The sequence below is a fragment of the Diceros bicornis genome, chromosome 33 (assembly GCF_020826845.1).
Source record: "Diceros bicornis minor isolate mBicDic1 chromosome 33, mDicBic1.mat.cur, whole genome shotgun sequence".
Taxonomy (NCBI): Eukaryota; Metazoa; Chordata; class Mammalia; order Perissodactyla; family Rhinocerotidae; genus Diceros; species Diceros bicornis.
Window position 1 is genome coordinate 28,079,188 of NC_080772.1, and position 72,089 is coordinate 28,151,276.

The 72,089-nt window shown below is 39.4% G+C and overlaps 1 protein-coding gene across 4 annotated transcripts; it reads right to left on the bottom strand.

The window, feature by feature from the left end:
- Positions 1-32,187: 32,187 nt before the first annotated feature.
- Positions 32,188-49,276, bottom strand: PEX2 (peroxisomal biogenesis factor 2). 4 transcript variants are annotated; one of them, XM_058528915.1, is made up of 3 exons: positions 49,116-49,275; positions 35,552-35,695; positions 32,189-34,116 (listed from the first exon to the last, which is right to left on the bottom strand). In XM_058528915.1, exon 3 carries the CDS (start codon positions 34,097-34,099, stop codon positions 33,182-33,184), a length of 918 nt encoding a protein of 305 aa, XP_058384898.1. In that variant the 5' UTR covers positions 34,100-34,116; positions 35,552-35,695; positions 49,116-49,275; the 3' UTR covers positions 32,189-33,181. The 4 variants fall into 4 exon arrangements, with proteins under 4 accessions (XP_058384900.1, XP_058384898.1, XP_058384897.1 ...); XM_058528914.1 differs by having other exon boundaries at positions 35,586-35,695; positions 49,116-49,274; XM_058528916.1 differs by lacking the exon at positions 49,116-49,275 and adding an exon at positions 48,599-48,730 and having other exon boundaries at positions 35,586-35,695.
- Positions 49,277-72,089: the final 22,813 nt, after the last annotated feature.

Here is a 72,089-nt window from a genome sequence, read left to right on the forward strand (position 1 = left end):
AGTGTAGAGAAAAAAAATTTATACAATCTTACCACCAGAGATAATTGTTATTTATATTTAGGGCATATTACTCAGCATAATATTCATATTTATATATAAAATCATAGTGTCTAGAGTCAGGCAGACCTGTTTTGAATCCTGGCTCTGTCCATTTCTACTTTTGTGACCTTAGGCAAGTCATGGAAACTATCAGTGATTTTCTTTGGTATTATATCATTTGACCTTTTTTTCTTTATGTGTTAGCATGTTTATTCTTGGTTTCCCCACTCTGGAATGCCAAAGCTCCATAGAGCTAGCCGCCAGTGCCTGGAAAGGTATGTAGAGCTCTGTCTGGGTACATATGGTAGTCGTTTGACAAATATTTGTTGAATGAATGAATGCTTAGATTAGATAGGCCTTCCTCACTCTCGGGATCATGTAATTCTTTACCTATGATTATTCTCATTTAAAATCTATCATAAAATGTTTTTTTGTCCCTCAGTAGTAAGCTGGTTTTTCCAATATCACTTATTGAATATAACTGTGGCTATTCCATTTGAGTTACCACCTTTATCATACTCTATATTGTTACACATATTTGGTTCTGTTTCAAGGCTTTCTCTTCTATTGTGCTGGCCTCTTTGACCCTGACTTAATTCACTGCACTGTGTAGTACTGCCTTTTCATTTCAGACAGAGCATATCCCTCTTACTGTTCTTCTTTTTCAGAACACTAACAGCTGTTCTTGCTTGTTTCTTGTTTCAGATAACCTTCAGAATAATTTAGTTAAGTTTAAATACAAATTGTTTCAGTCTTTTTGGACAAAATTAAAACTTGATCCTTACCTTACACCCCACACAAATATTAATTTAAAAATGGACCATAGAGAGCTGCACATAAGAGCTAAAAACCATATGCTAGAAGAGAATATTAGAGAAAGTCTTTAGACAGGAAAACCACATCATGAATCATAGAAGAAAATAATGATAAATTAGGCTTATCAAAATTTGATTTTTGCTCAACAAAAGATAAAGTTCAGGAAATGAATGAGAAGGCAAGCCACAGATTGAGGGAAAATATTTGCAAAACACATATATGTCCAAGGACTTGTATACAAAATTCCCAAAGGACTCTTACAATTTGATATTAAGAAGATGAACAAAAGGACAAAAATCTATGAGCACTTCAAAAAAAGAGAATATACAAACAATCAGGAAGCACATGAAAAGATGTTCAACGTCTTTGGCCATTAGGGAAATGCAAATTAAATCTACAATAAAATAATATAGCTCACCCACTAGAAAGGCTAAAATTTAAAAGACTGTTGGTAAGGATGGGAGCAAATGGAAATCTCATACATTGCTGGCAGAAATTCAAAATCATAGAGTCACTTTGGAAAACAGTATAGTAGTTTCTTATAAAAGTGAAACATACATATGTCCATGTAAGGACTTATCTATTAATGTTCATAACAGCACTATTCACGATAGCCAAAAAATTAAAACAATCCAAATGTCTGTCAACTAGTAAATGAATAACCAAACTATGGTCTATTTATACAGTGGAATACCACTTGGCAATAAAAGGAATGAACTACGGATAAATGCAACAGCATGGATAAATCTCAGAATTATCATACTAAGCAAAAGGAGCTAGACACCAAAGACTACATTGTGCATTGTTCTATTCCTATGAAATTCTAGAAAAGGTGAAACTGTAGCAAGAGAAAGAAGCTATGGAGAGAGGGAGGGGTTGATTGAAAGAGGGCATGAGGGAACTTTTGAAAGTAATAGAACTATTCCAAAATTTGATTGTGGTGGTAGTGGCACTACTCTGCTTATTCACCAAAAGTCATCAAAATGATGACTGAAACTGGTGAATTTTCTTTTATTAGATTATATTTTAGTTATAGCTCAATAAATTGTGAAAGAATTATTATTATTGTTTTTTTGTGTGTGTGAGGAGGACCAGCCCTGAGCTAACATCCAATGCCAACCCTCCTCTTGTTTTTGCTGAGGAGGACTGGCCCTGGGCTAACACCCCTGCCCATCTTCCTCTACCTTATATGGGACGCCGCCGCAGCATGGCTTGACAAGTGGTGTGTCGGTGCGCGCCCGGGATCCGAACCAGCGAACCCTGGGCTGCCGCAGCGGAGTGCACACACTTAACCACCTGCGCAACCAGGCCGGCCCGAAAGAATTATTTTGATATTTTGCTGTAATTTATGTTCATTGATGAGTTGAAATCTAGGATTATATTACACAGAAGATGTAGATAGATGATATAGATAAACATTTTATTGTCGTCTCCATAGAGAAAAGTTTATTCCTGGATATTGTATATTTTGCTTATTATTTGATATGGATTTTATTTTCCGTTATATTCTAACTTATTAGAAACTGAATTTTAGTGATGAAGAAAGACATTTTTCTTTTTATCAAGGAACATAGATTATAGTGATCGTCATAACTACTGTATATAAAAAAGGAATTGAGTTTATTATATAATCAATTTAATGAAATCTCTTGTTTATTCCGGTGGTTTTTCAGGTGATTCTCTTGATTTTTTTTCCATGTAGATACATCACATCATTTGAAGATTTCAAAAATCGCTCCTCTCTTTCCAGTATTGTAAGATCCCGTTGCATTTTCTGATTTCATTACTTAGCATTTCCAGAAAGACGTTAAATACTAACAGTGAATTGAGCATCCTTGCCTTATTCTTAACTCTAAATGGAATTACTTTCTATTCCAACATTAAGCATGATGACAGCTATTAAGATGCCATAAATGTTAATATCAAGTTAAGAAACTGTTTTTCTATTCCTTTTTTGCTGAGTTTTATTTTTAATATGAATAGATATTAAATTTATCAATTGTATTTAGGTCATCTATCAAAATGATCTTTGATTTTGCTCTTTTGCCCTATTAGGAGAATTAATTATATTGATTCCTAATATTAAATTATAGTTGGACTCTCTTTTTCACATACTACTGAGGTTATTTGCTATCATTTCATTTAGAATTTGCATATGTCTTCATAAGAGAAATGGTTCTATTTTTTGTCACAATCTTTTGTTAGGTTTTGTTAATAATTTCACTGTTATATTTGTTATTTATATTAATTGAGAATTTTTACTTTGTTTTCTCTATTCTATGGAACTGTTAAAAAATTTGGATTTACTTTATCTTGGAAGTTTTGAATAATTTGACTATAAAATGGTAGATCATGTGCCTTTTGAAGAAAAGTGTTTTATAGGATTTTAAACTTCATGTTTATTGATCTATTCAGATGTTTTTATTCTTGACTCAGTTTTGGAAATTTATTTTATCCATGAATATCTTATATTTCATCAAGATATTCAAAACTATTATTGCTTAATTTTATATATGACATTTCCTTATACTCAAAAAATCTGCCCTATAACTTTAGTTATAGCATATCTCTTTTTTCATATTGTGTATCTGTTTCCTCTCAATCTCATTCACTCTCTCTCTCTCTTTCATTGACGGGCTTTGTTAGATGTTTTACTTTTTGCCTTTAGAAAAACAAACAAACAACCTTTTGGATTTATTAATTTTACTTTTTTGTTTTCATTTCATTTCTACTTATTTCTGTAAAGGTATATTTTACTCCAAATATGGGTCTATGTAGCCTAGGATTTCTAGCAGAGAGTGTTAATTGCCTACTCAATATTCCAGCTCACCTTTTTAACTAAATAACAGAATCCTGACATTAATTTGGGCAGCAATATGTTTTGTCTGAAAACTACATTTTTCAGTCTCCTTTGAAGTGTAGTGTGACCATGCCCCTAAACCCTGGCCAATAAAATGTTAATAGAAGGTGAAGGGTGGGACTTTCAGTTAGGATTTTTAAGGGAGTTGGCTTTGCCTTCTCTACTTCCTCCTGCTGGAATGTGGATGTGATGGCTGGAAATTTAGTAACCACCTTGTGGCTTTGAGAATGGAATCAGTGTTCAAAAGATTGTAAAGCAGAGGGATAGGAGAAGGAGCTTGGGTCTCTAATGTCTTATAACACCCCAAACCAGACTTGGGATGCTTACTTCTGGAAGTTTTTCACATAAGAGAGAAATAAATATGCCACTATCCTCCTGTTATCACCATAATCTATTCTCCACATAATAGTGACACTCACTCTTTCAAAGGGAAAATCAGACTATTGTTCTCCTTTGTCCTAGTCACTATTATTTGTCTTGAATTCTATACTGTTGATTATTGATATTGGCTTTTGGGGCTTGTTTGATACCTTTGTTAGTAATATCTTTGGCAGTGCCTTAATTTTTAGCCTTTTTCTGTCATTTGGTTTTAGGTACAACTTGTAAATTGCTTGTTATAAAATTTAACTGTTTCAATTCACTGTTTAATAAGTCACTTTTATTGAATACTTACTATGTGCACGGTGCCAACCACTGATACAGTTTTTTCTTGCTTTGATCCTTGAAAAAATCATAGATTTTGTCATAAGTGATCAGAAATACTCTTATAACCATTTTACAGATGGGGAAACTGAGGTGAAGTGATTTGCCCAAGATAAAGCATCTGGTAAAAGATGGAGAAAAGATTTGAATCCAGATCTCTCTGGGTCCCAAGACTTGCTCTGTTGCCTCAGAGGACCCATGACTTGCACACCTGTACTGTGGAACTGTTTTATTAGTATTTATGATTATCTTATGTGATATTTTGTTCAATAATTTTCTTATATTTTGCTTTGTTCAAGTTTTCCTTTAATCTCTGCAATAAGATGTATCTCCTGAGAGCCTCAACGGAAAGAGATAGTCAGAGATTCTTTCGAAGAGCAGAATTAGTCCTTTCTTGGACAGAACAGCTTGGAATGATAACATTGCTGTCAAGGTGTTTACTATTTCATGTAGGAAAAACCAGTGAGCCCTTCAAGTCTTATAAAGTGAAATATAAGCAAAATAGAAGTGGAAGTCTCCAATTATTGTTTAATTTGTGAGCCAGTGATTTAAGGTCAATATTCACTAACTATTAAAATCTCTGTCTTTTTTCTTTAGTATATGTGCCACAGATAATGAAACTAGTGTAGCTTCTTGATTTTCCCCTTTTTAAAAAACTTCTTGTAATTAAATGATAGTCTCACACTGACACAGTGAGTCCCTAGCCAAAACATTAAAACGTAGGAGCCATGAGTTTCCTGGCCTGCATTTAGCGACCTGAAAATATGAGAGGAGTACATAAATGGGATAAAGAACAGATAGAACAGACTCTGGGAGATTGAATTTTTAAAATCCTATTGTTTCTGCAAATAGGCACTTAGTCACTAGACATAGGTGATTATCAATTTCTGCCGGGGATGTAGAAATAAACGCTGACCACATTTGTCAATGATCCGCCTTGGAGACAGAGAGCTGTTAACCTTGAAAGCGAATACACATAATTTACATTCTTACATAAATCTGATCAAGAATTACCAAGGAGAGGAAAAGTTTCAGACCAACACAAAAAACATATATAACGTGACTCTCCATCTTTGGCATCAACAGAGTATTTTGTGAAGTATTGCTCATGTCCTTCTGCTTTAGAGATTTCAAATAGGCTTCTCCTTTTCCATATAATTTTGCTACTGGAGGAAGGAGTCAGAAAAAATAGAATTAGAAACAGAGAAGAAAACTTAAATTAAGATCAGTGTTTGAAAATTGTGAAAGGAGATTAAGGTGACGAGAGAATATTTTAAGCAGACATTATTAATTTCAAAGTATATTTCCCTAGATTTAGCTTGACACACAGATAGTGACCCCACAGTTAGAAAATTTCTATTTATCTGAAAAATGACATAATGGAAGGTGTACAAGTGAACCTATTTAAGCTTAAAACCATTTTTGTTATTGAAAATGTTAAAAAAACAATCACCTTTTTGAGTTATTTTGGAATGGAATTGACCTAGAATGAAATTTATGACTTCTAGAAAATTAATCTTCTTAGATTTTATTTATGTTTTTAGTTTATGATAGTTTCAAATTTTGGTGACAGCCACATTAAAAATCAGTACAGAAAACTGCTTTTTGCTCACGAACAAAACAAAAAGAAAGATATTACTATGACCTTATCTTCATTCTCTTATGAATGGATGAAAAGTATAACTTTTCTTTTGGAAGTAATTATCCTAAAGAAGAGCCTAAGATGTTTTGAATTAAGTTTAAAAACATTAAATGAACACAAGTTATTCCAGATTTAAAAGACAATATTTTTCCATAGAATGGAAATAATGGCTGTCAAAAAGTCACCAACATTCAATTCAAGCATTATATCATCAACACAGTATCCCTAGACACTGGAAGACTGTAAATATAAGTAAGACATGCTCTCTATCTTCAAGGAACTTTCAGTGGGAGAGGCATACAGAGCATAAATAAGTATAAATCAAAGCAGGAAAAATTCCCAGACTTCTTTGCAGGTACATCCCCCTCCATGCCAGCCCACTGGCCTGCACACACAAACTCGCATCTTAAAGACCCAAGGATGGGTCCTTGGCTCTTATCGCCTCTAATGTTATACATTTTCTAAGAAATTGTTAGACCAATGAGTCTCAAATTTACATCAAACACAGACTTATCCTTTGACCTTAAGTGTACTTCAAACAGAAGTTTCCCTAAACTGAAAGGATCTTCTTCCACAGACTTGACCTTCTTCCAGTCTTCTCTGTCTCGGTGAATGGCACCACCACTCATTATGTACAATCTCAAAATATTGACGTCTCCCTCTCTCTGACCCTCCATATCAAACCATCATTAAATCTAGATGATTTCATGATCTAAGTATTTCTCAAATACGTACACTTCTGTTTATCACTACTGATGTCAGCATAACCTAGTCACTAATTCATACCTGAACTACTGCAATAGTCTTAACACTGGTTAATCTGCATCAACTTTTATTATCCTCAGATAATTTCCTATGTTACAACCAGAAAGTTCTTTACAAAACTGTGTCACCTCTTCTGCTTAAAACTCATCAGAAGTTTTCCTCTTCTCTTAAAGACAAAATCTGGACACTCCCTATCACAACAGTTAACTCTCATGTAATTCAACCCTTCCTTCCTGGTGACTCCAGCCTCTCTGGCTTTCCTTCAGTTCCTTAAATAAGCCAAGGTCACTCCCGCCAGGAAGCTTTCGCATTCCCAATCTCCTCTACCTGGAATGCTTTTTCTCTCTTCTTCATCTAGTTAAATCCTACTGGTCCTTCAGATCTCAGTTTGCCTGTCAGTTCCTCAGAAAAGTTGATCCCACCAATTCCGGAAAAAGGAGTTAAACATTCTCACAAAACAATTTCCCTTCTTACAGAGCTCATTTCTTAGTTCACGTCAGTTTATCCTTACATCTTAGGGTCATTATTTGAGTAATATCTGTCTTCCCCACTAATCTCAGCTCCATGAGAGTAGAAGCTCTCACAGGACAGAGCAGAGTGCCTGGTTCATAGTAGGTTTTCAATAAACATTTGTTGAATGAATAGATGGATGGAGGAATGGAGGAAAAGATGGATGAATAATAGAAGAATTGTCAAGACAAATTAAAAGTAGAAGGAGAATTGATTTAATTTTGAAAGTAGATTCAAGTTAGTTTTCTTGGGGTGATGGCTTTTGAGCTGAATCTAATAGACTGAGAATCAGGGGAAAGTTCTTCTGGGTTAAGGGGAGAAAAGTTTTAAAAAGTAAGAAAGTATAAAAGTTTTTAGATGTTGTTGGCATGATAAGTTAGCTAGTGTGGACAGAGTAGGAATCTGTGAGGCATTACATAAAGGGCATATAATGACATACTAAGAATTTTACTTGATAGGCAGTGAGAAACCAATGAAGATTTGGAGGAGGGATGTGTCATTATCTGATCTGTTGAAAGATGAGTTGAATTTGAAGGATGGACTAGAGAGTCAGGAGATTGGAAAGAGAGTAACTGGTTGAGAGGCTACTCAGGAAAGAGAATGGATGTCTCAGCCAGTGCAGTGGAAGTGGAGTTGGAAAACAGAAAAGGGCTAAATACATTTCAGAGAATGAAGCAATAGTCTTGGGTGACCATTTAATGTGGGGTTTCCCTTTGAACGAGGGGAGAAGAAATGTGATGAGATTGAAGGTGACTTTAATTTTTCTGACATGTGTGATTAGGTAGATGGTACCTCCCCCTAGGGAGACCACAGGGGGAGGACCGGGATCCAGAAGAATAATCGTGGTGAGATAAGTTCAGACTGAAAAAAATGAAAATTGAATAAAGCCATATAACATTCTTATGGAGACGATTGGTAGGTAATAATTGCAGTCCTGCCCTTAGACCCTGGTAAAGGAACCCTTGCCCTGGAACTCAGAATTTAGAGCACTTTCCATTGGTCCTGGTCTGGATGTGCTTCTTTCTAGAGTAAGGAATCCATAGGTCCAAGATAGATGTGCCCTGGAGTCCACTGTCCATTAATAGATCAATTCCAGGTTCCTGAGACCCTAGATACCATGACCAAATGGCCTCCCGTCCACTTCTGGGATTGGACTTGGTGCAGGCCTCTTTGTTGGGTTCATTCTCTGATGTGCCTCCCTAATGCCCAAGAGATGATCTAAGGACAGCTATTTGCAATGGTGTGGATGCAGCCTGCCCCTGAGGTATGGGGGTCCCCATGCCTACACATGGGGCCCCATGTGGTGTTAGATAGAGCCGGGAAGTGAAATAGAAAAGGAGAGGAGACAGTATGGGATGGTTTTCCCCTTCTGTTACGTTCTGGGGAGGAATACTCAGAAATCTAAGTTTAAATTTGAACCTAGCCTTCCAGATTGTGACAGAGGCATATTTTTCATAATAGAAGAATCAGCTATACTTTATTTGGCAGTTTGTTAGCTTGATTTATGATTTTAAAATATGTAGAAAGATGGTATGCCAGCTTTCATTTGGGCTCTTGAACTCAACTCTGCAAAGGATGAGAGAAAGCTTGTTTTGAGATTCGATATGGGGCGTCTGTTAAGCTATCAGGACTGGAGATACAGACTCGAGAATAATCAGCATAGAGTTGTTCACTGACACCACAGATATGGAGGAAGTGTCCTCTGGACCAAGCCCAGCCTGAGGAGACATTATGGAGGATTGGGTGTGGGACAGGCAGAAAGAAAGGAGTCAGTGAATGAAACTTAGCTGGAGCAGTCATGAATGTAGAATGCTGCTCAGAGGAGCAGTCAGAAAGGTAGGACACTGCCATGAAGGCCAAGGGAGAGTTTCAAAAATAGCAGGATTATTAACAGTATCTTTTTATAGAGAGGTCAAGCTGGATGAGAACTGAGAAGTGACCAACAGATTCTAAGTGACCTTTTAAATAATTGTTGCAATGATATTTTATGGGCAGTCATAAGATCACAAGGGATTAAGAGGGAAATGAGACATGAGAAAGTAAAGTTCCTAAGTAATGAATATTTTCCTGAAAAATTTAGTAGTGAAGGGAATAAAGGAAATGAATGGAAAAGTTTTTACTAGGATAGGAGACAATCAGACTTGTAGCCAATGATGCAGAAGACACGGAAGATGAAAGAGAGGGTAGATAATTGATGGAGCAAGAATCAAGATGCTTGGGAAGTATCAGTGTCCATAAAGTGGGTTGAAGTGCATGGCAGTTAGCCTAGAAAGTAGGGGCTGCCATTATAACTAAGTTTGGAAAGGAATAAATGATAGAAATTGAGAGAGTTTGAAACTGGTGATCTTCATTTTTTCTGTGATGTGTAGAACAGATTGTTAGTGGAGATAGGTAGGTGATTTAAGAAAAGCAGAAAAATTTTGAAATAATCATTGTAAAAAAGAAAGGAGATGTAAGTTAACTAATTAAATGAATTAGTGAGTGGTATTGGCCTAGCAAAAGCTGATATATGTAGTAGTCATCAAATAAATCAGGTTTGGTCATGTCTCTCCTTGACAGTGTCATTCAGAAAGTCAGGGAATTCACAAAGAAAAGTGGATTTTAGGGTTTGCTCATGTTTGCTTATTCAATGATCTAATATTCATCGTTTCGCCTAATTAAATGATTTCAACAAGCACAGAACCTATATTTGGGGAACTGATTGTGCAGTGAAATTAGTACACAGTCAAGTAGTTAAGAAAGTTTTGAATACCTGTGAACGAATAAGTGAAACTTTTCATAGGGATCCGACTGGGTAGGAGGAAAGTGAAACCAGACTGTAGACTCAGTGAGATCAGGAACATCTGGAATGCTTCTCTGTAAAATCTGCATTGATTAACACAATGTCTAGCAGAGAATAGGTTTTAAATAAGTACTTGATCGATAAGTTAACGAATGAAGTCGATCTGATAAAAATTAGTGAATCTGATATAAATGAATGATCAGAGTAGAGAGAAGTTGGACCTGGAAGTCTGGATGAAATTAAAGAGTAGATTTAGTGGTTGTTCAAGACTGGCAGTGGAAAGCTCAACAGTAAGGGTCAGAGAGCAGGAATTTAGAATTCAATATTTCAAGACTAAAGAATTCTAAATAACGCAGGTGCTAAGGTGGGGTTCAGTTAAAATTGAATGGGGGTAAAAAGTGTTGGATTTACTCTTAGCATTGGGTAGGTGGTCTACTGGAATATGAAGGGCAGGTCTAGAGGCAATCTGGTGCAGGTTTCCAGAACTCCAAACACGAAGGGGAACATCCTGAAATTAGCTAAATTCATGATGGTAAGAATAGGAACAGAATCATATAGGCAAAAAAGAGGGCAGAAAAATTAAATGATAGTGGGAAAGCAAAGACTAAGAAGTGGCAGCAAGAAAGGGATGGAGGTGGATGTTCACTATATCTTCTGGTTCTGAATTATTATAAATCTCTGGCAATGAACCATCTTAATATGAAAGTTACTGGGAAAGCTGGATCATCCGAAGGAATCTAGTTTTCCTTTACAGTGGAGGAGCTGTGGTAGGCAGAATAATGGCCCCCAAAGATGTCCACATCCTAATCCCCAGAACCTGTGAATGTATTACCTTACAAGGCAGAAAGAACTTTGTGGATCTGATTAAGCTTAAGGATCTTAAAATAGGGAAATTATCTAAGATTACCTCAGTGGACCCAATCTAAACACATGGGGCCTGAAAAGCTGAGAACATTTCTGGCTATGGCCAGAGATGGCAGTATGAGAAGGATCTGACACCCACTCGCTGGTTCTGGGATCTCAGGAGCCATGTGCAAGGACTGGAGAGAGGGCTTTTCTAGGAGCTAAGGGGTCCCCCCAGCTGACAGTCAGCAATGAAACAGAGATCTCAGTCCTCAAAACTGCAGAATACTGAATTTTCTCCATACCCAAATGAGCAAGACACAGATTCTCCATACAGTCTCAAGACAGGAGCACAGTCTGCCAGCACTTTGCTTTTACCCTGGTAAGACTCTTACTGGACTTCTCACCTACAGAACTGGAATAGAATAAATTTATGTTGCTTAAGACCACTAAGTTTGTGTTGATTTGTTACAGCAGCAATACAAAACGAATACAGGGGCCATGATAAAAATAAATTGAGACTTTAATTTGCTGACAAAAGAATAGAGATTTTAGGGAAAATATTGAAAATATTTAGAAGGATATTTATGTGGAGGTAAAAGATATCAAGCTGCATGCATTATATCAAAAAACCCTACCACACACCATTACTTTTTGTAATTAAAGAAAAACATCTTTTGAAAATAAAATGCAGTTAATTTCCATTGTCATAGGAGATTGACGAAATAAAAAATGATTGGCCTCTTGGCTTTCAGTCTACTATTTAAATCTAGAAAGGGTATAGAAAAGAGTTAGTCTTATCCCAGAGTATATAGTCCAGCTCATACTGCAGTCTTGAAAAATTGCTCAAGAAAAAGAAAGAAAAAAATCCCTGCGTCTTTGCCCCTTTAGTGATTTCAGAGCAAAGATGAGTTTCAGTCCATCCTGTGTCCATTCTAGTCCTACATGCCCCACTGGTCTGGGAAAATTGCTCCTGACAGAGGGATGAAAACAAATGGGAACTTGCCTGCAATTTGCTGATGTGCAGGAGAGAGCTTTCCCAGAATTTCCTTTTGGCAAAAGCAGGTCCTTCAATTTACATAAAAGTGACTGTGTTTTTCCTTTTACTCGTATCCTTTTGATTTACATTCTTCCTTATTGACTCACTTCTTCCTGGCGCGTTAAAAATCACTCCTCAAATTCTAGAATGACTAAGAGTCTTTTCTGGCTCTTCTTTAGGCCATGCTTCTCCATGACCACACTCTTTTTCTAAACCCAGCTGTTTCACCTCCATGACTGGCCTGAGGAATGGGGCTCATTCTGGAGTGGTCCCCGTGGACCTATTCTCTCTGCAAGTGGGGGAAGTAAAAACATATTTATGGCACAGGACCTCGTATGGTATTTTAGTGCCTAAAATATTTTAAAATAGTATTATTCCTCTTAAAGAAATCAAATGTATTAAAGATTCAGCATACTAGATAGTAAAATGCCAATTTTTAAGAATAATGAATAAGGATGGTTTGAAGAAGACTTACAAACAAAATGAATTCAGTAAATTGTTGTACATTTAAATGGATAATTGAGGGGCAGGCCTGGTGGCATAGTGGCTAAGTTTACGCACTCCACTTCGGCAGCCCGGGGTGTGCGGATTTGGATCCCAGGCACGGACCTACACACTGCTCATCAGGCCATGCTGTGGTGGTGTCTCACATACAAAAAATAGAGGAATATTGGCACAGATGTTAGCTCAGGGCCAATCTTCCTCAAGCAAAAAGAGGAAGGTTGGCAACAGATGTTAGCGGAGGGCCAATCTTCCTCACCAAAACCACCTCCCCAAAACTGATAAATGAAAGCAGAACATAATAAAAGGACCATAGGTTTTGGGACTAGCTAGAACTACCTGTGGTGTGACCACAAGTTCTGTAACATATTTGCTCTGTGACCTTGGACTTAATACCTCACCTTTCTGAGGCTCAGGTTGATCTTTGCTGTTGCCACCATCTGTAAATGGGGATGGTGGCACCTACCGTACAAGGCAATTGTTGTAAAGATTAAAACACAATAATTCCTGACACATTGAACAACTGTTTGCCATCCTGTGTGCCTGTTGAGGGTGGGAACTATGTCTTCTCACTTGTTTTTCCCATGCTGAACACAGCAGCCATCTAGTAGACACACAGAAGAGGTTCTTGAATGACTGAACAGGGGCAGCAGCATGAATAATCTAGAATAACAGATAATTGCAGTGAATGTATTCCAGTGGGGGAAGCTTACATGTGACTTTCCACAGAATGAGATTTACATGATTCATGGATAGCCAATATTCGCAATTAGATTGCATTCCATGAGAACACAGGTTGAGCAGAAAGCCACCCAGACCTTGCTGAGCAATTAAGGGGCAACTGGCCTGGGACTAACAACCCTTATAAAAATAAATAGAAGTCAATAACAATGCCTGTCCCTTTATATTTGTTCTTTTTTTTAACACTAGAATCAATGGATCTAGGCTGTCACCCATTTAATATTATGTTGCATTAGGAGCTTATCTTAAATCACGGGACTTATCACTTGGTAAATCCAAATACAGTGAGTATATTTGGTAGGGCGTTTGGGCAATTTGGGGATTTTTATTTTTTTCTCCATGAAATCCCTGATCACAGAGTCTGGAAAAACTAAAAGCTAAAATTGAGCAAAGATTAATTGGAATGGTGGCTTCAATTTATACTGTCTAGTTCCCATGGTGCTTACAACAGGCTATTAACTTACTTGGAACCCTGTAGTGAGAACATCTTTGAGCTAAAACTTGGAGATCTTTTAATAAATAAAGATGGTAACTCAAAGAGTAAGACAAACAACATTACCAGTGATTAGGAAAAGACTTATCTTGAAAATAATATTATGAGTTATTACTAGAATTATTTTTAATGTACTTTTTACAGCTAATATGGCTTGCTGTGGGTTGCATTCAACCAAAAATGACTCATGAGTATTTTAAGGCCATATATTTTGAGGACAGTCCATCAAATTTAAATAAAGCACTTGTTTTAAAGTGGCACATTTAAGCCTTCAGCTACAAGGGCTTCTTTTAGCCTGAGAATGGCATCATGCCTTCCTTAGTGAAGCCAATTACATCAGGGAATGAATATGAATCACCCTTAATTTTATTAATCTATTTATACTGCTGCTCATTGTCTGAATCACCAAAATATGATGATCAGGCTTTTAAGGAACTTGATGTTTTGTTCTTCTTTGTTTTGCAATTCTTTAAGAAATTCATGTCCTATACTACTTGTGAGTGACTACTATGAGTGGGAAAAGTAATTTAAGACTTGTGATGGCAAACATATCTGTGCCTGATCACATAAACCCAATGGATTTAAGCAATTTAACAAAGGACTTAGTTTGGTATTTTGTAGCAATAAATATGATGAAGAGGAGAATCAGATTATATTTTTTAAAAGAAAACAGAACAAACTTGTTTATATGTAATTGAATTGATTCATTAGCTATGTTATAATAACTAGCGCACTAAGGAAAGTATTGTTAAATAATTAAATACAGAGGCACTCAATATTACAATATCGTGTTGTTTTAATCAAGGTGTTAGCTCCAATAATGTAGTTGACAACGAGTTAAGGACCTGGGACCAACAAAGCTGAAGGGATTTAAGGGGCAGAGATGGTGAAAAAGCAGAGAAGTAAGTAATGAAGAGATGATTCAGTGGTGAAGGCTGAGCCAGTGTTCTGGAACCAAGTCCAAAAGATTGGCAAGATAGGGGGAAAGGGAAGAGAGAAAGTTTATAACCTAATATTAAAAGAAAATGTGCCTTGGAGATTGACATACATTGGTTCAAATCTTAGTCCCACTGATTCCTTACAGCATGACCTCAGAGTCATATCAAAGCCTGTTTTCTCATTTGCAAAATGGAGACAATAATGCTTGCCTCTTATTTCATGTGTACCCCCCATTAGGCCTCATCTTTGCACTGATCTCTCCTCTGCAGAAACTTACATTCTTGTAGATGACAGAATGTGTATACAGGTAGTGATAATAGAGTGTGATGTCTGCAGTGTGTATGCAATGTCCTCTCATAACAGAAAGATGGGAGTAATGGACTCAGTTTGGAAAGGTGAGGGGAACCTGCACAGAGAAGGAGACACTTGATACTGACATAAGCATTATTGATGATCCAAGGTAGGCACGTGTCTTAGTCTGCTAGGGTGGCCATAACAAAATACCATAGGCTGGGTATCTTAAACTACAGAAATTTATTTTCTTACAGTTCTGGAGGTTGGGAGTCAGAGATCAGAGTGCCAGCGTGGTCAGGTTCTGGTGAGAGTCGTCTTCCTGGCTTGCAGACTGCTGCCTTCTCCTTGTGTGCTCACATGATCTTTCCTCCGTGTGTGTGTGTGTGTGTGTGTGTGTGTGTGTGTGTGTGTATGTGTGTATGCTGAGAGAGAGAACTCGCTGGTGTCTTTTCCTCTTCTTATAAGGCCATCAGTTCTACGAATTAGGACCCTACCATTATGACCTCATTTAACCTTAATTACTTCTTGTTACTATTAAAATAGGGATTTTAATCCCTATCTCCAAATACAGTCATAATGGGGGTTAGGGCTTCAACATATGAACTGGGAGGAGAGGACACAATTCAGTCCATAGCACCCTCTAGTTAAAGGCAGGCACTAAGACTATGAAGACGAAGGGACATGGATACAGAAGCCATAGAGAGAGGCTGAGCAAAAGGAATCGGCTCAAACAAGTAGTCTAGCCCACCAGTAATTCTTCACCAGAATTGAAATTCTTCACAACACGGTAACTCTTTTCTCAGACAAGGAAATTTTGCATATTTCCAATTTTTTAGTGCAAAAGACAGTTTCTAAGTGTGGCTATTTGAGGCCTTGTGATGTAGCTCAAGGGAACCACATGGCTGAAGAAATGATGCTGACACGGAAACAGACAATAGAGAAATAGGGAGAACTACTGTCCCATTCATCTTTGGGGCCTGATACACTAGGAGATGTTCCATACATATCAGTGTAATTAACTTGATAGAAAAGTCCAAATATGTAACAACAAACTTCTGTTTTTGGTCCAATGATGACAGAAAGTACCTTCTTTTTAGAAAAAGAACATAAAATTGCTGTTTAATATTCTAGGAAAGGTGAGGTGTTTGTTAAAATATCTAAATTACATATTCTACAGAAGCTCATAAATGTTGAACTCAATGAAGAGTGGGTGTAGATGGAGTGCTGGATTATAAATTTCATTTCCACTTTCTCTTCCTTGTGCACATGAGGACTGCCTTGTGCAACATTTCTTAAAGTTAGACTAGGGCCACACGACCAAAGGCTGGCCCATGGGATACGTGCAGATGTGACACATTTCTGGCCCTTAAATATACCATGTGTGGCCCTGAAACTCTCTTCACTGCTGCAGGTGGCTCCCTGACTTGGAGACCACATGTTGCACGTTCTGAAGTTGTAATTTGAGGACACTTACCTAACCTGAATTGGCTTTGCACAAGTGCAAAGGAAATTTTTTATTATGTTAAAGCCACTTAGATAACAAGTATAGCTTAGCTTATCCTGACTAATACATTACCCTTTCCATGTGTGAGGAAATTTGTTTTCTGTTCTGCTTAATTCTATTTTATTTTAGTTTTCGAAAACGCTGGTCCCAACCTCTTTAACTGTTTTAATGACCCCTAATGGGTCCTGATCTGTAGTTTGAAGAAGGTTAGAGTGCAGATAAGGTAATGGAAGCTAGCCATTAAAACAAATGGATTGAATCACTTTCTTAAAGACTTTGAGGCTATGGTTCAGACTAATCACAATTAGATGGTCCCATTGTCTTCTTAAGGAACTAAAATGCTACCCCAGTCTTATCGATTGGTAACAATGGGAACCAACTCTAGAGACTTGTCTTTTTCAAAATGAGGCAAATACTATTAAAACATCATAAATATTAATGACACACTCCATAGAAAGGACAAAGGAAATGAGATATCAATTTTGAAATGATTGTGTTTTTTCCTTCTTGATCTGTGATGGCTCAGACTGCCCCACCGAGTTTCATTTTCATGCACTTCTTCGGTCTAGAGTTCCCAACCTTTTACTACCTATCCGCAGCTTCCTGGAGCAGTCTGGCCGTGGCACACACCCAGGAGCTACCACCTGCCCAGATGATCTTCCTCCTTGAGGCTTGAATCCCCCAGGAAAGACGCAAAACCAGTTATGTGTTGACCTTTTAACTAACTCGAATAGTTAAGCTCTCTCTAAGAAAGATTGTTCACTGTCTAGACATGTGTCACTGTGTAGCAAAATCTTTCTCCCTGTTTTCATGGTACTCCCAACCATGAAACTGTTTCATGAAACTTTGACACTGTTTTCAAAGAGAAGAACTTGTCAGTGTAACACACTCACCCCCTTTCGGTTGTTTTTGATTCTTTGTTTATTTTTAAGGAACATGTTGGTCAAGCAAGAGGGTTTTGGGCTTAGAGACATCAGATCTCTACCACTTCCAAAAAATGTAGGAAGTCTGGATACCCTACTCTATCCTAGGTTTAGATCTGACTCAGTCCACCCTTCTATCTGTAGGTTTCAAATTATTTGAAACCCTAAGGAGATTTTTTTTGTCTATCTTGTCTCTGCTTGAACTGTCAGGAGGGTTGGATGACAAGGAGGCAAGTAAGCTTTCTGCTGATAAGAACTTTTATTTTTAAAATTTTTTCATTAAGCCATCTTAATATTTTAACATAACATATTAGGAGCAAATTTAAAACAGATTCTGACCTAACTTCTTTACAGGTTAAAAATCCTCTGATGTTACTTAGTTTGGAGGAAAAATGATTAGTAAATGTTTTTGCCAACATAGTTAAAAGCATGTGGTCATGCTTTTATGTGGATTCCATCTTCTGCGGACTTGCAGAACAGGAAAAGAAATGTTCTCTCAGCGAGAAAGCATATAAAAATCACCAAGTGCTAGGTAACATGCAAAGGTACAAATAATTAATACTCAACTGTGATGTTGCCATTTACAACAAGGTAGAGACTACTAAGAACAGAAGGGATACGTTTATGTCAGACATTTAAAGACAGAAAAACAGACAGAAATCATGGTAAAATTTAAAGTGCCATTCTGAGGGGACTTTTTCTAGTCACAATAAATTAATCCCTACTACTAATTCCTATCTTTGTCACACAGAGAAGTCCCTAAAAACGTTTTCCACATCCAATGCTTTGTTCTTAAGTTGTGCTTGCTTATAGGAGCCAAGGCAGAATATCCTCAGATGGCCAAACCACAGAACTGGTCCAAACCAGAAAAGTCTGGGATGGCGATGGGGTGCCATGCACAGAACGAAACGTGTGCAAAAGGTGCCCAGTGTAAGAAGGGAAGATATGCACATGCCCCAAATGCCCCTGTCCCCGCGATGGTGCGGAGACTCCTCCCCCTTCACATCCCATAAGATCACTGCTCACCTTCCCTTCGGAGAAGGTGTTTTAAAGCGCGAGCTCTGCCTCCTCCATTCATTGATCAATGAAGAAAGGTTCTGCTCTGCTATTCCGAACCTGGTGTCGTTCTATCAGCGCGAACAGCTGCAGGCTAAAGGGCCCTCTTGCAGGTGACCGGTCCCTTAGGGCTCGGTAACATCTTGATTGGGAAGCATGACTATTGTTTAAGGCCACCGATAACTGGCACGAACTAGAAACAAAGATGACTGGGTTACTATAGCCATGAGGGCTGCTGACATTTGGGAAGAAGCAGGAAGCACCAGAGTTATAAACAAGCCAGGGGATCATCCGAAGTACCCAACCCTGGGAGTCCATGATGTTTCCACTGTGGAGGGCAAATAGCGGACAGAATCAAAAGACTCTTGAATGCCATGCCATACGAATTAAATAGTTTTCCTTTTACATAAATGGAAAACCATCAAAGAGCCTCTAAAGCATTGTAGAGGCCCAATTAATTTGAAATTTAAATAGCAAACCTCATTGTAAAAGATGAATTTGATGGCTGGACTGGAGGCAAGGAAGTTGGAGATAACAATCTAAACTCAGGCAGGAAAGTAGAAATGGAGAGTAGCCTGCGGAAAGGAAATGTTAAGACAACGCAAATGTAGAATTATCAGGCCTAGGGGCCCAACTGAGTGTGAGAGCGAAGAAGTGGAAATCAAGACATGGTCCCAAGTTTCCTTTCATGGTGACTAGATAGATGGTAGTATGGTTTTAAAAACATGGTAAAGGAGTTGGTTTGGAGATAGTGATAGTCAGTTTGAACGTGTTGAGTTAACTTTTCAAGTTAGATCCAATTTATGATAATCTTTGAAAACCAGGTCAAAGAGTTCAACTTTGATGCAGTAATTAGATGAGAGCTATTGAAGAGCTAAACTGTGGAATAATAAAGATGATGTTAAAATAGGATTTATTCTATATCCATATATAACTTTTAAGAAGAAAAAATAGATTAAGAAAAATCCATCTTTGAGACGCTAGCGATGGAGGCATGGTGATAGCTATAGAAAAATTTAGGGAGGGACCACAGAGGGGAGATTTGACATCATGTCATGTAAGGAACACAGATCCCCTAACCTATATGATATCCGTGTCTGAATAAGAAGAAGGCGACTTCTCCAGATAAACTAAGTCCTGCAGGTGGAAAGCTTGGCAAGCAGACTGGATAGAAGGTGCCTTCATGAAAATTATAAAAGACAGCTCCTCCTGGGGTGGCTGTCGTAGCACGTGGGGTGTGGCCTGAATTTCAGCTCCCATTCACCCCTTTCACCCAGCTCCCATGTGCAGCGGGGCTGTTGGTGCCGGAGGGAGGGTAGACAGCCCTGGAGGCATTTGACTAGATAAGAAAAAAGGAAGAGAGCCACGTTTTGTCTTTAAGTGGATAAATGATTCTCTTGGGGAAGGAAGATCAGACTTTTTCTCTGGCTTGACAGGGCAGAATGATGACCAGCAGACAACTATTTAGAAATGCAGGCAAACGTTTTAAGCAAATAAAACTGCTCAAAAGCATGACTGACTTTCTTGGGAGACAGTGAATTCAGTCATTGGAAGTGATAAAATGGAGTCTGGATACCGAATAGATAAAGATTCTGTAAAGGAATTCTTCAAAAAATTCTTTCAAGCCTGTATTTTGATGATTAGTTACCAAATGAGTGTTGTGGCCAATAAATCTATGACCACAGAAAGCTGACTATGGCTGCAATGGAGGAGGCTGAATTTGGTTTGGTTTTTGTAAGAGGAATATTTCCTCAAATGTCAAGATTTGGGGGAAAAAATAGAAGAGACCCCCAAAACACTTAATTTTTAACATTTGCATAGCTGTATAACGTTTGCTACAGTTGACCATGATTTTACTGTAGGTACTAGATCAACTTTGGTCTAAAAGTCCTACTTGGATTGATGGATTATTCGAGTAGTAGTTGTAGATAAAATCCTGATTTGTCTTTGGCTAGATTACATGTCTACATTTGCCAGATTTTCTAATGTACATAATTGGATAGCTACTGTTTGTTTTGTGTTTCTGAATTCAATTGCTTTGATTTGATATACTTTAAATCTAGGACATCAATTTTATTTCAAAAAGAAGGTCTTCAGTATGACCTGACTTTGTAAATAAGTGTACAGGTACGAAGTATCTATATTTAACTGAAAAAAGAAAGCAGGGATAATAAATATCAAAGATCTTGTTTTCATTTAATATTAAATTAATTGGCCAACTATTTTAAAGAAAATAAACTTCTTTGGAAAAAAATATAAGTTGATAAAAATCAAATTTTTTTCAAATGCTTCAGCGGTGGAGAATGTAGAAATAAAATGCGAAAAGGAAAACAGCTCACTGAAGAGAACAAGGAGAAACGCGCCAGCAGGTTAGCTACACAGCTAATGTTGCTTCTGTCTCTTCAAAAGATAAGTCAGAAAGATAAAAATCTGGTTTCCTGGTTCAGAAGGTTGCTGTGCATCTTGGAACAAATTCTACCTTCCAATTCATGGTCCCCATCAGAGATTGAAAACAGGTTCTAACAGATCAGAGTGTCTAAGAGTCATTGTTTTTAGCAAAGTAGAATGTTGAGTGTAGCAATTGTGTATACCAATCCCTGTTCCTAACGATAGCAGTGTAATCTGAATTATAAGAAATAGAGAAAAATAAACATTCTAAAGATCAGTGGTACAGGAAACCCATGAACTCAAACACAGTTTGTGAACCACAAACACCTTATCGTTTAAAAAAATGGATTCTCATTTAATTTATGGGAAATCCGTTCATCAATATTCATTCATAGAATGCCTACCATGTGACAGGCACTTAAGATGCAAACAGCAGCAGTAGAAGCAACAACAACCACCCAATGCCTTTTTTTCATTAGCCATTGTTGTTGGCTTGATCCAATAAGCTAATTAACTAACTAAAACAATATTTGAATTCAAGTAGCTTTATTGAGTGACTAGAAATGTGCATCTTTACGGTACACCAACTATTCCTGAATTTAGGATACTATCATCACTACTTAATTAAAAGTCCTTTATGTCAACATGCAGAAGAAAAATCAAAATAAAATTTACTCTGTCTAATGTGGCAGCCTTTCATAGTTTATTGCCATTTGTCATGAGTATAGGCTAAAATCAGATTCAGTATTGCAAGGTACTATTGTATTCATTATTTACTGCTGTGTAATAAATTACCACCTGACGATGGGGCCTTGTTTTCGAGTTCCTAGAGCAGCAAATGCTTGAGGTATCAAAATGGTGCTTTAAGTATTCATTGCATCAGATCATTGCTATGTTTTCCTTTAAAGATGAAAAGAAAGCCTCTTTCTCCACTCTGGTCAGATTTTGTCCCTCAGGCCCCAGAGCAACATTGCTTATGCCTGTGTCTAAAGGGGTCCTCCTGGGAATATTTCCTTTATCTTTGGCTGGCAGTTCCTCCATCACAGACAAGATATGTTAGTTAATTTTATGTGTCAACATGGCTGGCACCATGGGGTGCCCAGATATTTGGTCAAACATTACCCTGGTGTTTCTGTGGGGATGTTTTGGATGAGATTAACATTTACATTGGTGGACTTTGAGGAAAGCAGATTGCCCTCCCTAATGTGGGTGGGTCTCATCTAATCAGTCGAAGCCCTGAATAGAACAAAAAGACCAGCCTCCCTGCAAAAAGAGAGAATTCTCCAGCCTGCTGGCCTTCAGACTGGAACTGCAGCATCAGGTGTCCTGGGTCTCTAGCCTGCTGGCTTACTCTGCAGGCTTTGGATTTTCCAGCCTCTATAATCATGCAAGCCAATTCCATTTTATAATAAATCTCTTTCCATATATATACACATACACATCCCATTGCTTCTGTTTCTCTGGAGAACCTTGTCTAATACACAGGGTCTTACTTACTCCATGAGAGTGAGTAGCACATACGGCAGGACACATGCCTTTTTCCTTATCATCCATGTCTTGGCCCCAGGGCATAAATTCTCTTTCTCCTCTTCAGGCCTCAGGCAGAACACCTCAAGCGACTCAACATACACTTCCCTAAGGTTTATTCCATAAATTCCTGTGACATATACATTCATGAATCCTAGGAGTACACATAACCTTGTGATGTACGTATTTGTACATCAATCATTGTCCCCATTTTGGACTGCCTTCCTATGATAGATTCCAAGAACTGGAATTCTTGGGTCAAAAGCTGTGAGTTATTTAAGGCTCTTATTCATACTGGCAAATTGCTTTCCTCAAATATATCGTTACTGGACCTTCACCAATAATGAATATTCACATTCATATAGTGCATTGTTATTCTAATTAGCATTTCTTTGATTGCTGGCCAAGTGGAACATATTTTTATAAGTTTATTAAGCCATTATTATTTCCTTCTCTGAGAAATGTCTTTTCGTGTCTTTTTACTCATTCTTTTTTTGGAGAGAAGGATGGGGATTAAGGACAATAACCCTTTATCTTTCATATAATTTGAAAATATTTTTCCCATTTTGTCGCTTGCCTTTACATTTTTATGAGTTGTTTTTTCTTTTTATGAAAGAAATATATATTTATCATAGAAAATTTGGAAAATGTGGAAAATCACATAGAAGGAAATAAAAATTACCCAAATTTCCCAGAGATGGCTATTACCAACATTTTGCAACAAATTCCTCTAGCCTTTTATTGTGTATATATATAAATATATACACACAATTTTTTCTCAGAAAATATAATATTGTACATTCTGTTTCTAACATTTTCAAATTTTTTCTAGAATATATAATGAAAAATCATATCATGTTATTAAATATTCTTTTACAGCATGATGTATTTAACCTATTTCCTGTTGGAGATTTTTGGTTGTTGCCAATTTTTACCATAGTAAATAAGGATGAACACCCTGGTAAATAAATCTCTCCATGTATCAGTAGTATTAAATTATAGAATTACAGTTTCTTGTGAAAAAGGAGACATATTTTAAAGTTTCTGATAAATATAACCAATCTATTCTCCAAAACAATTTATACCTCTACAGTAATACAAGAAGATGCTCAATTCTCCATACTCCCAACAATAGTTGGTATGATTATTAAAAACAGTGCCACAAGAGAATAACTTTGATATGTAGGTTCAAATGAGCATCTCTGATGTTTCGCCTTTCCCTTGACATTCATTCAATTAATGATTGTTGAGTACCACACGGACCAGGCACTATGTTGAGTTCTGAGAAAACAGTAATACCCTCTCCCCTTCCTGAATCATTATCTCCATTTCTTGGGTCAAAAGAAATTCTTGACATAGACTTTTCCTCTCAAGTATCGGAGTATTTCAAGAATACATCCTATCTTCCCTATTTCTCAATTATAGTATGGTTACTCAAGTCGGATAGTCTAACCTGCATCTGCTGTATTATGGCCAATACCGTAAAGGGTAGTGCCATCTGAGTAACTTTTTTTTTTCTGATATAGTCCTGATTTTTGTTGAGATTAACGTAATGCAGAAAGAATGGACAAGCCACCTGAACGATGAGCCTCTGGGAGAAACTGTGAAATAAAATTGAAAGGCAGTTTGGTATTATACATAGAGGTATTATACAAAGAGGGTGCATTTTGAGTCAGAAAGATCTTAGGTCTTACACTTGCATTGCAACTTTGGGCAAGTTACTTAGTTGCCTCTTTTGTGAAATTTGGCTATGTAACATTTTCCTCACTGAATAAAAAATTCTAGAAGAGTACCAGCCACTGAGTAGAGCTAAGAATTTTTGGTTTGGGGCCGGCCCGGTGGTGCAAGCGGTTAAGTGTGCGCACTCTGCTGTGACAGCCCGGGGTTCACCGGTTCGGATCCTGGGCGTGCACAGACGCACTGCTTGGCAAACCATGCTGTGGCGGTGTCCCATATAAAGTAGAGGAAGATAGGCACAGATGTTAGCCTAGGGCCAGTCTTCCTCAGCAAAAAAAGTGTGGAGGATTGGCAGATGTTAGCACAGGGCTGATCTTACAAAAAAAAAAAAAAAGAATTTTTGGTTTGTTTCAGCCAAACTTTGTTTGTTACTCGATCTGTCTCCTTACACCAATCTGATCTCTAGTTTTGCTGCCCTGTGTCTTCTGGGGTATCCTTAGCCCTCCCTGCTGGCCCTGGAAAACATGGATCCCACTTGAGACTACCAACCCGCGCTTTCTTCTCTAACTGACACCTTATGCTATGAACATGGCTTCGCCCTGCTCATGCACAAATCTTTGCTCTGACTGGACGCTGTTTTCCACATTGATAACGAGTTTTCAGGAAAACTGTGAGCTCCTTACGGGCAGAAAACATGTCCTGTTTTCATCTGTCTTTTCATCCTTGGTGCTCACCTAGCACAGAGTCTGGGAATCTGCAGGTCCTTAATGATTATCTATTGAATGACTACTCAACTGAACTTGGATGTTAAGGGCTCATGTGTTAAATTCCAAGAGTATTTCTTTTTCATTTCAATGTCCTTCTTTTGTTTTACCTGAAGATATCCTATACACCTATCAAGACTGAACCCCAGTGTCACCTTCCCTGGGCAACATTCTATAGGTCCCTGATGGAATAAATGACTCGCTTCTTGATGCTCTCCAAGTGCTTTGTCTATTTACTCTCATCATCTTCTCCTTTGTTAGACTCTGATCTCTTATGTGTCTTTGGATTCCTAGTGTTCAATATCCTGAAGAAAGTGTTCAGTAATCGTTTGTCTGAATTGAATGGAGAAGGAGGCCACGTTTATTCATTCCTATGACTTTAAATTTCAGTTTGTATAAAGAAGCCAGTTTAAAATGTACTTGAAGGACAGTAAGTAAAAAGAGGCAACATACAATAACTGGGGAGTGCAGGGGATGAAGAGAGAGAATAGGTTTTGATTGGTGGTCCCATAGTTAATGGATGTATGTACAGGGGCCAACTTTCCCCTTTCTCTGGCTGCCTCCAGTCTCCGCCTGGTGCCAGCAGGAAACCCATTAGAAGTGGCAGCACATTCCCTGTAATTTAGCATATTAGAGATAACGGTCTGCCCTTAGAGACATACCCTTAGACATGCCCTTAGAGACAGCATCCATTGATGATGGAATTCCAGGCACCATGGCAGACTCACGCGCAGATATTTACACTTCTCAAAACACACTTGGAGGCCTCTGCATCAGAATGGTCCTGCTGAGACAAGTCCATGGGCCTTCTTATGTAACTCATTAAAGGAAATATGTGGGTAACCAGAGCTGCAGTGGAAAGCAGAGGGGTAAATAAGGACCAGCTTCAGAATCTAATTGGTTATCTTGAAAATCTGTCACTTCACCCTTGCCATACCTCATAACCTTGTGTTATTAGTAAATTTAATTATCATGCTTTTGATTCAACTTCTCAATCCAAAGATTGAGGTGTTTTTAAAAAGACTGGGCTTAATTTCCCAAGGCTTTTAGGAGACATTTAACCTTTTGCTAGTCAGCATTTCTGAGAAATTTTCATTTATCATATATGGCCTTCAACCATCACTGCATCTGCAGGCATTTCTTCCCTCTTAACTCCATATTTTATACTTGCATGCCTGTTTTCCATTTGTCAACTTCAAAACACTGGAAAAAACTAAACTCAAGTATTGGTGAAGGTAATTTTCCCAAAGATCACTCTTAGGAGTTCCATTGTTGATAGAAGTGTGGACATTTCCTCAGTTTCCACAGCCCCCTACACTCCTCCTTCACTGTGGAGTTGAAAGGCATGAAAATAAACATTACTGAGGAAAAGAGATTTAGATTTGGAAAAATTTTGTTTCTCTTAATATTTCTAATTTGATTTTGAGAAAAGGAGTGAATGTTATTGTTTTCAGACATCAAGTAACCTGTGGGTTTTGAATTTTCGACCAGTTATCCATCCATGTGTGGAATCAACATATGCAGGAAAGCACAGGGGACTGATTACTTAATTTTTTAAAATAAAACTGATGAGACAGCAAATGATATTCAATCCCATTAAAGAGACTAAGCACAGATCTTAAAAAAAATTCCTTACCTTCCTTGCATTGGGATTGTGGGATATGGTTCCACAATTCAGAGAGATTGGAAATTACAGAACATCTGCAACAAAATTGGTTTTCTGTGGAAAACTGATGAATCACTTACTGCCAATGACTAGAAGGAAAAGCACTTGTTTATGCCCTTATGTAATGAATTTTTATGAGGTGAAGTTTGCTGTTTATAAAAAATACACTTTAAGCTGCTGTAGATGTAAAATAATAGAATTCAGAATTCAGAGCAATGCATTACTGCAAAGACAGTCACTAGCAGAATATTATCTGCTTACAAAACACCAAAACAGGGCTATTACTTCTATAATGGAATTAAAAAAAAAAATCTCATCTACCCGGTTGGATTCTGGAAGAAAAAGTATTTAAAGAGACATAGCTGAAATTGACAGCTCCAAAATTGCATGTATTTTCAAAGAAAAGTTATTAATTCTCTTATTGTGCTCCTGAATTCCAACTGTGTTCTCCCTCAAAGCAAGAATGCCACAGAACATTTTAAATTAAAAATGGCACTCCTAAGATATAGTACAAAGACGAATTGGGGGTGCTGCCTCTCTGCAGTGTTACAGAAATCCATAAAGAAATCTTCCCACAATAACACCATCAGTTGGTCTGCTCAATATTTGTGAGGGGCTTCATGATCCAACCCAAACTGTCTTGCCTTCTTCAAACATTTACTGAGCATCTGTATCATGCCAGTCACTGTTTTTAGCTGTAGTGTCACAAAAAATGAGAAAGACACAGCCTCTGTCCTCGCCGAGCTCAATCTGTTTTGCTGTTTGAGAAAGGTCATCATCCAATTGAAATTGAAGAATATTCTAGCAGGTTTGAGAAGGGGCACTAAGAAATACTGCATGTAATATTGGATGGGGGTTCTTGCTATCAAAGAATTTATCTGCCCTTTGTATTTGGTCTGGAGCTAAGCATTTCTAAAGCAATTAACCATAATTTCCATTAGTGGAAAACAACTGTAGTATTTTATAATTTTGTTGATTAAAAAGGTACTCTTACAAATTGATGTGGATTTATAAGAATGGAGGCTGTCAGGAAAGGATGCTATTTCCTGAGTGCTTAGTGAGGTGTGTTTACCAGGGCACCATCCTCGACACCTCGCAGAATGGTAAAGCCTCTGGCTCCACTGATTCAGAATTGTGACTATTTAGATAAAGTCTCAGCTGAAGTTCAAGTTTGCATTATGTCTTATTGGCAACCACACCATAAAAACACCTCAGAAATGTTAGCATTTTCGTGTCCACATCTGGAAGAAATACAAAATCCTGGGTCAGACCCTGCATCTTGATTCTTAGTTAAGGAAATATGGTCATCTTATAGGCTTAGGCGAACTGATAATATAACGTATTCATGTCAATTGTTTTGATTTGGTGTACGAGTTCTAGAGATTTTAAAGTAACTAAACTACATTTATTTACAAATACTGTCCATTTATTTATAATTACCATACAAATACTTTTGGACAAGGGAGTGGGAACTTTTTACCTTTTTTTGCCTTCATACTTCTAAGTGGTTAAAAAAATGTATACACTATATGGAGTCAGAGATTTAACATGTCATTTAAAATGTATGAAATAATTCAGACCTTTTTTTTTTTTTTTTGTGAGGAGATCAGCCCTGTGCTAACATCCGCCAATCCTCCTCTTTTTTTTTTTTGCTGAGGAAGACGGCCCTGGGCTAACATCTGTGCCCATCTTCCTCCACTTTATATGGGACGCCGCCACAGCATGGCTTGCGAAGCAGTGCGTCGGTGCGCGCCGGGATCTGAACCGGCGAACCCCGGGCCACTGCAGCGGAGCGCGCGCACTCAACCGCTTGCGCCACCGGGCCGGCCCCTAATTCAGACCTTTTTGAACAGTCGCTTTGCCTGTAAGTAAAGGCAGGCTTTATTTATTGTAATGCAAAAATGGGTAACCTAAGGTTTTTAGGACCTTATGTCTCCTACATTCACACATTTAAGACTTGTTTACTAGCTGTACAGATGTTTTACCTTTGAACTGAAGTGAAACAAAATTGGCCACAAGATTTTAAAGAAATAAATAACTTGTTCTGGTCTAATTAAAAGTATTACATGCTCATTGTAGAAAATTTGGGAAATACAGAATAATATAAAGGAGAAAATCAAAATTGAGTTACCTAGACATGCATTGTAAGATATATACATATGTCTATCTCTGGGTTGAGATATTGTACCTAATTTAATATCCTACTTCTTTAATTTTAATATTATATTGTGAGCACTTTCCCAAGTAAAATTACTTGTATATATTTTTGCATAAAATTCTTTTCCATGCTACCTATATAACATTGCTTGAGTCAATTAAATAGCTATACCATTTTATTTATTCCCCTATTGTTGAGCATTTGTGTTGTTTCACATCTTTCTTTATTAAAAACAGTGCCATACTGAATATGATTTCAATAAGTCTACATTCAAATTTTTATCATTTCCTCGAGATAGAGACTTAAGGTCAATGGGTATATAAACATGTCCATATCCATTTTAAAAATCAGCTTTACTAACTAAATAGATATGTTTTATTGGCTCTGGGATTTCAGCAAAGGCATAAGTTGAATTCTGTTAATGAGAATAAGTTACTCTACTGCTAACGAGAAGAAAAGTGAACCACCCATTGAATACCATACTTTTGGGTTTCCTGGCCTCAGGAGGGACTTAGTTTAACCATGTTTGACTTGTTTTAATTGCCGGAATAACCACTCAAGGCAGGATACCATGAAAACCATTGTACAAAGTGGGGCTTGTTTTTTTTTAAATGACATTTTAAAACCATAAGATTTTTCTTGAAAATATTGAGAAAAAATATGAGATGACCTGGAAACATAAAGGCATATTCTGTCGTCTTGTTTCTTGATTTACATATTCTTTGAAGAAAAAAACCCCAGACATACAAGTGAAATACTTGCCAACTTACTTGTGGAGATGAATATAAACGTACATTACATACTAATTTCAGCGCCAGAGACCATGGAGCATCAGGTCTATAGACAATATGGCCGACTGGTTTGGCTGAACGGTATGTTTGGAATTGTTCTGTTGCTGAAAATATCTTTTCTTAATACAGTAACACTTCACTTATTGAGTGCTGTTAGGAAAAAGAGCTTTTTGTTAAAAGCAAATGTTCCAAATGTATCAAGTTTTTGCCTTTAAGTGCCAACTCATTTTGAAGGCTTCCTCAAATATAGCAATACTAATGTCCCTGCCTTTCTAACCAAACAATACAGAATATAAGGTAGCTTTTATTGATGATCCAAGGTCATTTTTTAAACCACAATTACTATTCAGTTAATCGTCAGAACCTGTGTGTCCCTACTCTAAATGTTACCAGATTATAGATTTTTTTCCATTGATACCAGGTTTTCTATTATTGCTTGTTATTGTAAACATGCTTGCTTTTACCAGTTTTCTCCCTCTCTCATCTGTTATTTTTAATCTCTTGGTGAAAGTTTATTAGAATTCTATTCTAAATAAAGCAGCCTCTATGAGTAACAGAGCAGCCTGAGTAGAGTTTTGGTGCACGGAATCTATGAAAATCTATTTTGGTTTCTCAAGGCTTTGGTGGCTTCCAGGTTTCTGACCATTTCAGACAGTGACACTGTTAATACACCACAAACCTAACAGAAATAACAATCACGGCTCATACCGACTGATCATTTGCTGTAGCCTTTGAGGGTTTTCTTGCTTTTACTCATTCCTCTCCACACATCAGCCACAGAGATCCTTTAAAAATGTAAATCAGATGTCATTTCTCTGTTTAAAATCTTCCAGTGGCTTCCTCACACTTAGAACAAATCCAGATCTTTTCCCACCGTGGCCTGCCTGGCCCGCCCTGGGCCGCCTCCCCTCACCTACCTCATTTCTTCCTTCTCTTTCTCTTGCTCACTCCGATTTCTTGCTGTTCCTCGAACAGGCAGTGCACTTTCATCTCGGGACTCAGGCACTTGCCATTTCCCTATCCTCGCACCCCTTCTCTGCTTGACTTTTTCCCTCATTTCATTCAGATCTCTTTTCAAATTTTTATTCCTCAGAGAGGACTTCCACGAGCATGTACTTCAAAACAGCATCCCTTGTCACTCTCCATTCCCTTAGCCTGTTTTATTTTCTTCAGAGAACTTCTAACATCTGAAATTATCTTACACGTTTATTGTCCATCACCCCACTAAGACCGTAAACTCCAAGAGAGCAGCGGTTTTGTTTTTTCATGAATGCATCTCTGAGTATAGAAGAAGAATGCTTGCAGGGATTCAATAAATAATTTTTGAAAGAATGATATGTTTTTAATTCCCATGACAGTCCTAGGAGTAGACATTACTGAATGGCCATTTCATAGGTGGATCAAATCGAATCTTAGAGAAGTTAAATAAACTTGTCCAAAACCCAGAGTCACTAAGTACTGAAGGCAGGTGAGCTGGGATCCAGGGAGTGGGACATGCCTTGTGTTAGCTTTGACTGATGTTAGTATTTTAGATATAATGACTGAAGCCACTTGGATACACTAATTACACAAGTAGCAAACCTGATTCCAGAACAAGTTGCAGGGGAGAGAAAGGAAAGATGTTAGTGTGAAAGTTCTTATGTTCCCAAAGGGGACACTCATGGCTGATGGTTAGGTTCTTGAGGCTAAAGTGGAAATGCATCGTGCAGTTAAATGTGACCCAGTTATCCTCAACCTTGGGCCCAGAGGCTGCTGGGAGTGGGAACAGAAGCGCCAGTGTTAAAGCAAGTTTCCTGGCAGCGAACAGGGAGGCAGGGACTGAAGTCTGGGACTGTCACAGTGCCGTGGCTGGCAGGTCTGGGTCTCTGCAGCAAGGGGGGCTCTGTGAGGCAGCACTTGAGTGTACAAGGCAGTCATAAACCCACTGACTCTAAGCTGAATACTACCTGCCATTAGTGTGTTGTTTGCCAAGTATCTTTACAAGCAAGAAAAACCAAACAGGGGAAACATAAAGAAAAACAATGGAGAGACACTATTAGATGTGTGACACACTAAGAGGGCCACCCAGCTCCTCCTTCAAGAATGGACTTGTGGCCCAGCTGTGGAGAGTGGGGTCAGTGGGCTGTCTCCAGCTGTCAGCCCCTTCAGGGTGGGCCTCAGGTGCAGAGAGCTGTCATGCTCGAGGCCATGCCCTTCCCAGAGCAGCCCACATCTGGGGACTGAGAGGTGTAGGTAAAAAAGTCTGACTGCTTTGGCCCAATCCAGGACATTCTGACAGATAATATGAGCTCCAGAGCTCTCCTCCAAGTTGGCCAAGGCTGTCAGGCCTGCATTATGGTTTTATTTCTTGTGCCCGTTCCTACTTCTTTGCCAATGCCTTTCACAGGTGTGGATCCCTAATGAATATCTTGCTCTTCAAACCCCTTTCAACATCCGCTTCTGCAGAACCCAATCTGTGACGTTAGGTTCAGTCATTTGGCTAACAAAATGTCTTTATTGGTACACTGGAACTAAGAGGTGGGCTCTGGTTAGCCAGCAATGAACAAAACAGTCATGGGAGTTATCTCTTAGAGGGAGTGGCAGATGTTAAACACAAGTGAAAAATTAAAAAAAAACAACATATATTGTACTAAGTGCCATTAGGGTCTGTGGGAAAAAAATGAAACCCCATAATATTGATAACTCTATTAGTTAGCATATATGTAAAGTACTGTGTTTTTGTGTTAAAACTGTGACAACATGGGCACTTAGAATTTGCTATCAAAATAACAATATAACAAAATTGTTCGTACAAGAAAGTCTTGTTGACCTTGTTTATTTAATCCTTCCAAATCTGCAATCTAAGACAACCATTCAGTTACTCGTTAATGTGCTTATGGAATGAGCTCACTGGTAAAATGAAAGACTGCACGTAGACTTCTTCTGGTATGAAGAAGGCAAGTACAGCCTCTACTGCGGATCCACTGTTTTCACTTGCCCAGCATCCACCATTCTTACAACAGCACCACAGTTTCCCAGGGTGAACTGCCTCCTCTCCCACTTTAGGTTCATGTGGTATACACGAGGGCGTGCCACCCACATTTGGGCAATCGGGAGCAGTATTTTTCCATCCTGGTTCAGGAAATGTGCACATAATCTCAGGCAGACCGATGACAGTGAGCTCCTGGACCTTACTGGAACTATCAGGCAAGAAGATTTTATTCTAGTGGGATCAGAAAGCTGGCAGAACAAAGTCTTGAGCTTCTGGTGGCCATCATTTTGTCTGAGAACAAGCTGACTGCACCCCTTAAAAACTGGCTTCACAGAAAAGCTTAAAATTACAACTGGGACATCAGCTCTTAAGGTTTAAAACAACAGGGTCTTGTTGTTATGTTATATGCCTAGGAAGTTACAATGCCTTCTCTGAAAATAAATGCACGCTTGCCCGAGAGTCTCCAAAATCTTTTATTTTTAGAGTCTAACCTCTTTCCAGGAAGTAGCAAAATGAAGGAGCATTCTTGGTAGCCATTTGACAAAAACTGTCCATTATTCTTGACATTCCAAAGTGAATGCAATGATATTTTAAAAAAATACAACCTTATTGTTTACATAGTATTTTTAGAAGCCTGTGGTTTCCAGTGATTAGAATTTAGTCATGCCGGGAAAGGAACAGAAAGCCAGCGGCTAAGAAGCACACGCCCTCATAAGAGACACCTAAATGGTATACTTAGGATGACTAATAAACTTAATCCAGTTTTCCTCAGAGGAAACAAGTTTAATTTCTAAAGAGCATTCACTTCTGACATCTCAATTCCCGACTTGAGTGGCTGCAGACTGCGTACCTCTGTGCCACACCTGGGACACGTAAAGTACATGTCAAATAAGAAACTACTCTTAACACAGTAATAACAGAAGATGTGCTCGCATCCTATGGTGTGAGGCATGGTGGGCCACTCTCCGCACAGAGCACACTGTTTGCCGCTGGTGGCTAACGTACTGTCACTATTAGGAGTGCCCGTGAGAGGGATACACCATGCAGATAACTTGGCTTTCAACTTCTGGATGTTGATAAGTGGTAAGAGAAAAATCAGAAACTCAGCAAAACCATGCCAGAGAAGCTCCCTGTTCATATACTCAAAGCCAACCTCACGTATGTTTTGGGGTTTGCAAAATACAGAACGAACGCCTAGCAGACGTTCTGTCAAAGTTGCGAACTTGCCCCTTTGAAGGAAGATCAAGAAATTAATCAACCCACCTAATTTCAAAAGTCCAACCACAAAATTCACACACTGCTTAGCTTTCCTGAACGATGCTAAATGAGGGTGTCGAAACAAGTCGTAGCATCGTTCTTCTAGCCACTTCCCACCGATTGTACAGACAGCATACCAGAGTTTTTGATTCTGACTTGGCGGCTGGTATCTCGGGTTCGGGGAAAAATCGTTTTTGTACTGAATATTCAAAACTGACTGTCCCACGGTGGCGTTTTTAGAGTAGATGGTGAATCTCCACAAGAAAAGCCACAGGAGTGCTTTCACCTCTGGTTCAAAGCGGGCCAACAGGCCGGGCTTAAATCCATGGAAACACTGAGAGAACTGGGACCAAACCAGATGCTCCAGGGCCTTGTTGAGTTCAAGCGCATCCAGCTGACTTATCCTTAGCACCCTGTTTGTCCTCTTCGTACTCTCTTCTCTGGAAGCCATGCCTTCCCTGAAGGTTTCTAGGAAAAAGTACAATTAAGGGCATCATCAAATAGTTGTACTATCTCCCCGACTTACACTCAGAAGACTGTGACACACAAACGACACAGGACACGGAGCAGATGGGCCTTTCAATAGTGTCAAAACAGCTCAGTGAACAATCACCTCTTACTTGAAATTCTTTCTCTTTCTCCTCTGTCTCTCTTCCCTCACACCTTTCTTTTCTGTTCTATCCTTTTTTTGGTCCTCCTCATTAAAAGAATAACATGTTTTATAAAGTTGCACCCTATTTCCACAAATATACCTGTAGGTAATCCTCCTTGGTCAAATATTTTAGCAGGAGATGATAAAATCCTGAAGTTAACAGTGATGAGGCTGAATAATACCATGACTAATGGAGAAATATATGAACTTACTAAATACGATGAACTACGGGGAACACTGCAATGGATGGCCAGTCAGGGCCTCGGTTTAATTTCTAGTCACTTCTATTGACTCCAAAGGTATTATTTTCAACAAGTCATTTACTCTTTCTCAAATACGTTTTATATTTGTAAAGGAAGTTAGGAGAACAAAATATTAGCACAAAGCAACACAAATGCAGAAATGTCGTTATTAAGGTATTACAAAGGTACACATCATACAGTTTTCTAAGAAAAGAAAACTCTGATGTAAAAATATATACTAAGATAATTTCATAAATGCACTAAGGAAACAAATACGTGCTAAAGGGACAAAAATCTTTTAAGATGAAACAGAAAAAGCTGATTAATGGTTAGCTAGGCATGGCTGACTCATTCAAAATGCATTTATTAAATGCCTATTACGTGCGAGCCAATGCAATGAAAACACCCAGTGATTGCTGTTGTCAAAGAGTGTACCGACCAGTTTAGATATTGTACATTTTATTAATTATTAGGGTGGCAAATCCACACTACGATAAGAAATCTGTTTAAATTTAGTTTCTAAAATCGGCCCTCAACACAGGGCGCTTGACCACGATCTCCGGGCCTTAGAAAGGGCCGATGTACAAATAGAAAGGACACCGAGGTACAGAGGGTGGAGGCAGGGATCCCGCTGAAGTTCATGCCGCCAGCCCAGCCGTGTGGCAGCTGTGATGTGGACAAGGCATTTCACCTAATCTCTGCCTTGGTTTCTTCACTTCCAAAACTAAGGGCTGGAGACAAAATGACCCCTGAAGTCTTCTCAGATTCTATTATTTTATGATTTTTACTAAAAACATGTTAAATGTCATTTGTTACGAGTTAAAAGGACTGAAAAGTGTATCCTAAAATAAGGTTGTACTTCTTGAAATTGGGATGACCTCGATGACATGTGGTAGAAGACTGCATGCTCAACAAGTTCAAGCATAAGAAGCAAAAATGACGATTAAATAACAGGTGGTTTAGTGTTATTTTCCTCTCAAAGCAGACACACGACAGAAATGCTTCTCACCCACACATGCCAACTGCCTTCTGAGGGGTCTCACCTCCCTCCCTTTCCGGCAGCTCCCTCAAGACTCGCCAGCCTATGGCGACGGCAGTGGGGATTTCCGTTGCAAACTCTTCTGTGAAACCCTTGCCTCACACCAGCCAGGAGCTACAGGAAAGAAAGAAGGGGGTTAGGACAGAGTTCCCTTTCCTCTCTCCCCAAATCTAATCAACCCCAAGGTCTGTTCTTTGTCCAAAATATTTTTCTAATCCATTCATTACTCTATCATGCCCCTTTTCAAGCCTTTCCCTAAATCCAGACTGCTCTCATCTCTCCTCTGGATTACATCTAATTGGTCTATCTCACCCCTTGCTGCCTTCAGCGCATTTCCCGCACTGCAATCCTTCTAAAACACAAGGCCCCCCAGCTTGCTTTCCTTCCTAATGCTTCGACCTGTAGTCAGAAAGCGTCCCCGTCTCTAGTTCACTCGTGGACATTTGCTGTGTGTTCTCTTCACCTGGGACAGTCTGTTCCCATTCTTTAACTGAAAAACTCATGCTAAATTTTCAAGTACTGGCTTAGGCATCACTTCCTCCTGACTCTCCAGATTTGGGTTAGCTGCCTCTTCTAGGTGTTCCCTTAGCACTCTATTCTTCCTCTTTCCTGGCCTTTATGTACTGTACATAAACTATTTTGATATTTTACATACTGTTCATAACCTTTTTTTTTTTTTTTTCCTGCTGAGGAAGATTCACCCTGAGCTAATATCTGTGCCAGTCTTCCTCTATTTTGTACGTGGGTCACTACCACACTATGATCGCCTACGAGTGGTGTAGGTCCATGCCTGGGAATCTAACCTGGGCCCCTGAAGTGGAGCACGCCAAACCACTAGCCCATGGGGCTGGCCTCCATAAACTACTTTTTAACTGTCTATTTCCTCCACTGGAGGATAAGCGCTGTTCCAAAGATTATTTAAGTCCTGTGACAGTTGAATCTTATCAACTAGCACAGTGCCAGGAACACAGAATGCATCCTACAAATACTAGATGAAAGATAAACAAAGAGGACGAAAACCTGGGGTGGGTGAAGGGTAGAAATTACAAATTCCCACCCAATAACCTTTAAAATTATATCAAATTAACACATCCAGACTGTTGATTACGACTTATTTCAACATGTTTGTTGTGCATCTGCTATTTACAAGTCAATGTCTCAGAGTTAATGACAGAAGGGTAGAAGAGACACAGTCTCATCCCTTCTGAAGACTATAATTGAGTAGGGTGGGAGAAGGGGGAAAGTAAGGGTGCTATATAAAATAATAAACAGGTAATTATAATAAAGTGTGATAAGCAACATGCTAGGGGAAATTCAGAGCATTACGCTTACAATTAGACTTCAGAAGGTCAAAGAAGGCTTCAGGAAGAGGTGATAGCTAAGCAGCCCCCTGAAGGATTGGCAGTCTCAGCCCAGTAAAGGAAGGTACGAGTACTATTCAAAGCAGAAGGAACAGCAGGTGTCCAGGACTGGGAGTGCAAGGACAAAAGGTAAGGCTGGGAAGGAAAGCCAGAGGCAGATCCTAAAGGCCCTAAAAGCCAAGTTGAGGAGGCTATATTTTATCAAGAGGGTAATAAGGAGCCACTGAATAGTTGTAAGCAAAGAATTAATCAAATGTGCATTTTAGACAGCTTGTTCTGGCCACATTGAGAATGGGTTAGGGCTGAAAGACTCGAGGCATAGAGACCAGTTAAGAGATTGTCAAATGACTGTTAAAATGATCTAGTGAGAAAGCAAAGGACGGTCTAAATTAGAAAGGTATCATTGGAGATGGAGAGACACAGGTACCTTTGAAAGCTATGAGGTGGCAGAATTGACACGATTTAGTAAGAAACAAGCCAAGAATAATTGACTTGAGTAATTGAGTGGATGGTAGCCCAGTTCTTTGGAACAGGAAACATATACAGAGATATAGGTTTGAAGGGAAAGATTAAAAATACGTGTATTTTTAGAGATCTGAGTCTCCTACAAGACAGCTAAGTGGAAAAGTTCAGTTGGTGCTCTTGTGGATATGGGACAGAAAATCCGGGCAGAGACTTTGAGTGTGAGGCCCCTCTCACAGGACTCATCTGTTTTAGATCTACTTGATCTACTTAAATGCTAAGATCAGAAAGGCAGTGATCTAAACAAGACAGGTAGATCTCGTCCAACACATTCAACTTTCTTTGTAACAATATAATCTTATTCTCACAGTTTTCGTATTCCAGCTACGACGCCATTTCATTGGTACGTTCACTGATATCACACCTATCTTTGGGCTTTCCATCTTCCTACGCTGTGCTCTTCAACATCACAGTCCCGCGGTCTCACTGGGCTTCTAGTCCAGTGGTTTTCAAACTTGAGCGTTCACCAAGATCACTTGGAGGACTTCTTAGACTGCAGTGTCTCAGTTCCAGAGTTTCTGATCCAGTAGGCTTGGAATGGGAGCCAACAATTTGCATTTCTAACAAGTTCCCTGGTGATGTTGAGAACTACTGGGCTAGTCCATTTCAAAGCAAAATTCATAATTTCTTTGGCATATCTACCACCCAAACAGCTCAATGCTGCATGCCAGCCCTCCTACTCATTTCTGGCTAGTTGTCATCTCTTTAGCTACAGAGGCTGTGACAAATCTTGCACTGACTCAGGCTTTCCCTCTTCTATTAAGTGGTTCTTATGAGTTTAGAGACTATTCATGGAGTCCACAAACTCTATGAGCATCACTACTTCCTAGCCCTGTGAGATGCTGGGATGCAGAGATAAAGACTAGTCCTGGCTCTCACTTAAGGACCCCAACCAAGGTCGGCAAGGAAGCCAGGCAATAAACGGACAACTAGGGCAATAACAGGCAGACGGTATCACAGGTTCTCAAAGACAATACATAAAATTTCAAAACTACTTCAATAGAAAAAGAATTCCAAAATTCACACAAAAAATCATCAATGAATAAGATTATTTTTCTCATTTTTTCTGCAGTTTACAAATTTTCTCTAATTAACTTATATCATTTATGTAACTAAGAAAAAAAACCCTAAAACATTATTTTAAAAACTTCATAGGCAAGCCAAAATCTACAAAATTATGCCCACACCTACCAAATCACCTCTTTCTTTCCTCATTATTACCCCTGGGGTAAAGTACAAACTTCTCAGACCCAACCTAGCCCAATTCTGTCTCCATCTCTGCAACTGTAGAACCCATTATTCCCCAGTGGGCCTTCAACCCCAGACCATCCTTCAGTCCTGCCTCTGTGCCTTTTCTCATGTACCTAGAACACCGACCTTCCCTACCAACTACTCCCACTGCCGTCAACCATCTGCCCTTTCCATTTCACTCTATTTCAACATTCTCTATGAAACCTTCATAACTATCTCCAACTCCTTTACCACCATTTTGAACTCTGACAGCAAATGTCTGTGCCACCCTCTTGGGCCTTCCACCATTTGTACTGTGATTTCAGGTATGGGAATACATCTTCTTTTCCTCACTTGACTGTAAACTAGGTACAGAAAAGCAGCTTATCTTATACCTATTTCTCAAAGCACCTGCCACCTACAAAGTGACCTACCTCAGTTTTCCTCATATAAAATTCTACGATCATTCACGATATGTGGGAATACTGTATATGTAACTCGTCTACTGTCTACAAGTCTGCATCTTCTCCAGGTTTCATATTCTGTGGTCAGCAAAACAAAGGACGCTCTCTTACTGTCCAACTACTCTTGAAAAGCTCTGACCCTACTGGACATCAGTATTAAGTTTAATACCACCAGTCCCTTCTCTTCGCCACTCCCCCACCCCCAACACTGGACTGGAGGGATGGCTGTTTTTTTCAGCTGAGTATCAGATGAAATATATGGCTTGTGTTAGAGGGCCAGTTGTGCTAATTTATGCATCTTTAAACACCAGAGTCATAATCAGTTCCAGATTGTGGCTGATGAATATCTTATTCATCTCACAGAATTGACCACAAAGACAGGCTCATAGAAGCTGCTCAATAAAATGTTTGTTGACTCTAAATGCAATGGAATGAGTAGTTTGGTAGCTAGTCACTGTACTGACTGAATATTGTGAGAGCATCTAGATGAACTGTCTGGTGAGGGAAGCTATCTCCTCCTCAGGTTCCTTACTTATATTCAGTGAGAACCTGGTCGGAGTGAGTGGTTTTTCCGACGAATCATCTATTTCAGATGCCTAGTTTCTGGAGGAATCGTATTAAACATTTAGTCAAGACAGGAATTTTTAATGGCTGCCAGAAAAGGAGACTTAACACATTCTCTAACCAACCCAATATTTAACAATCCTTATTATCAAAAAATTCTTTCTTATCCCTTCTGTTACAGTTTAACATTTTTTTCTTTCCTCTTTTTCTCCCCAGGCCTGGCCTCCGTGTAGATTAGGAACAGCTGGCCCCAATCTCCTCCCTGCGTAACACTCTTTTCTAGACCAAAAGACTATTATTAAACTACTCTTCAGCCTTTGCTCTTCCAGACGAATAATTTATTTCTCTATTTTCTGTTTTAGGTTTTATCTTCCAACGTTTTAGTCAATTTTGTGACTACTTCTAGTTGTAAACAGAACAGACACTGTCCATTACACACCAGAGTTTACTGAAGTGGAACACCCCTCCTGTGCTCTACATTCTTACTTACGCAGCTGTGATAGAGTAGAAAAAGGAGATTTAAGATCAATCAGACCTGGGCTCAAGTTCCAGCTTTGTCACTTACTTGCTATGTGATCTTAAAAATGTCATTAGCCTCAGATTCTTCAAAAAGTTGAAAATAACAACTACTTCACCAAGTTGTTGAGATTAAACCAGATAATGCTATGAAAGCGGTTTGGAAACTGGAAAGCAGTAGTATTATTATATTATTGCTGCTTTGGCTACGGATGGGCATAAGAAGAAAAAGACTCCTAGTTGATTTTGGCAAATCTCATTTCAAAAGACTGAAATCTTCATTATTACTCATACTATGCCTCAACCAACCTGTGGTAAAAGAATTTTTTTTCCAGGAAATATTGACTTCTCCATTAAAATATAAATGTGGCAGTTAACAGTGAACGTGACATCACCATTATGTTTGCACACGTCCGGGCCAGGTGGGAAGGGCAGAAACATGGTTCAGCGGAACTCATCACACTCTTAACTTGCATCTTATCTGAAAGGAGATGATGGAGTGGGGATTCTAGGAGAATGGGGATGGGTCCAGCATGAGCTGCTCCCTTGGTTATCTAACTCCCATCAACGTGGTTGTGCCTTTTATCTGGAAGTAAAGAAACCTCCGGAACGCACACTGATAATACCTGACTCTTAGATGCTTCACTGAACAGGGCATGGTAGAGGCAGTCCAAGACGAGCACCAACCTTGGTTCTTCACCAACACACTACATTCAGTTCTTTCCCCTCTCCCCATTCTGGCATGTAGTTATTCTAGAATACTGGCTTTAGAGATGGGCAGTGCCCATGAGTGGAAGAAACTGATGAAATCAAAATAACCTGAAGTGCAATTAATCTGATTATGAAACCTCTTCCCTCCACTGCTGTATAATATTTGCCCATAATAAGTATAGAATAGAGAAAAAATGCCATACGTGCCTTTAAATCACATATTCTCAATGTAATGTAAGCAGTTTGTGTTTTAGCGAATTCTAATTCTCTGACAAATGGCTATTCAATTTAACCAATATTTATTGGGTGCCTACCCAATGCCAGCATTCTCCTAGGTACCCGGGATTCAATCCAAATATTTAACCCTCAGTTAACTTCCCTTTATTCAAGTATTTTTAAAGAAATAGGATGCTACAGTAATCAGGACCAGTCATTGAGCTCTGAAGCAAAGAATGGATCTCAAAATGTGAAAATACTATAAAGGATCACAAAACTCCTCAGGGAGAAAAGAGAAAAATGGTATTGAAGGCAAAGGAATGGATTGTGCAAACCCAGGAAACGTGCAAGCCATGAAACCTGGCCACAGTCTTTCTGGGAGATATGGGGACGTGTTCCAACATGAGCTGTGTCCTTGGCTATCTAATCCCCATCAATGTGGTTGTGTTTGTTCTCTGGAGCAAAGAAACAAGTCATCTGTCACAACCACAGTAGAATGCGCTGGCAGGAGAGACTGGCTAAAGAGTTAACCCACTGTAAAAAGACCCTATTTTAAGGAAACTGCATTGATTTTGTAGGCATGAATGATCATTAAAGAGAAAAGATATAAAAGGATATACATTTTAAAAGATTAATCTGATGGCAGAGTTCAATAAGACTGAAGAAAAGGAGAACTGGAGTTCAGGTAGACCAGTTACAGGACTCCTGCGACAATTCAAGGGCCTTAATCAAGGTGCTAACAACTTCCTGAAAAAGTCAAAGTAATTTAACTTGCTTCATTGAGAACTATGAAAATCGAAAAGAAGACTATGGTGTCCTCACATTTGCAAATCAACAATCCCCAACTCTTTTGGTAAACCAGTACTTTCCTGACTCTGTTACATTGATTGCCCCCCACACCCAACTACTGGCCAGTCTATTTCTACTTTACTTTCAAGAATTTAATTTAAGTAAGCTTTAACAACCCTCATATTATTGGTTCTTGTAAGTTAGTATCTAGTTTCACAAAAGTAGGCTCAAACTTGAATAGTTAAAGAAAATACAAGCTAATCTTTTTTTAAAAGTTGGGATTGTTTTGAATTGAAACAAACACCATCAGATTTAATTCAAACTGATTTTTCCAGAATGCCAAAAACAAGCAATGCTTTCTCCTATTCCATCACGAAATCTCATTCTTTTAATACACAATCCTATCATCCCCTCCCTCCCCACTTCCCAAACTGTACAGTTCTAATTTAAGATTCTAAAAGGCTGACCCAGGAGGAAACCATTTATGGCCATGCAAAGAGACTTATAAAAATAATTAATAGTATAATTGGCAGTAAATAATATTAGTGTTTAGTGAAAGATACTACCATGTTAAGACTATATGAAAAAGATATTTCAGGCAAAATCAAGACCAGATAAAAAGTAGAGCATCTACTAGAGTTAGTGTGTTTAACTTGTCACATAAATATGTTTAAGACAAAGCGATCTAGCACTAAAAACGATTAAAAAGGTCTCCTGCTGACATTTTATCACTAGACATGTCACACTGCTTTTCTCTCACAGAAAAAAAAAACAACTGAAAATTCGTTTACTAAGAGTGGCGATATATAACCCTATCCTTTAAATAACTCATGGCTTTCCTTTCATGCTTTTCATTCTCCCAAATAAAACTTTGTCATCTCTAGCACATTCTAAAACCAAAACAAATGATTGTATCTCACTAAAGAGGGAAGAATTTTTCAGGATGTATTTCAGAGCTTTTATTGAGTATCGTACAAATTATGAATGAATATATTTTATTTAAAAACATGTTATTGACAGAAATCTATCAATAATAATGTGGGTATTGTCAAGGGCCTGTCAATATTAATGTAATTATGATTAAGGGAATAACATGGATTTTTAGCTGTAATATCAAGTAACATCTCCTACATTGCCGCTATCAATACACACATTATTATTGACCTGTTCCAAGACTCTCTGTACTAGATGTATTACCATTAGGCATATTTGTCAATGCATGCTGCCTACAAAAATTTTACATTTAAATTTACAGTCCTGTAAACTTTGTTAGCAGAAACATGTGCCTCCCACGTAATCTCTAAGGTAACAAACCCATCCATGCACCCCTGCCAGGCTATCCTTTTCTAGATCCACAATCATCAACTAATTCTTAGTATGACAATGTCGCTGCTACACTATCCTGAGGGTTCTGGTAATCAAAATGGATGAGACCATATATTCATTTTTTTCATTTTACGTTTTTATAAAATTTAAACTAATATATTATGAGGTTATGTGGATCAAGTTCTATAACTGGAGATCTTAAGCTTTGAACCTACACCCTAATATTTTATTTCCTTTGTGTAGTCAGATAGATTTACTGTCCATTGTATTGAAATCAATACTAATAAACGGGACATGCATCAAAGAGGGATTTAACAGGACACCGATTCCCAGAACACATTTCTAACATGAGCAAGAGAGAAAAAGCTATGGCTGAGATCCATTAGAGCACTGTGACCTCTGACTGTGAAAGGCCTAGAAATCAACAACTGTAAGTTCAAATCCCACTTCTGCCACAGACTTGCTAAGTGACTTGTCACTAGCCTTTTTCCCTCTGTTTCAACAAATATAAACTAAGTTTCAATAGCTTATAGATATCCGATGTTGTAAATCCCAATAGTGCTCATTTGGATATAGATAAGACGTGGAATTTTAAAATTCTGTTATGGACACTAGGCCTCCAAATTACTCTTAATTTAAATGCAATCCTCATCAAATGCAACTAAAATTTTTCTTTTTGGGGGTGGTAGGAGGTACACAAAAATGTTTCTAAAATATATCTGAAGGATAAACTTCAAAATAGCATAAATTCCTCAAAAATATGAACAATGATAAGTAACTTGCCCTAGCAGAGGGGTAATATTTTTTTTATTTGGAGAGAAGAGGGAACTCAACTCAAACACTACAATCATCAAGACTATAATTATTCGTCCACAATTGAGCACTTTACCTATTTCATTTATGGTATATTTATTCAAGTACCTAAAACTAACATAAAATACATTTTTAAATTTTAAAACACAATTTCCAATACCTTGGCCTAGCTTCACAAATACATTTTAAAGAGAACAGCATGGCACTCATAATCTTTTCTTTCAGAAAGTTGATACTGAGTTGTTAAGAGGCAAAGCACATTGTGAAAATAAGGAGCAGATGTCTGAGTGAATATGGAGGGAAGGAGAGTTAACCTGGTTCCGATTAGTTCTGTATTCTAGCCCAGGTTCATCAACAGGCTGTGTGACTCTGGACAAGTCATTTTTACCACACTATATTCTCCAGTAGTTAAAAAATTAAAGGAAAAAAAAGCAACTGTAAAAAGTCTACCTATCTAGAATCCTTATAGGAACTGTTTTGGAAACCTTGGAAGAGAAAGAAAAAAATAAAAGAACAGCCATTTCCAACTGCAGAAATGGCAATGTTGAATATAAGTTTGGAAAAGGCTAAAGAAAAGTGGAAAAATCAGAACAGAACCCGTGAGAGAGAGAAACAATCCTCACGGAAAAATATAGAAAAGGATTACAGTAGACAATCTCAACCAACTTGTGAGTTTACAACTGTAGTAAACATACCACTTACCAGTTACTGACTGCTAATAAGTGAGAACCACAGCTAAGTGCCCTTTGCAAAATTAAATCATTTAATCTTTACAATATTATAAAAGAGGTTTTATTATTATTATTTTTTCCATTTTATTTATTTATTTTTTGGTGAGGAAGATTCCTCCTGCGCTCACATCTATTACCAATCCTCCTTTTTTTGCTGAGGAAGGTTGGCTCTGAGCTAACATCCGTGCCCATTTTCCCCTATTTTGCATGTGGGATGCCGCCATGGCATGGCTTGATGAGCAGTGCATCGGTCCGCACCTGGGATTTGAACCTGCGAACCCCGGGCCAGCAAAGCAGAGCACACAAACTTAACTAATACAACAACAGGCCAGCCTCTACTTTTTTTTTGCTGAAGAAGCTTGGCCCTGAGCTAAGATCTACTGCCAATCTTCTTCCTTTTTTTTTTTTGTATGTGAGCTGCCCCCACAGCATGGCCACTGACAGACAAGCAGTGCAGGTCTGTGCCCGGGAACCGAACCTGGACGCTGAAGCAGAGCACACGGAACCCAACCACTAGGCCACTGGGGCTGGCCCTATTATTTCTGTTCTAAAACAAGGAAACTAAGGCACAAAGAGATTAGCTGACTTGTGTAAACTCATACAGCTAGAAGTGGCAGAGCCATGCTCTGAACCAGTGTCCTATACTGACAAGGTGGGAATGGGCCTAAGACGAACTTCCGGATGGCACCACAGGACATGCAGATAGGGCTATTTTAAGAGGCTGAGTATAAGAGATTAAGAGTATAGGCACGGGCCTGCCCCGTGGCTTGGCGGTTAAGTGCGCGTGCTCCGCTACTGGCGGCCCAGGTTCGGATCCCGGGCGTGCACTGACGCACCGCTTCTCCGGCCATGCTGAGGCCGCGTCCCACATACAGCAACTAGAAGGATGTGCAACTATGACATACAACTATCTACCGGGGCTTTAGGGGAAAAAAAGGAGGAGGATTGGCAATAGATGTTAGCTCAGAGCCGGTCTTTCTCAGCAAAAAGAGGAGGATTAGCACGGATGTTAGCTCAGGGCTGATCTTCCTCAAAAAAAAAAAAAAAAAGAGTATAGACATGAACTACAACAAAAACTCCAACTCAAGGACGAGCTCAAAAAAGAGCCACATGAAACATATGAAGCAACCAAGCCTAAAGTACTCTACAAATTTAGAAAAGGGCTTTAGGATCTAATTCCCTAAGCAAATTCTAAATGACTTGAAAATGACTGGAACACACGTTAAATTGCACATTTTACGGAACTCGAGAGAACGTGGAAATATCCACAAAGGAACCAAGGTATTAGCACGGAAAACGAGGCAGCAACATATGAGACATATTCTCTGTGAGGCACTATATGTTTTCTTTACATTCTTCATCTCATTTAACCTCCATAACACAGTAAATATTATCATGTTCATTTTCAGATGATGAAAATTAAGGCTTGCGATTAACAACCTGTTTAAGTTCAAGCTGGCAAAGAGTAAATTTCTGGTAAACACTAGAGAAATTGTGGAACACTCAAAAGGAAGGCAGTAGTATGGATATTTGGTAAGCTTGGATCACATTCCATCCCGCAGAGCTCAAAGTTAATTTTCTTCCCTCAAGATCATTCACAAGACCAGACTGTCAGTCAAGCTCTCAGGACTGTAGATGGGAAAGAAGTTAAAGGAATGTGGTCAAGTTTCCCTGTCGCCTGGGATGTATCTCATCTACATTCCCTTTCCCTGCCCCTATACATGTGGTCAGAGAACCATTCAAAGAGATTAAATGTCAAATCTGAACAAAGGGAATATGTGGGGGAAAAAATGAGGCGTCAACATTCATTTAACTATTATGAACAGATACTATTATATGCAAAGTAGAGCAATGCCAACTCATCTATCTAACACTGGACGGGAATGGTTATGCATAGTCAAAACAGAATGACTCTAGAGGTCTTGGTGTTTATGTTTTAATAAGAAGAAAGAAAAGACAGCTTGGATGAAATTTTATCTAACCTTATTGAGGGAGAGCTCTGATACAAAGAAAATATATTAAATAGAATAAAAAGCAATATAGAAAAGTGCATTTTGATTGTCTAGATGGGAAAAGGTTGGGAAGAAGCGGATTAACAGCCCACAATGGGAAGGACAGACATCCTCTTCCCTGCCTCCACTGCCGCACACAGAAATCACAGTGCTGGCATCTGCGGGGCCAGGCTTACAGACATGGGAGAACAGGGCAGCTCAGGGCTTTTCCCCTGAGGTTCCTTCCACACTCCAAAGGAACTGAAGAGGAACATGGAACGTTTAGAGACGGCTGCCGTGTCACAGGAAAGAGATAAAGGGAACATCCAATTTGCTTCCAGGTTGTCCAACCTAGACAGTCAGGGAGGAAAAAAAGGAGCCACTGATTCCGAGCAGAACTTTTGTCCAGAAACGTGCATACAGCATACATTTCCCTTGTGCTATAGGAACCTGAGCACAGTGGAGCGCAAGAGGGAAAGAAACTTTAAAATTACTTGATGCCGTCTGGAAAACAGGGGCTAGGACCCAGAATTTTACTAGCAATGTGATGCTGGGCAAGACTGCTAACATCTTTAAGGTTCAGCTACCAAGTAAGTGAAGTGGAAAATACCTGCCCTCCCTATTGCAAAGATTCAAATATCAGCAAAAATTCAAGGGCTAAAATAAAAGAGAGAGAAGGGAAGGGAGAAAAGAAAGAATTGTGATTCTGATCATAAACAAAGAACTAAACTTGAAATCTGTATTAATTAAACAAATGAGATTGAATACAGACATGGTTGTGGCTTTTAGTAATGAATTAAGTGTGAACATATATCTTTTATTATTAAAAACTGTAATAATCAAATTAATGCATATTGAATACAAATGAATACTTATCCTACAGAATTTTAATGCTATAAAGAAACACAGATAATCTAGTCTAAGTTATGAATTTAATTTTCTTAACAGGAACCCTGTTTTTCAAGGACAACACAGAAAATAGCTGCTTATAAGATACTGCTAAGGGTCTGCTTGCTTTGTCTCTCCCCTGCATGGCTCCAGGAAATTTCTACGCGAGTTCTTCTACAGAACAGTTTAAAACCACAGATGGAGTGTGACCCCCAATTTCTAAAATTGAAGAAACTAAGTCCAAGAGGCAGAGCTGGTCAGAGGAAAACCAGTCAGGACCAGAACCCAATTCTCCTGACTTAGTCTAGCATTCTCTCTACTATGCCCTGTTGCTTCTATTTTCTTTTTTTAAGGACAAAAAAAAAAAAAAATGTGAGGTTCTCTTTTTGACTTTGTAAATAATTCCACTCTCTCTCTCTCCTTTCAAATCTCCTTCTGGCTCAAGATCACTCAACTCTAATCTTTTTGGATACAAGTCATTGATAACATGGGCAAGATCAGAGAGAAGATAAAGTGCAAAAGAAAAATGCAAAGTCAGCCATCCCAGGTTTATTCTGCTCAGATTTAACTACAGTTAACACACTGGGGGAAAGTGCTTAGACCACAAATTGTGGCATGGATGGAGTCTCAGTCTTCCTGTAATTGCTTGAAATCGTTAACGTAAAAAATTGTCAAGGGGCATCACAGAACACCAGAACGTGTTAGACATGAACGTTCAACAACTTGGTCTCATCTGTGAAAAGCTCTTTCACTAAATGCTGTATTTTTGGAAAATGGAATCTACAGAAAGAAGTAAACAATGACTTTTAATTCAAGGCCCCAGAAGAAAAATGCTCATGATTCTCGCATTCTCATATTCCTTAACAGAAATCCACGTTACATGCAACAAACTCACCGCAAGCAATCTGATAAGAAAATTCTCAACAGCTCTTCCTCCCCAAGAAAATTACAACTGCTTTTAAATTCATAGGCTCTCAAAAATGTTGGCAACTTAAGTGTATTCAATTTTTTTTTTTTTTTGGTACCAAATATCACACTTAACATGAAGCATTAAGCAAACTTTGGAGCCTGCAGAATGCTCGAGCCTTGCATACGAGGTAAATCGCACCACTGCCCAGGGCGAGGAAGGAATTTGCAAGTTTGTCTCTAAAAAGTCACTTCGTGAAATGCAAAGGCGCTCGAGTCTAGCTGTGTTTCTTTTTGCTCTCTGTAATGGTGCGACCTAAGACCACTTTTCGGAGTTCAGGTTTGCGTCATCGCCTTTCCCCAAATCAGACTTGGCTCTGCCTCCTCCAGGAAGACAGAAGCCAATCGACAGGGAAAAGGGCGCCGGCTGCAAGGCCGCCCGGCCCCGCGCCCTCCCAGCCGCGGGCGACACGCGCGTCTGCGCTCGAGTCTCGGGCGACACTGACCTGAGCAGTCGGCGACACGCCCCCGCTGCACGCAACTCTTCCTGAAACATTGTTATCTGGGAAGCTCGGCTTCTCCTAGCAGAACCCGGACTACCCAGACTTCCGGAACTCGCGGGCTTCCGGAGCGACGCAGGACCCGGAAGTGTCAAAAAAAAAAAAAAAAAAAAGACGTGAAATTAAACCAACGAGAACTACCGGTCAGCGCGCTGCGCAAAGCCCGGGAGGGCGCAGCCACCGGGAGCGCCGGCGAGCCGAAGGGCCGAAGGGCCGAGGAGCCGAGGAGCCGAAGAGCCGAGGAGCCGAGGAGCCGAAGAGCCGAGGAGCCGAGGAGCCGAAGAGCCGAGGAGCCGAAGAGGACACCCGCGCGCGGTGATTGGTCGGCTGGCCTTCCGAGGAAAAGCGTCTCTGATTGGCAGGAGAGTCGTGCACCCGTCCGCGCGGGTCGCCTGCCGCGCGTGGAGAGGCCGGGGTGCCGGGGCCGCGGGGGAGCCGGGCTCCCCGAGGGCCGCGCTCTCCCCGCCTTCGGGCGCCGGACAAGCGCCGCCGGGTGGCGGCGGGCGCCTCCGCACCTCGGGGCTCCTCGCTCGCGCTGGGCGGAGGGCTCCCGGCGGGGTGGCCTCGCGGGGCCGGGAGGGAAGCCTGCGGGCAGGGCCACGGTGCAGGGTGGTGGCCGTGACCCCCGCAGGCGCGGGACGCGGGGAGCCCCGTCTGGTCCGCCCTGCAGAGCGGCCCGGGAGGGCTGCTGGCGAGCTGGACGCGCTCGGACCGTCGGGGGTCGGGGGCGCCCGTGGCCGCCTCGTGGGCACGCTGACGGCCGGGGCGCCCAGCGCTAGGACAGGGCCCGAGGGAGGGGCTTCGGGAGCATTCACCAGGTAGTTCAGTGCAGCCGCCGTGGAGACTCGCCACTAGGGTGTGTGTGGCAGTGTGCTGGCGGGCGGGTCTGAGGCTGCAGTGGACTGGGGGGGTGAAGCTTCCTGCACACAGTGGGTCCCGGGAACGGCTCCGTTCTGGCCTCACGCCCTCCTCCCCGGGGGCACTGGGTCCTCCCGCAGCTGTGCTGGGAGACCGACGTCCAGGAGCTGAGCCTGTAGACGCAGCGTTACGAGAAAGCTTTTTTTTTTTCCCCCCAATTGTCCTGTGGAACAGAGTTGTTGCTCAGAATATGAAACAGTATGGACAAGATAAAAGAACACTTATTAATGAACTCTAATACTGTTCGAATTCGTTTTTACGTTAAAGGTGTACAATTTGACCTCACCTACCCCTGGGATTTTGTTGTCTTGCATACATTAAGGAGATCTTGGCCCGAGGAGGAGGAGGATGGTTTCTTGAATTCCTGCAAGTCTTGCCCACAGCGTTAGCCAACAATGCAAATGAGATAGAGTAAGAGCTGCAAGTGGACAGGGTATGCAGTTCACTCCGGCACAGGGGGGCAGGTTTTTCTAGAGCTTGGGTTGGCCAACACATAGTAGCACTAGCCACCTGAGATGTGGGCAGGCCGACTTGAGGTCTGCTCCACTGTAAAATGCGCACTGGATTTCTAAGATATAGTGTGAAAAGAAAAGAATGTAAACGATTTCATTTTATATTGATCACATGTTGAAATGACAATGTTTTGGGAAATTTAGGATTACATATGTGGCTTGTGTTATTATATTTATGTCGGAGAGTGCTGTTCTAGAGGGCAAGAGAATCTCTTTGAAGAAGACCCAGTCTTGGATTTCAGTTGTGAAGGAATGCAACCATGTTGCACTTCTCAGGTGGTCCTACAGGTGCACTGGGCTTCACTTAATTTTTATGGAAGGTGGAAAAAGTACTAAAAAGCATAGAGGACATTTTCAGAAAGCAAGTTCTAATTCATGGAGCCTTATGTATGTCACATGAACATCACAATATCTGTTGATAATAAAGATACTAGGCTATCAAGAAATTTGAATTGTTTAATAAATCTGATAAAGAATGTGAGGAAACATAAAGAACATTTACGATTTCTGCTGAGAATGTTGAAGTTCTGGCTTTTATCATTTAACCTCTAGATACAGTACATCTCTTCAGTTTTCCAGTGAGCTAGTAAGCTAGGTTTCAGGGAAGCTTCGTTTCCAGTTTTTTGTACTTGCTTTAAAAATATATTTATTTTTCATTCATTTGTTGAACAAAAGCCTGCTGGGGGCCAGGAGTATTGCTGGGCAGTGTTGATATAAAGGTGAATAACCCAGACATGGCTCTTACTCTCTTGGAGCTAATGAGTATCAATTCAGAGATAGTGAAAAAGTAGATAATAACCAAAGTATACTGTATTTTGCCTTTGAGTAAGTGCTTTACTTCTGTAAATTCAACACATTAATTGTTTTAAACCTAGAATTTATATATTCCTGCTGACACGTTAACGAAGAGTCTTATTAAGACTTGGCTGTGGGCTTAAAGTATATTAGTAAAAAATCAAAGTATACTTAATTCATCCGTTAATCATGAGAAATTAAAGAAGAAAAAAATAAATTTGAGTATTTCTTTACCTTATAAAGAAAAGATGAAAACAACTGTAATAGCATCTTATTTATGATACCCTCTTTTAGCCTTTCAGCAACTTTTAGGTTCTAAAGAATTTAATAATAGAAATGTAAAGGAAACATTGATTTATGCCCCTAACATAGTTTGAAATTGCTGACTTTAAAAAGTTAAATTTATTTTAGCATATTACATAGTTCTTAAATCAATATGTTTGAGTCTTTTAGGAAAAAGTTAAACATAGATCTTATCTTGGTTTACTACTGCTGCTGTAACAAATTACCACAAAATTTGCAGCTCAAAACGACACCAATGTATTATCTCACAGTTCTGTAGTCAGAAATCCAACTCTGGTGTCACTGGGCTAAAATCCGGGTGTCCACAAGTCTGTGTTCCTTTCTGGAGGGTCTAGGGACAAATCTGGGTGTTTTTTTTGTTCATGCAGGTTGTTGACTGAATTCAGTTCCTCGCCGTGATAGTATTGAGGTCCCTGGTTCCTTTCTGGCTGTCAGTTGAGGGATGTTTCCAGCTCCTAGAAGCCATCTACTTTCCTTGGCTTTGGGCATTTTTCTCCATCTTCAGAGTCAGCAGTGGTGGGTTGAGACTCCCTCATCCTTCTGATTCCTGTTACTTTTTCTTCTCTTTTTTCATCTCCCTAATTGCAGTCTTTTAGGAATCTGATTAGGTTGGGCCTACCTACATAATCCAGGATAATCTCTCCATCTCAAGGGCCAGAACCTCATCACGTCTGCCAAGTCCCTTTTTCCATGGTGAAGTAACATATTCACAAGTTCCCGGGATTGGGGCATGGACCTTTTTAGGGGCCGTTATTCTGCCTACCACAGATCTTAACTGGGGCTGTGCAAGTATATCCAGCATTTCTTAGCAGATAGAATAATAGGATAGAAGAATAACGTTGATAATAGGTAGATTTTATTGGATGTGTAATATGTTCTGGGCACTATTCTAAACCCTTTTTCTGCATTTACTCATTTAGTCCTCAGCAATGCCCTAGGAGACAAGCACTATTATTATCCCCACTTACAGATGGGGAAACAGGTGCAAAGTGGGGAAGTAACTTGCCTAACTTCTCACAGCTGTTAAGTGGTGGAATGAGGATTTGAACCTATGCAGTCTGGTTCCAGAACCTCTGCGTGCTCTAAACCACAATGTAGTAAAAATAATTTCTGAATGTTTGGATTTACTAAGCATGCTGTAGTGATATAGTGACCATGAGCTCAGGATCTGGTATCACAATGTCTGGATTCAAATTCTACCTTTATCAGTTACTGGTAAAGTGACCCTGGGCAAGTCACTTAACCTCTCTGGGTGTCAGTTAACAATAAACTGAATTAATAATAACACTTGAGGATTACATGAGGCACTATATATAAAGAATTGAGAACAGCACCTTCACTTAGTAAGCTATTGCTGGCTATAATTATTGGTGACAATTCAGCTTTTAGGAACAGTAGTTTATTATAAAAAAAGAAATGTTTCCTTTAGGTAAATTGTCTCTTTATGAAATAAAAACTGAAAATTAAAATTTTCATTTGCATATACCACAATGCTATCCCTTTTCTCAGTCTCTGCTTTCTCCCCACTCTGGTCTAGCTTCCATCTTTCTAGCAGTGTTACTTTCTAGTGTTATCTGATCGTACACTTGAAACACTGTGTTCAAATTCTAGTTGCCCCCAGTTAATGTCTGAGTTCCTTAGAAGGGCACCAGGACACAAACTTGGATTACTTCCCACGGCCGTTCCTCTGCCGAGTATTGACACAGCCATCATTTCTCACTTCTCATTGGTCTCTATTGCTATTATTATTCCTTGCAGGAGGCCCGTGGCATATCCTGGGTCGCTGGCCGTAATGCCTTCTAATACCACTCCAAACCTCCCTCCCTCTTCTAATAATCTTTGCTGCCATTGCGTTAATTCAAACCCTCATCATCTCTGCACTTTAAGTCATCTCCTAACAGATTCTTGGCCTCCAGCCTTACCACTTTGCAGGCTTACTCTCCTCCCCGCTTTCCAGAATAATCTTTCTAAAGTACAAAACTCCACATGTTACTAGGTTACTCTCCTGCTTCAAACCCTTCAATGTCTCCCCCGAACCCCAGTTCCTGCAAATATTCCTTATTCTGTGTCTCTTAGCACCAGTTAGGTGCTTCTACCGTAGCATTGAAGGTATCACAAGTATTTGTGTAAGCACTTGCCTTTCCTTCTAAATCATGAACTCATTGATAGGGAGTAAGAGATGGTTTTGCTTGAACGAGTTTATTGTATTACTTTGTCCTTATCTATGTACATGTCTGTCTCTTGTCACTAAACTGTGAATCTTTAGGGGGAGGCTCATTGTTTTATTCAGTTGTCTTTTCCTCTGTGCCCAAGACATAGGAGGCTCTTAGTAAGCAGCTATTGAATGAATGAATTGGGAAAAATAACCCCGAATACATACAATTTAAAAAGATTCTGCTTAAGTCTGAAAAAGTATCTAAAGCAACTTATTGGGAATATATAAAGTTATTTTAGAAAAAGCATAAGTGGTGGTTAAAAGCTGGACTCGGGAGCCAGGGTGCCTGGCTTTAAATTCTGGCTCTGCCACTTACTACCTATGCACCCATGAGGGGCAAGCTAATGACCCCTGTGCCTGTTCTTTGTAAAACCGGGCTGATAATAGTAACTATCTCTTAAGGCTAATGGATCCAAATGAGTTAGTTTATAAAGTGTCTATAATAGTATCTACCACATAGTAAATATTCTATAAGCGTTTGTTAAGTAAAAACACAATAGTTTATGCACTCATTGCTTTTGATGAAAGCTAATGTCCTTACAATACAGTGGTTAAAAAATATCCCAATGTTTCATAATTGTGGTATTTAACTAGAGATTTTTAAACTCAATAATTTTTAATATCTTACATTATAGAATGACCGTATACATTCATTAAACTTCTAGGGAGTACTTGGTATGATTCCTCTCATGAGTAACTTACATATTTTCTTTTTGTATTATTTTATATTACCTGTTATAACATAAAAAATTACCACAAACTTATGGCTTAAAACAACCTAAATTTATCATCTTATGGTTCTATAGGTCAGAAGTCCAATGCTGTTCTCACTGGGCTAAGATCAAGTTGTCAGCGGAGCTGCATTCCTTTCTGGAGACTCTAGGGTAGAATCCATTTTCTTGTCTTTTCCAGCTTCTAGGAGGTATCCACATTCCTTGGCTCATCGCCCCCTTCCTCCATCTTCAAAGCCTGCCATGTTGTATTTCTCTAACCATCCTGCAGTCATATCTCTTTCTGTGGCTACAGACAGGGCAGGTTCTCTGTGTTGAAGGATTGCTGTAAGATTGGGTCCACTGCATATTCTAGGTCAGTCTCCCATCTCACGGTCCTTACCTTAATTATACCAGCGAAGTCCCTTTTGCCATATAATTTATTCACAGATTCTCGGGTTTTGGGTAAGGGCCTCTTTGGACCATTATTCTGCCTACCACACTCTTGAACTGTCAATGAATCACTGCTGAAAGGTACATGGGTTGTACTTTCTGAAAATAGAGACAATATTAGCCAAATTGTGAACCATTGTGTCAGTATCATTTATCATTTATTCCTCCAGTGGTGAGTGAGAGCCGTATCTGCTTAGCGGAGAGCTAAGATACTGCAGGGCTCACTGGGCAATGTCCTTGTTTTCAAGGTCTATTATTCTAGTAAGGAGGAGAGAATAACCTCATAGTAGTTGCATATCTGCTATGGGCTGAGCACTCTACAATGAATTTCAGATACATTAGTCCCATTTAATTTCCACAATAACTATATAAAGTGTGGTAGGAAGCCTAAGGATGACCCTTAATAATCCCCCCCTACGTAATATTCATGCCCTTGTGTAATCTTGTCCCTTTGAGTGTGGGCTGGAGCTAGTGACTCTCGCAATGAATGGAGAAGGACAATAGTGATAGGATATTGTTTCTGAGCTTAGGTTACAGAAGACTGTCACCTCCCTCTTGCTCACACTATCTCTGTTTCCCTTTCACTAGGTTGTTTTGATGAAGCAAGCTGCAAAATGGTATATTGCCCTGTGGAGGGGCCATGGGTCAAGGAACTGGGGGTGGCCTCCAGCCAACTGCCAGAAGGGAACCAAGGCCCTTAGCCCAACAGCTTGTGAGGAACTGAATCCTACAACAACCAGAGTGAGAACTTAGACACGGACCCTTCTCTAGTTGAGCCTTGAGATGACTGCAGCCCCAGTGAACACCTTGACTGCAGCCTTGTGAGAGATCCTGAGACAGAGAACACTGCTAAGCCACACCCAGATTCCTGACCACACAACTTAGGAGATAATAAATATTTTTTCTTTTTGCTGAGGAAGATTTACCCTAAGCTAACATCTTGCCAATCTTCCTTAATTTTTTAGTATGTGGGCCGCCAGCACAGCATGGCTGCTGACAGAGCAGTGTAGGTCCATGCCTGGGAACCAAACCCAGGCTGCTGAAGCAGAGCACGCCAAATTTAACCGCTAGGCCACCAGGGCTGGCCCAATAAATATTTGTTAAAACCACTAAGTTTGGGGGCAATTTGCTATGCAGCAATAGATAACTAATACTAAGATATGAATACTATTTTAGTACAGATGAGAAGAATAAAACAACTTGGAATGATAACAACTTTGTAGATCTCCGAGTTATTAGTGTAAGCTCTTTCCATTACAAATGATGATAATAATAAAATTAGAGTATTGATAGTAGCTTACATTTATGGAGCACTTACTAGGTGTTGGGCACTTAATCATTTTATATATATCATCTTAGATTGCAGTCATGCATTGCTTAACGACAGATACATTCTGAGAAATGTGTCATTAGATGATTTCATTATTGTGTGAACATCATGGAGTGTATGGACAGGGAACAAAATTTGTTACCCCAAAACGTGTCTCTTTAACCAGAGGATCATTTTAGGCTTATTATTTTTAAGAAACAAAAGACTCAGTAAATTTTTCTTGTTTCCTCCCGCTTACCTACCTAAAAGAATTCAGATAAAAAAACCTGTCTCAGGAAGCAAGCTATCATCTTAAAATCATATGAACTAGGTGGCAGACAGAGAGGAACCTAGAAAAGCTTGTTTATTGGACTTCCCTCCGTTTTATTCTGTTTCCGTATGGCCAAAGAAACACTGGTTTTCTAAATGTTTGCTTCTTTTAACCTACCTGTGAATTGCCTTCCTTCCCTTTGAAGTCCCTGACTATCCCCACCCCCAACATCTTCTTTTGTCTTTAGCTGAGGATGATATTTAAGGTGAGAACTTTGCCCATTTTGGTGAGTTCCTCAGTTTTCCTGGGTTTCTCCCATGTATACATGTTATTAAACTTTTGTTTTTCTCTTGTTAACCTGTCTCATGTCAATTTAATTCTTAGACCAGCGAGAAGAATCTAGAAGTGTAGAGGAAAATTTTTTCCTCACCTACAGTACTTACACAAACCTAGATGGTATAGCCTACTACACACCTAGGCTACATGATCTAATCTTATGGGACCACCGTCCTACGTGAGGTTGGTTGTTGACCGAAATATCATTATGTGGTGCATGACTGTATTACAACTCTATGAGATAGGTACTATAATTATCTCCATTTTATAAATAATGAAATTGGAGCTAAGAGAGGTTAAAGGACATGCCCAAGATTCCCAGTTAGTCAACATATTGGCAGAATTTGAACCCGGCTTGTATCACTCTAGAGTTTTCACTCTTAATCACTATAATAAATTGTTCCCTAAAGATCCATGTTATGAGGCAAAAGGTGATGGGTCCAGCAGGAAGAAAGGGAAGGGCTCCAAGAGTTCACAGGCAAATGAGATTCATCCTGATCAGAGGTATTAGGAAATGTTGGGGTGCTGGGAAAGCATCTGATCTGGCTCTTGAGCGCTGGTAGGATTAGGCACTTGGCCGTTGGAGGAAGGAATATATCAGCTGAGCAAAAGAGGTGGAAAAGCATGAGACACAGATAAGAAAACACTGCCTCACCATGTGTAGAGCTGGGGCAGGATGAGAAATAGGGGGAGATAAAATTAGAAAGGTAGTTTGGAGCCTAGTTATAGTTATGTAAAAGATTATGAATATTTTTTTATAAAAATAATAGATGTTGAGTTTTTTGACTAGTAGTTTAAATCAACTACGTCTTAGTTTCAACTGCACAGTGGAACTATTATAGAGATAATATTCTGGTGAATTTGAAACACAGAGAATCTGATTGTATGGATTGTACAAAAGTACGAAATTTAGTTCCTGTGAAGTACAAAAGAAAACCAGGAATGCACATGGAACATTTTGTGTCGTTAAATTTCTTAACACATTCAAAGATGAGTTCATTTTATATTTAGTTTCAGAAAAACTGCATGAATATAAAAATTTACAGGCCTTTTTATTTCCCTGTAAAAACAATACTATTAGTGGTTACATTCAAAGAACATTAAGTATTTCACTAAAAATAGAGCATATAGAAATAAAGGAAAAAAATCATTATGATTGTGTTTTCAGTTACCTGGGAGTAGACCTTAAAAACAGTCTGATGGAAGGAACTCATGTGAAGCAAGGCTTAAAATATTATCCTCTCTTTTTCTAAAACATCATTCAGATTCACTAGATGGAAATTTAATTTTGTAAGATGTCTGTACTGCTCAAATTTGTTTATGGTGTGAGCTTTCAATTTAGACAATTTATCATTACTTGGAGAGGAACTTTTTCTCTTAAGCCAGGTTGAGTTTCCTTTCCAGGGAATAGATGCATCCAGGAAAAATGTTTCCACAGCTCATACCTAGCCAAAAGCAGTGGCCATGGAGGAATGGAGAGCTCATTGAATAATGACAAAAGGAAAATATGTAATCCCTTTTCCCGGAGTCTCTCTGTGTCCTTGACATGTCTCAGAACTCTCCAATCCATAGATGCAAGCAGTTTACATTTTGATTCCTAAATTTAGGGGTTGAACTTGTGTTTCATAACAGTATTAAGCAGGTGATTGTGAATATGAAATCCATAAAGAGGCCTGACTTTGATTTGTCTCTGACAGTTGTATGACCTTTGAAAGGTCTCTTAGCTGCCATGAGCCACAGTTCCTTAATCTCTCATCTGTTTGACATGTCCTCTAAGATTTCTTTTTGTTTTAATGGATCAGGATTCTAAAGGCCAATTTTGTATGACTGCAGTTTCAACCCAATTCTACGCTTAAACATGTGGGCCTCTATGCTGTCTCCATGTATTTTTTGAAGCTATCTTTTCTATGTCTGCAGGTTTTCTGCAATAACATAATTATATCCATAAGAGAAGCTAAGTCCTAAATTCTTAGCCCAGCCTCAATTTGGCTTCACTTCTTGTTATTTTTGATCTCACAGTGTAGGAGAGGACACTCCCTCCACCTCTCAGGCAGACGGATTCTGCACCAGCCCTAGAGGAATAAGCTTGAAGTTATTTCCATATAAAATATCTCCATTTTCTGCATGTATTTAAGTATTTGTACCATACATTTTACCGCCATAACAGAGGAAGTCAGTGAGAAAAAATATATGATAATAATTTAACCTGATACCATAAACTTTAGCAACTTCAGCATCTGATGCCTAGCTTCATCCACAGCTCCCAACCCAGGAGGATTGCAGTGACTCGTATAGGTCAGGAATTTCTTCAAAAAGAAGCCTCTGAAATCAAGGTAAGCTGTCCCAACAAGAGCTATTCAGTTATTACTTTAGAGGTTCAGGTCTGGTCTATAGTCAATATTCTCGTATTTTTCAAAAATGTGGGAGTAGAATAAAGGTTTATATAGGTACACTGGGAGTTCATAGGATTTCTAAACAGTCTGGAAAGCATCCAGAAGTCTTGATTCTTCTTGAGTTTCTGAATTAGTGCATTGTTCCTCCTCTGACTCATTTTAGAAGGATCTAGTAACTAAACTTTGCTCCTGATTATCTCTGCGTCATAGAAATTCCCTGAAAGTTGAATAAAGGCGATGCTGTAGAGTTTCAAGAACTGGGCTTGGGGGCCAGTCTCATGACATAGTGGTTAAGTCCAGCGTGCTCTGCTTTGGTGGCCCAGGTTCATGGGTTCGGATCCCGAGTGTCGACCTACACCACTTGTCAAGCCATGCTGTGGCGGCAACCCACATACAAAATAGAGGAAGACTGGCACAGATATTAGCTCCAGGCTAAATCTTCTTCAGCAAAAAAAAAAACCCAAAACTGGGCTTGGATTTAAGGCGACCTGATCGCTTCTGTCCACCATATACATTCAGTTTAGTGCCCTTGGGCAAATGGTAGAACTCCCGAGGGCCTCAATACCTCATGTGAAAATGAAGAGTATGGGCTAGATCAATTTTAAGAGTTTTTCCCATTCTAAATGTGTACAGTTCTAAGAGTAAGTTGCCACATGCCTATAGATGCTTTGGATTTAACCCAGATATCAAGGTGAATGAATGCCAAAGGTTGGTGCTGCTTCACTAGGCTTTGACATTATCCAGAGTTGTAGAAGCACAACTTTCATTCCAAAAATTTCTGAAGAGAAAGTAGCCCTGAGAATTTAAATTAGGCTGGCTATTGCTATGCCATCTCTAAGTGTTTTGTTTTATAATACTCAATTTACAGAGATTTAATAACTTCAAAGTGTTCCTTTTAACCATTATTGTAGAAAAACAGTGTAAAATCTATGATTTCTGTATTTACTCCTTTCAAATTCTATCATTTAAAAATTATCATGTTAGAAAATCATACTAAGGTTTACTAATCCAATGACAATCAACAAAGTGAGATTTTTACTGCATATATGATGCTATACTAGTCACTTTGGGAGGATATAAACACTTTTGATAAAGTGCTTGCCTTTAGGTAGCTTGTATGCCAGGAGAGGAGACAAAGAAATAAAAATATGAACTGGAGTAAAAGCATTAAAATTCCCAGGACATTTTGCAGGAGAATGGAATTAACCTAAAAGGGAAAATGTATGCTTTGGTTTTCTAATAAAATAATTTTGTGAGTACTTTGTTAAATTAAAGATTATTTTACTCAGAAGCAGGTTGACAACTTTCTTTTCCTAGCGTGCAAAGCTCTCTTTAAAGATAAACGTTGCAGTGGTATTTTTAATTATTGAGGCTGGGCACTTATTTCTTTCTTACATTCACATGCTTCCAAAGGGATTTGGAACATGGAAGAGATTCATAGCTGTTTAGAGAAATGAGAACTTAGATCTTTATAATTGCAAACGTTACTTCCCAGTTCTATCTAAGTTCAGGCTTTATTCTCTGTAGTATTGAACCTTCCAAGTTGTGTTACATCAATATAATGTATGATCTGTGTGTGTTGGAGCATTCAAAAATGGGTGAGTCTCTAGGATACATTAAGGCGAGCTTGTGTCAGCTAGCTTTGTCGTGTGTTATTTTTTTCTATGTGGTTAGTGTGTTACCAAATGAACATATAATTTAGGAAACAAAATTTTATAAATTTCTCCTCATTCCCAAGTAATTTTAGCTCAACCACAATGTAGTCATAATGTATCCAGCTATCTAGTGGCTAATTACCTGAATTAGTTTCTGAACACGTTAATCATAAGGTTAAGATGAGCAGAAAATGCTCATTTTGGGGTAATCATGATGGATTCCTGCTCACCTATCAAAATCTTATACCATATCCATGTATGTTTAAGTAGTGTTTTGTGAAGGCAAATGTTTCTGTGTTGTCATATACAGTTTTTAAAAATAATAATTTATAATAAAGTTCAGATGGCTCATATTTCTGATTAAGGATGGGCTATTTCCCTTTATTTTGTAAAATAATATTAATGGCTAATAATTATTAACCATTAGTACCAACTGTATGCCAGCCAGTCCTGGTAGTCCAGTGGTTAAGATTCCCAGCCTGAGTTTGTTTCCTGGTCACGGAACCACACCACCTGTCTGTTGGTTTTCATACTGTGGTGGCTGCATGTTGCTGTGATGCTGAAAGCAATGCCACCAGGATTTCAAATACCAGCAGGGTCATCCATGGTGGACAAGTTTCAGCAGAGCTTCTAGACAAAGACAACTAGGAAGAATAACCCGACCAGCAGCTTCTGAAAAAATTGGCCATGAAAACCCTATGAATAGCAGTGGAGCCTTGTCTGATACAGTGCCAGAAGGTGAGAGGGGTCCGTGCAGGGGTCCACTCTGCTGTCCACAGGGTCACTAGGAGTTGGAGTCGACGCGACGGCACAAACAATATTCACAACAACTCCATGTCGTAGGCGTTGTTATGATTACAGTCCCATTTTACAGATGAAGAAAATGAGGCACAGAGAGATTAAGTAAATTGCCCCAGATCATACAGGTGACAGGTCAGAATTTGCACTCAGGCACCCTGACTCCGGCATCGGTGCTCTTAATTACCATGATATACTCCCTAAGGACAAATTACCCTGCACTTCAGCTCCCCTCATTTTGGGGCCTGGAGCCACATTATGGGACCTGAGCACCGGCAGCCAAAACCTGTTTTTCACATAATCACTCAATAATAAATGAGTGAGATGGGAAGAAGTCAAATTATTAGCTTGCAGCCAGGGCCAGCTACATAATTTGCAGAACTCAGTCCAAAATGAAAATGTGGGGCCTCTCGTTCAAAAAGTAGGAAAAAAGCATCATTAAAGGTACTAAAATATAAAGCCTTTTCCTTTCCTTCATAGTCTTTCACTTGTCATGGTATTTTTAATTTGCCCTTTAATGTTGTTCTAAAGAAAAATTAAAATGTTAAATTATTAGCATGAATTTTGCCATTCATCTGTATATTGTGCAATATTTATTTTAAATGCAAACAGAGCATTTAAGTTGTATGTGGAATCACCAAAATTGCACTATGCTTTTTTTGTAGCTTGTACTTGAATATCTTTTATTTTTTCTTTTTTTAGCCAGAACAGTGGAAACTCTTCACAAAACTAACTCAACTGTTTTTATTTCACTTCTTCACACATACACATTTTACCAACACTTTCTACCTCTGGCTTACTGGTGAGTAAGGAAGGAAAAGGAAACATGGGTTGTCCTGTTTTTTCCTTTCCTTCAGTGTCATCATTTTCAATGTAAAATGGGTCACTAATATGGGCAACAAATACAAGTAAAAAAGGATATGATAAGGTTCCTTGGTTGTTCATGTTCTTATAACACCATTGTTTTCTTTCTGTGTGTGAAGCACGTCTGGTTTGAACAGAAAGCATAGTCTCTGGGGGGTATTGGTGTTCTTGCTTACTCAGTTGTACATGTAACACACTATGTACTTGATTTGAGTCTCTCTGAGCTTTCACTTATTGTGGGTCCACTGGAATCCTGTGCTCATGGACATCGCGAGCACTACATGTGAATCGAGAGGTAGGGAACAGAGCAGGCTGACATGCATTTTGCTTGTATGTCCTCTGCTCACATGCATGTTCCATTGTCCCCTTGGACTTCATTTACAAAACACAAGTTCAAATATGAAATTGTTGAGAATTTCATGATGACAATAGCAGTGTCCTTTTGGATGCAAGGCACTGAACAACTCATATGCCTGTGAAGCAGGCCCTGCTTTGAACCATTAGATGAGACGGAAGCTGGTTTAGACTGAAACCGTTTTTCCAGTCAACCCCAAACATCCCAAATATTGTACTAAAGATATAAGGGATTGGCCTGGGAGGGTTAGGTGTGGTCACAGGTGATCAAAACAGGGCAACCGTGCCTTCAAAGACAGTGGACTTGGCTGGCTATGGTATATTGAAATGAGGCCCTGCAGAAGGATAAAGAAAGACTGCCTGCCATTAACAAATAGTTAATGGCTAAGTGTAAAAATTAGAGAGCTTGCATGGTTTTAGCATATTTAAAGAGCAGGTACAGTCAAATGGCAGGGAGAAGGACTCATTGTGAGAGTCGCAGATATGTTTGAACACTCAGCCAAGGCAGATCCGCTATGTCAGAGCCTTAGTAGTGAAAAGGAGGGATGCTGAAAAGTGGGACAGGGCTCTCTGGACGCCCCTGAGGATGTTGACTCTACAACCCCTCTGGACCTTCTAGATATGCAGAGGTGGCCAGCCTTCCCTTCCGTAGAAAGGGCTAGCACTTCAGCTGTACTGGAAGATGCTACAGAAGCCTCTCCACACAGAGCAACCGGTGCCCTGCTCAGATTCAGCTCTCATCTCCCTTCCTGGCTGCCAGGCCAATAACTAGGGATTGTATTTTTAAGAGTGCTTGGATGAGGGGCCAGAATGTAAGTCTGAATAAGCAAGAATTTATTAACTTGGGGGCACTTTCTTGGGAAATAAGGATTAACACCCTAGCAAAGATCCTAGGCACGGGGCACATGTGCTACTGTGGAGTCTTTTAGAAACTTAGAAAAACAATGGCCAACTCTCAGTAAGTTAGAAATGCCTGAGTTTTCCTGGAAGATGGAAGAGGAAGGGAAAAAGATGCTTGAGAGGAGTGCGCATGTTGGAGTGGATACATTATGTAAGGCCAGGAAACCCACCATGAGATTATGTCCCATAGAGGACATAGTGTCCCGCGGAGAGGGTTGAGAGGACAGACCATTCGCCATCAGGAATGTGCTGGTGAAAGCAATGATGGTAGGTGGTCGTAAAGTGGTGCTCATTTCATGAATTGATGACCTCTGGGGCCCATCAGTAGTAGAGGCCAGGCGGTGCTTAACCACCAGAAGCCAGAAGGTCACAATTATTTTAAGAACTGGCAAGGTCACAGGAAGTTGTGGAGATGGTAAATAAAGCATGTGTCCCCAGGAGCAAATAATGGTTCTGCTTAACATCAATAAGAAAGAAAGGGAGAGAGAGAGGGGGAGAGAGGGGGACAGAGAGAGAGAGAATGATAGAGGAGCAAGAGGCTGAGAGTAGTCCTGCCCAATAAAAAATCAAGATCCTTTGCTCAGTTCTTAGAGATAATCAATTTTCAGGTCTGGAACCCACTGACTAAAGAGGTGTCTGGGTCCCTAAGAGGAAGGGCTCTTCAACTCCATGGTAAATATATACCATGATAATTCTCCCATCCTTCCCCAAAGGAACTTACAGTCATCACCTGGTAACAGTACATTGGGGAAAAGGGAATAACAAGACATATGAGGACTACCAGACTCAGGGTTGAGTTGACATTGATAACCAGAGACCAAAGGGTCATCATGGCTTCCTGTTGCAGTGGGGTTATGGTACCAGGTGATAAATGGAGTCCTGACTAAAATCCAGCTCACACTGCATCCGTTTGTTCCACGGACCCACCCGATGGTCATTTCCCTAGTCCTGGGTGCACAATCAGAATTGATCTACCTGGAATTGGATTGACTGCCACGCTGGGTCCTTGGCCTACGGGGTAATTAATATTGTAATGAAGAAGGCCTAATGGACTAATCTCCCCTAACCCCCTGCTAAGATAGTAAATCAAAACAGTATTTTATTCCAGCGGGGATGGTGGAGATTAGTGCTACTATTAAAGACCTAGATGATGCAAGGGTGGTGGTATCTATCATATATCAAGTTATTTGCTCAGTCTGGCCCCTGCAGAGACCAGGTGGATCCAAGAAAATGGCTATAGACCACTGTACATCTAACTACTGCTCTAATTGATCTAATTGTAGTAACCCCAATTGAAGCTGCTGTGACAGATTGTTGCTAAAACAGTTCAATAAGGCCTCGTGTATAAAGATGCGGCCGTTATCTGGCAAATGAGTTAGTTTCCCTTCCATTGATAAAAGGAGATCAGAAACAGTTCATATTCATATGGGACAAATGACAATATTCATATATAGAAGGAGAAAGAAAAAGCCCACGTTTGAAGTATGGGTGAGTTGGCTAGGTAGTGTGTTCATGCCAAAAATAGAAGGCAACTATATTACAGCTCCATTTGGGGGAATCCCTGAGAGACAGTGGAGAAGGCAAATCTTCCTAGTGGGAAGAACTATGAGCAGTGCACCTGGTCATCCACTTTGTGTACAAGGAGAAATGGCCTGAGGTGAAAATATTCGTAGATTTCTGGGCAGTGGCCAGTGGCCTGGTGATCATCAGGGGTCTGGAAGGAAAAAGACTGGAAGATTGGAGACAAAGAGTTCTGGAGTAGAGGCATGTGAATTAGTCTGTGGGAGTGGATTTTCACCCTTAACTACCACCGGAAAGCATCCAGCACGGAAGAGGCACTAGACAACCCGGTAGATAAAACAAGTTGGCAGTCGATATTAGCTGATGTTGGCCACCCTAGAACTGACAAGATGGGCACATGAACGAATTTGCCACAGTGGCAGAGACAGGCTATGTATGGATCCAATAGCATGGATCCCACTTTGGCCCAAGAACAACTCCCCCACGGCTTTGTTAAATTTTCCTTAAACTGCAGAGCAGTGTAGAACACTTCCACCCAACCTTCTCCCTTTCTCTCCTTCAGTCAGAGACAGACTTATATCATGGTCTCTTGGTTCTCTCAGCCTTATCTGGCTCCCTCTCTATTTCCTTTCCCATAGGAATTTTCCCTAATGAGATTGTTTCATGTTTAATCCTGTTTTGGCAACTGGAGGACCTGGACTTACATAGCCCTCTACCCTAGGGATGCAGAAATGTTCTTTGATTAGGCTCCAGTTCTCCTCTCTAGAATTAGCTTTCTTCTCTGCTGGTTTTTCCATGACCTTTAGCTCTGTCCTCTTCCTTCTTCATCATCCACCTTTTAACAAATTTTTTTAATTTTTTATTTTATTGATGTCACACTGGTTTATAACATTGTGTAAATTTCAGGTGTACATCATTGTATTTCAGCTTCTGTATTGGCTGCATCGTGTTCACCACTAAAAGTCTAATTTTCCCCCGTCACCATACATATGTGCCCCTTTACCCCTTTTACCCCCGCCCCCTCTGGTAACCACTAATCTGTTCTCTGTGTCTATGTGTTTGCTTATCTTCCACATATGAGTGAAATCATACAGTATTTGTCTTTCTCTGTCTGACATAGTTAGCTTACCATAATACCCTCAAGGTCCATCCATGTTCTCGCAAATGGCGCAATTTCATCTTTTTTTATGGCTGATTAGTATTTCTTAACCACCCGTAAAGAGGGCATTGGAGACTATGCCTTCTCTGGGGACTTACTAAATTTCTCGGCCTCTGCTTCTGAATGTTATGAGGCCAATACACATATTAAGCAACAAATAGTCACAATCTATTTTATTCCAGGCTGGTGACAGTACAACTCTGGCAAAAACATAGCTTTGTATCTATTTAATTTTGCTTAGCTCAACTTGCCAATAGCCACATCCGTGATTCTTTTTGAGACATGCCTTTCTTTAGACTCAATTGCTAGTAACTTAAGAATACATTCCTCTTGGGAGAGCCACTTCTTTAGATGTCTTTCCCTGAGCCATTTTGACCAACTGAAAGATTTTACTTCATTCTTCTACAAAGCATTTGCTCACATAATCCTGTGCTGTTTGCTCAGTTTCTGTTTTCTAGAATTCTCAGGCTTCCTTTAGGCTTCACCCTCCCACTTGCAGTATTGTTACTAGACTATTTTGTGTATGTTAGAAACACTATGTTGCAGACAATAGCTGGGTTCTGTGTCTTTATTTTTCCTCTCATGCATTTTCGAAATTTCCACAAACAAGCCTGATCTGGGTCAGTTTCTCACTTTTGCCTATTTGCCTTAGTTTACCCTGCTAGAAACTCACTCATGGTTTTGTTGTGGTTGCTTTCACTTCTGCTACAACACATAGAAAAGAGGAACGAGGACTGACCCTGGCAAGCTCCAACATTTAAGTATCAGAGAGAAGAGGAGGCACCAGCTGAGGAGACCAAGAAGGAGCAACCAATGAGGAAGGAGAAAAATCAAGACAAGGGATGCTAAGTGGAGAAAATTGCAATTGTGCTCAATGCTGTTGATAAGTCAGGCTAGGTGTGGACTGAAATTGACCATTTGCTTTAGCTACATGGGTCATTGGTGACCTGGACTAGAGCAGTTTTGGTGGAGTGATAAGGTTCGAGCCGAACAGCAATGGTCCAAGAGGGAACAAAATCTTTGTCTTGTTTCTGCATTATATAAAGAAATCTCTCTCTTTCTGTGTGTTTCTTCAATTCTGCCTCTCTGCCAATCACCTTAATTAGAACAAACCAACACAGTAGCCAGAGGATCTCTCCTTAGAAAGTGGAAGAATGGGAATAATTATACCTATTTTAATACTTTGTCCCCATTTCATCCCTTGGTCTGGTCTGTTTGTAGAATCTCTGAAACCATGGTTGTATCTCCCCTCATGACTTAGCATGCAAGTTAGCCCTAAGTAGTTTTAATGATGGTAACAGTTTGCCTTACCCTTCCAATTCAGAGCGTTCGTCTTCCTCCCAAACCAAATACCCATTCTGACCACTGTTCAAGGTGCAGAAATGATCAGGTTCCATTTCAAAGTGGTTGGGAAAAGAATATATTTGGCTGGACACCTGGGTTCTAGCCCTGATTCTAGAATAATTGAGTGATTCAGTGAAGGTGCTTAGTTGTAAGAATATCTGGGCAAATCACTCAGAAAGTTTCATCTCTGAAACAAGAGAGTCTTCATGGTTTCCTCAGATCCATAAAAGTCAGTGTCCTACTGCCCTCAGCTCTTCACTCACTTTTTTTCAATCAACTTATTCTTCCCAAGTGTCTGAACAGATAGACAATATTATTCACGTTTTGGAGATTAGGAAATGGAAACTAAGAGAGTCTAGGTGATTTACCATGTTTTAAAGTTGATAAGAAAGAGAACAACTTAGTATTGCAAGCTATGAAGCCATGTGGCCTATGTCTGAATCACGGCTCTGTAACTTACTAGTTATGTGACCTTGGACAGGGACTGAAGTCCTGTGACCCAGTTACGTTAACTGCACAATGGGGCTAAGGCCAATATTTGGATTATGGATTACTGGGAACCTTACCTATGATAGTCTAGGTAAAGTGCATTAATATTCCTCAGCGTGTAATATGTGTTCAGTAAGTATTAGCTCATAATAAAATGCATTTCCTTTACCTTTCATATTGGGCTTTCCACTTGCAGCTGAAGCATATACCAGTTGCCTGGCTGGTCTTTCAAATCCCATTTTTATTTTGGAATTCTAGTTACTGGAAGATATGACAAACTATAACTTTTTTTTTTTCAGGAACAAATTAGTATACAAGTAAGAGGAATTTTATCATTTTCTATCAATTTCCAATATCAATTGACAAATCAAGGCAGCCCAAATTTGAAAAAGTGCACAGAGGAAGATCACGACTGAATCACCTCATTTGTTTTCTCTTTCAAAAATATATTTTTTTAAAACAGCAGGATAAAGAAGGAAAATTGTATTAGAGAAAGGGCTCTTCCTCTACTACATTTACTCAGTGATTGATTGTATTTTCTCCCAGGAATTGACGAAAAGGAGAAGAGAACATGAGGGTTGATTGCATCAAAAGTGTGACACGAATAAAAGAATCATGAAATCACATATGTCTTCACAGAAGTCAACTAATGAATCAAAAGCCTGTTCTTAGCTAAGTCAGATGTTTCTTTGAAACAGCATATGGTGCAGTTCCAATATGCTCTATATTCAGCTACCTAACAGGCTGTCTTGTTGCTTTCAACTAGTGAAAACTCTAGCAGCACAAATGTTTATAAGGCTGGTAAAACATTTTAACTTTATTGTATGCCCTGATTAGCTATTACTGGCATGGTGATTACATTGTAAAATCTAAAATCATAAATGGAGAAAATAACCTGTTGACAGGAATGGACACTAATTGTTACAATGTCCTATATTGAATGTGTTCATAATTTCTTTTTAGCAATTATTTTGATGTAAAATTTAACAAGTTTTCTTTCATCCCATATCAAGTCTGTATTTCAAAAAATTGTAGATTTAAATTGCTGCACCATTTTTGGAGTTCAGAGTCATAAAATTAACATATACCATAATGATTTTAACCAAATCAAATCCTCATAACAGTATCATGTCCTTATCAGGAAAGAATGAAGATTATAACCTTTAACAATGTTATGATGGCTGTATCTTATTGTAAAGGACAAGTAAATTCCAGTATAATTGAAGAAAACTAGTTCACATCGATTTTTAAACTTTCAAATACTAAGTAGTCCATGATGACGTGAAGGTTGCTGTGGGTGGATATAACTTTGTGGCAAAGGAGAAACTTGTTAGACTATAATTAATTGACAAGGGTAGGAGGAATTTGTTTTATTATGTTATTATTCTATGTTTTAGAATCTGTATATTTAATTGCCATTATATTGTAATGTCAATGTTAGTCAATGTCAAATCTGAAAACTATATTCCACCCCCATACATCCCTTGACCAAAAATGCAGCCACTCATGTTTGTTAGTCACTGATACCAAGTAAGGACAGATTTCTAGAGGAAACTATTGAGCTCTGTATTTTTTTCAGATCCAAAAGGGAAGGAGGGTAACAGGGTATTAGTGAAACAGTAATTTTGGAATAGGAAAGTGACAAACGAGACATAGACACAAATTTCTAACCAATTCCTTTACTCTCTTTACGTGTGTAAATTAGTGAGTTTTTCTGAATGAAAACCAAACTCCCTCATCTCCAGTGTTCCTACTCAGCAGCATCCTTGGAGTTCCTGAGAAGTAATAGTGGACTTCTTCCTATATGTGGAGATACTTGAGCGTTCTGAGAGGGCCCTTGAGCTGCTTTGCCAGGATTCTGAAATCCGGTTTCTCTCATTATTTCCCAAGGCCGCTAATTCTGTATTTATTCTCTATTCACAGCACATAATATTTTATAAGTATGGTGCTATCAGTAACAGCAAAACAAATAATGGAAATGCTATGTTAAAAATCCATGTGTTCAGATGTTGATGAGACTGGCTGTATGTTGCAGCAGGAGAGTGGGTGTTTTAGTTGTGTGATTTTTCCCTGTCTGGCCCCCAAATGAAATAATTGAAGAAAATAAAAAGGAAATGGCACAGTGTAGGGTTTCCTCTCTGATAGACACTTGGCACACTTTGTCTCAATCATTTTTCCACTGGTCCAGGCCCAAGACCAATTCTGTTCATAGTTGAGAAACATCAATGAGCCTTGGGACAGTAACATGCTAACTCAGCATCAGGCCATCCATATGTAAGGTCATGCCCCAGGCTTGTGCCCCAGTTGCAATAAGTGTTGTCAAGCCTTTGACCAAAAATGTGACCTTTCCCTACTTAAATAATAAAAATGTGACCCGTTTCCTACTTAATTTCTCCCTGACTTGTTCTTGTCCCTGAATCTTACCTGACTTTACCTAATACCAGACTCCTGGATGCCTTTGCCTCCTTTCCTGCTTGCTTGCTTATCCAGACTTCTGATTGCCTGCTGTTGCTTCCCACTGATAATTATGTTCCACCTTCAGGAGCAGCAGCTCCATACCAGGATCTTCCTGCCATAAACTGCTTGACTGCTTAGAGTTCTCTATTTATACTGTAATTCTCTAACAGGCCACATGCAGATTCAGAATTACCCCCTTTTCCTACTTTGGTATCCATCCCTCATTGGCTCCTCCAGTTTTGCTGTCTGAACTTCCCTGTGTGCTCTGGTTCTCTGATTATGAGAAAGAGGAAGAAAAATGTGCGCAGAGGGATTAGAAACATGGCAGCCGTGAGAAATCTGAACTTGAGAGTTGTCTCTGCTTTGGAGCTGTCCTGCATAGATCCTTCTGTTCCTTCGTTCCTTTCTGATTGTATGGAGAAGGGATTTGTGAAGTTTTGATTAATCTGAAGCTAGTGTGTACGTCAGCTCATAGGTAGTGATTTTGGCAGCTATTTTGAGTTTATCCACATGTCAGTAGCTGTTATTGCAAGCTTCTTTCTTGTTACTTCCTGGAGTTGCCTCTCTTCTTCCCCTGCTGTGAAATTTTGTCCCTCTCCAAAACAGAACACTTTTTTCCTGATGTGCAAAGCACACTCATTAATTTCTCACTTAGTGATGATTCATTAATCACAGAAGGGCATGTGAGCTGCAGTAAAAGCAACTCCTTTAATTTAATTTAATTTAACAAATGTTTATTGAGTGTTTAAAGTGCAGAGCAACGCACTAAGCATGAGACCCAGAGACCCAGTTTGAGTGACATGTAAATAAGTTTAATAAATATGTTATGTTTAATAAACTTTTCTGAATCAACTTTAATTGGTATGGACTTTATTGTGGCTTTAAGTTTAGATAATAAGTTCTAACATAAACTATTTAGTAATAAACATAAAGAAATATACTTGGATTGTTTCCATAAAGAATGAATAGCTTTTATTTAGGTAATCTATCTACAGTTCATAGTCTCATGAAAATAGTGCCAAATCAAGAATTAAGCCCTGCCAAATGCCACTAGTTATGCCTTCCTTTTGCACTCTCTTTCTTCTCTGTTGATTCCATTATGTGGAAATAATAGAGTCAGAATCGGGGAAATGGTTAGAGAAAGAATGATATCTGAGCAAAACT

Excerpts from the sequence above, each read along its gene's own strand:
- PEX2 (XM_058528917.1), bottom strand. The coding sequence starts at position 34,099 with ATGGCTTCCAGAGAAGAGAGTACGAAGAGGACAAACAGGGTGCTAAGG.